The following is a 72089-nucleotide window of genomic DNA, read 5'->3' on the forward strand; positions in this document are numbered from 1 at the left end:
AAAGCGTTGCAGAGCTCTGAGCCAAGCAAGTCCCAGTAGTCTAGGAAAAAGCTGGGAGTCAAACCATCCTCAACTTGACAACTACCACGGGGAAGTGCTGTGAGGGCCGCATGAAGCTCCTCTAACCGAAGAGGCAGCTCAAGCCTCTGGCGCATCTCCTCAGTCACAAGACACGGCATCCGTGCCCCCACCTGCTCTCTGCATGCATCCTGACGCTCTGACTGAGGCTCTGCTGACAGTAGGTCACGATAAAAAGCAGTGGCAACTGCACGCATGTCCTCTAGCTCTGAAACAACTGACCCGTCAGGTCTCCTCAATAGGTCTCCTCAATTGGCTGACCCTGGTATGCGCCTGTCGGGGCCCCACTGTCTCAAAGAAAGCCCCTGTCACTCTATCACCCACTTGAGTCCATTGAGATGCCTGTCGATGAAAAGGGCGCCTCTCCTCTGTGCTGGCGAGCCTGCTGCAATTGCTCCTCCAACCAAGGACTGTCTAGATGCTGCTCCTGCATCCTCTGCAAGGAAGCAACGCCCTGTCGAAGACGCTGCTGCTCCTCTCTTGTTGCAGCCAGGCGGGCCGTAGACTTCTGGAGAAATAGCCGACAAAGCTGAGCAAGTCCAGAGGCCACTCTGTCAGCAGGAGAAGTTGCAAGTCTAAGCCCTCTGTCCAAAGAGCCACCACACGCTCTGTGAGTGCAGAGTCCAACAAGACCCTCTCAGGGATGCGCAACATCGTGCTCCCCTTCTTTGTCTATCTAACATTGTGAGGATCACTAGTGCATGGTCGGAAAAAGAGGTCCCAGCCAGAATGCAAACTGACCCACCCAAGTCACAGAAAAGTCACTAGTGTAGAAGCGATCTATTCGAGATAGGTTCACTTCTCCCACTCTGCGGTCCGAACGAGATAAGGCCAGGCTGTCCGGAGGCCTCGCAAAGCTAGAATTCTGCCACACATCTGAGACTCGCAAAGTCATACATAACCTCTCCCACGCTGCCAACTCAACTCCATGCACAGAAGTATGGCTACCTCCAATCCTGTCAGAGGGGTCCTTCAACATGTTGAAGTCACCCCCAATGCACCATTGCTCTGCCTGCGGCAGAGACTTTACAATCTGAGACCAAAACTCTGCACGTGCACCGCCACATTCTACTCACAATGGCTTGCTGCAAATAATCTGCAATAGTCATACATACCGCACCTTGGTGTTATGTCCTGCTCACAGGAGAGGGGATCTAGCTCAAATGCCGTTGGGATGGGCGTCCAGTGTCCAGGCGGACGTAGTGTGAACATGGCCAGTGTGGCCGGCCATTATTACAAAAGGGAGGCCAAGGCCTCATTTGCAGTTATCGACCCCCACTGGTAGAGTGTTAGTGGTTAGCCTGCAAGGCTAGGAGTGCGCGAGGTCACCTCGAGGAGGTGAGGCCGGGTGGTATGGGACGCTCGGTCTTACAGGTGCACGCCTACGTCCTCGGACTAACCACTGACACTCTGCCAGTGGGGGTCATAACTGCAAATGAGGCCTTGGCCTCTCTTTTATAATAATGGTCGGCCACAGTGGCCATGTTCACATTACGTCCGTCCGGACACTGGACACCCATCCTGACGGCATCTGGGCTAGATCCCCTCTCCTGTGAGTGGGACATAACACCTGGATGCCTCCAGGTCCAAATGCAGCTAACCAAAACGTCTCATAGTGACCACGCAAAATCTGACCACACCGTCGAATGCGTGTCACGTGACACATCCCAACCCTATGTGTCCGTGGACAAGCTACACCACAGCAGGGTTCAGTCAGTTCAGTCAAGTCTAGATTAGCAGTGATTTGGCACTTTTGTGAGTCTATTCGTAGACCGTGCATGCCCAGTCACTTAGCATAGATGCATATCCTCCGGTTGCACACAGCATGATCATCGGAATTCCCATCAGAATCCATTAGCATCAGTTAGGGGAATTTCTCAGTGCATTTAGCCTATTTTCCTATTTATTGGGATTTTCACTTATTATTTTTAAGTGACTTTCCAACAAAAGTAGGTAGGGCAATTTTGCTAAGTTAATATATAAGCAAACCAAAGTTCACACTTTCTGGCAGAAGAGGCAGCAGGAGCACCTTGCTCAACAGGCAACTTCTCAGCAAGACCAACCCCCGCGACTACTCTGGCGTTTTCTCCACAGAAGACCTAGTGTTTTTGCATCAGATCAGCCTTGGCGATTTGTGCACAGCAGATCAGCCCCGGCGTCATCACGACACAGCAGATTAGCCTAGCGTTTTTGCATTTGCAGAACCCCGGCGACAGAAGGACCAATATCAGCCCTTGGCGTTTTTGGATTTCAGCAGCAAATTAAGACCGGCATTATTCACCTAAAGTGTAGCAGATTCAGCCCGTAAAGACCATCAGTTTTCAGCCCTAAGAAACCTCATTTTTCAGCCAAGAAAACGCAGCCAAAACTGTCATTTTCAGCCACCGAAACAGTCCTGAAATTCAGCGATTAGAAGAACTCAGATTTCAGCCATCAAGTCGTCGTCGTCGTCACCGTCGTCGTCATCGGCATAGACCAAGTTGCATAGTCCATTGCATACGCATTGTACACCTTGTGCAATCAAGTTAGACCACTCTCGCCGACGAGAGTGGGGCCTTCGGAGGAGGGTTTTACAAACCTCTCGGTGTCGTATCTCTTCTCTCCTTCTCTCAGTCTCATTCACTTGCACGCACAACTTCCACTCACTTTGTTCGTGACCACAGCACTCTACAAGACGGAAAGCTCTCTCTTTCCCAAAAGAACTAAAAGGAACCTTGAGCAATAAAGATCACTAATCTTGAGAAAAGACAACATTCATTTCGCTACACCTAACATTGGTATTAGAGCTTTGGAAGTGTTCTGCATTACTCAAGGAAAGAACCACAAGAATTTTTTTTTGCTTGTTGTGATCGCACGAACCCAAGTTTACTTGGGCGTGGCGATTCCTAATCGTGTTTTGTTGAAGAGTGAGAGGAATCCCAAGAAAGAAGGGCTTGTCCAGCCTCCCCTTGTGTCTCTTTTCACTCATTGAGAGCGGACCGTGCACTTAGCGGCCGGCCAATCAATGTGAGGTGGGAAAAAGCAACCTTGGTGTGAGCGCAAGGCCGCCAAGGGGTGCGCCCGCAGAAAGGGTAGAACTCGGGTGAAGAGAAGATCCTTCTCCAACGCGATTTGCAAACGAAAGAATACCTCAAGAACCCTAGATTCTCACGAATCAAGGACCTTAAGAACCTCAAGAACCCAAGTTCCTCGTGAACTTAAGAACCCAAGACCCCTAAGAACCCAAGTTCCTCGTGAACTTAAGAACCCAAGTTCCCCAAGAATCCACAAGAACCCACGACTTCAGAATGGTCATCACTCGAAGCGGATGGATGCTTCGCTTGGAGGTGATGAGCATGAGAGAGGCGAAGAAGAATTTTCCACACCAGGAGGTTTTTCCGACCCTCCCCCTTCACCATCTACGTCAAGGATTGCACTAACTCCTATGGAGGCTTTGAACCAGATGTTTATGGAAAGGAAGTTAGAACGCGAAGCAAGAAATGCAGAAAGAATTACAGAATTTGATCGTGAATGCAAAGAAAGAAAAGCAGAAATGGAAGGCAGACACGCAGAAAGAAAAGCAGAAATGGATCGCAGGCACGCAAAAGACAAAGCAATACAAGAACAAAGTGACCGACAAAACAAAGAGTTTTGGCGACTCTATTCTCAAGTTCAGGCACAGATGCAAGAGATTTGGGGAAAGGAGACTCTCTCTGTCTCTTCTTCTCCAAAGCATGACACACAGGATTTGCATGATTGTGTGAAGCATGATGATGATTTGATTGATAATGATTTGCATGATGAATTGAATGATAATGATTTGCATGATGATTTGAAGCACAATGATAAGCATGATGATTTGGATGCCAATGATTTGCATAATGATTTGGATGACAATGACAAGCATGATGATTTGCATGATCAAGATGTGATTTCTCACAAGCATGATGATTTGCATGATCAAGATGTGATTTCTCACCAACATGATGAGTTGCATGAAGAAGATGTGATTGTTTACAAGGATGATGTATTAGTTGATGCTTTTTCTAGCGAAGCTAACCTCGTTGTAGATTCGATCAATCACGAAAAAGCGATCTTGGCTTTCGAGTCGAGGTCCAAAGAACCCCCACAGGACGATTCGATCATTCAGGACGAACCGATCTTGGCTCTCGAGCCTTGGTCCAAAGAACCATCACAGGAAGTATTATGTGTTCGCATGATTGGTACGCACGTATTGTTCGAGTATTTCATTCGTGAAGGTTTCTTGTATTTTAGTCAGCATCGTTATGTGATCCCTTTTCGTAGGCATGACATATTGTATATTGAGCACGTTTCTCTCATGGATGAGCACGAATGTATGCGGATTGTTCATGAAAAGTTGAAAGTTTGTATGTAAGGAAGTCACATTCCATGTCTCTTCCTTGGCATGACACAGTTTCCGAAAGATCACATGATTGTATGAACACCAAGCATGGGCATTTCCATTGTGATTTGCCACAGTTGATTGATTTCGATTAAACAGAAAAGATTCGATCGCATTGTTTGCATATGTGTGGTGAACGGGTTGTCACTCCGTCTCTATTTTCATCTACATTGCATACACAGTCTTTAGAGAAGACAAGATTTTTTTCCTTCACTTTACATGGAATGGGTATGTTCATGGTTTTGTGTTGGAGATTGTTTCAGGAATTTTCAACCATGGAGATTCTTGAAGATGAAAGAAGCAGGACTCTAGACGAAGTTGAAGCAAGAAAGGAGATTCAGAAGACTTTGAGTCGCTTTCGGCGCGGCCCAAAGAAGCAAGCGTTGCAGACCTTTATGAAGTTCAAGTACCGCACAACCCACACATCAGAGTGGGTCGGCGAAGAGTTCCTTCCAGGATTCCGGATGCTATTGGCGATCTCTCTCGACGCCATACAGTTCGGTACCAGTACCTCACTTTGAAAAGGAGGGGATGTCACGTGACACATCCCAACCCTATGTGTCCGTGGACAAGCTACACCACAGCAGGGTTCAGTCAGTTCAGTCAAGTCTAGATTAGTAGTGATCTAGCACTTTTGTGAGTCTATTCGTAGACCGTGCATGCCCAGTCACTTAGCATAGATGCACATCCTTCGGTTGCACACATCATGATCATCGGAATTCCCATCAGAATCCATTAGCATCAGTTAGGGGAATTTTCCACTGCATTTAGCCTATTTTCCTATTTATTGGGATTTTCACTTATTATTTTTAAGTGGCTTTCCAACAAAAGTAGGTAGGGCAATTTTGCTAAGTTAATATATAAGCAAACCAAAGTTCACACTTTCTGGCAGAAGAGGCAGCAGGAGCACCTTGCTCAACAGGCAACTTCTCAGCAAGACCAACCCCCGCGACTACTCAGGCGTTTTCTCCACAGAAGACCTAGCGTTTTTGCATCAGATCAGCCTTGGCGATTTGTGCATAGCAGATCAGCCCCGGTGTCATAACGACACAGCAGATCAGCCTAGTGTTTTTGCATTTGCAGAACCCCGGCAATAGAAGGACCAATTTCAGCCCTTGGCGTTTTTGGATTTCAGCAGCAAATTAAGACCGGCATTATTCACTTAAAAGTGTCAGCAAACGAATGCACCACAATGTGCCTGCAACCCACTGTATTCGGAGGTGTCATGCTGAACTTGGCCAGAGGCCAAAGTGTCTGCACAGATCTGTCACCCCTAAGTCCTTGTGTGGTGTGAGAACTCAGTAGTCTGAGTCTGGAGCCAGTCAAGAACTGTGTGCTGGTTCCACTCAGTGAGATCCCTACCGCACAATGGGAAGGAGAAACCCACCGTTGTGTCCAGAGCCTCGATGCCTCTAGCTGTAAGAAAGAGGACATGGACTTGAAAGCAAGCCTCCGCCAGGTCAGGAGCAGAGTCACCCAGGAACCGAGTGAAACTGTAGTGGAGGAAGTCCCAGCGTCTGCGAAAGCTAGTCAAACCTCTAGGGACTGCTGCAAAAAGAGAAGTCTGTACCAAAAAAGGCGGCCTCAAGTGGGGCTGTCCCTCTCCAGCCACACGACACGTAGTAGCGAAAGCACTACCAAGAGAACGCCTTGCGGCAGACGCGTGTCCAGTCCCCTGCGTCTGAGGAGGGGTGATGGAGGGGTCGGGAGATGAGGCTTTGGGCTCCACCGGGGAGAGAGGAGGGACGGGAGGCGAAGGTGGAGGTAGGGGAGGGGGAGGAGGAGCGGCAGCGTCTGAGGGAGGAGGGGGTGGGGGAGAAGGAACTGAAGTGGACAGGGCCTCCTCAGGCGGGTCCTGCTGAAGGGGGTCAAAACGGTTCCCAGTCGGAACCTAGTGCTGCTAAGCTGCAAAAGGTCGGCCACCAGGGGGAGCGGTGGGGCGGGCGTGTCCCTGTCAGCGGTAGCTAGGCACCTGCTACCAACCGTCAGTTGTCTCATCGCTGGTCTCAGTCGAGGTACCAGACTGTGTGTCCTATGTGTTTGGCTGCTGGGCTTGCTCAGCCTTGGGAGGTTGCGTATACGATGTGGGTCGAGGTCTCGTGCGAGAACATGCCTTTGCCAAATGGCCCATTTGTCTGTAAATGAAACACTGATTCGGGAGGTCCGAAACTCCACGCTATGAAGGAACCAACCCCCACTCACCCGAGGTAGTAGGATGACCTTTGTGAGTGTGGGTGTCCCGAACCAGAACACGTACTGAAGGGATGCCAGCCGCCTCCAAGACAGTCCCAATCTCTGAGCCTATCTTGAACAAAAGTGGCAGGTACTCCCTCCTCAAACCAAGAAAGCTGACGGAGATGGGAAGGTCTGCCTCCTCTACCAACACATTTGTAGCTGGATCAAAACCATGCCTCCACTATCAAAAGTGGGCTCGAACTGCACGGATGGCCAAGGGGCTCATCGCGATGACCTTCGACGCCATCTCGGAAGTCTCGAACTCTATCTGATAGTAGCCGCGTCCGAGGAACTGAACATCCAAGATTTTGCCCACCTCCGTGAGAAGGCGGGCCTGGAGAAGATCATGCAGCTCCCCTCTGCTAGGTTTGGTGCCGAGAATCTTGCAGATTACGGAAGTCGCCTACAGGCGTTCCACCTCTGCGGCTAGGCTCGCTTGCTTTGTCGGTGTGAGAGCAAGTTGAACGGTGGGCTCAACGGGGTCGGGCGAGGAGACTTCATCGGAGTCCCTTTGTGGCAGAGCTTGAGCCTTCATTTGTGTGTACTGCTGTAGTCGAAGGGGGGGGGGGGGAGACGATGTCGTGGCAGGTACCCGAAGACGAAATGAAATCCTTAGCCTGCAGGAACCTTGGAGGGGGATGGGGGAGGGGGGGGACTGAGACGGCCAGAGAGAGGCAAAGAGAGCAAGTACGTGTGTGTGTGCGGGGGGGAGGGGGGTGATTTTTAGGGCTTTTTTAAAGGGGGCTCGGAGAAGGCGGGCTGCAGCACAACCGCAAGGTGGGAGTGTAGGCGAGCAGGAGCTGAGGTGGGCAGGGGGGGACAGGCAAGGCAGCACAGCGCGAGGGGGGGAAGTGAGTAGCGCGCAAGCAGGGGAGGGGAGGGAGTGGGAGCAGAGCGATGGCGAAGGCAGGCGAGGGGTGTGCAACAGCAGCGAGCTTGGACCTACTGAGGAGGACTCATCTTTGGTTGTCTCTGTTTTTAAAAAGGGAAAATGTGGGACCCGGCCTTTAAGTGGGAGGTTGTTGGGGTAAATGCCCAGAGATTACTCCCGATCTCCTCTGGAGCGTTTCTGTCGCGTAGCTATGTTCGAGAGCTTCGCAAATATATTTTCTGTATATTTTTTTTAGCCCACCATTTTGGGCCTGTACAAACATTATACTTCATTTATTGGCCTTTGGGCCACTTGGACTATTTTTAAAGGTTTCACATTGTCCAAGTGGCCAAATGGCACATTTTAATAAAAGAGTCCCAAAAACCCCATCACTTGAGTTTTTTGACTTCTTAAAACTTACGTAGCCTCTCCTCTTGCAACCAAAGTTTCCTCTTTCTCTCTCTTTGCACACCACCTGCGCACAAACATGCCGCTGCCCTATCTCACCCAACCTGGGTTCGTAAACGTCCTCTTCAAGTGCTACCTTGGAAGCAATCAAAGATTCCAAAACAATCTGTGCACTCTTAGCGAAACTACTCTTTTGGAAATGGTTCCCAAAGTTTCAAAGGTCTTTCCGTTTCTTCCATTTAGGCAAATTGAAGTGGAGTCTTTCGGGGTGGATCACCTACTATGGATTTTACCTAACAAAGCCTTCACTGCTCCCATCCTTAGTGAAAGTTGAGTCTACCTCGCTAACCTGCCTGCGATCACTATTGAAGAATGTCGCCTTAAAATCTGAGGACAGCTCCTTGACAAGAGTAAACTCATTAAAGCGCCCTTTAATCTCAACTTCGTAGATCAATCTAATGAGCTTCTAATGCAGGGCTTTACATTTGTACTAAATTAGTCATGGATTTCACCAAGAGTACGATTACTACAGAGAATCTGTATGGAATATTTATAGACATGTAAGGTGCAGCGGAATGAATGTTTGCGCTTTGCTCAAGATGAGTGCTCCGAACTGTGCTCAAGGTTCCTTTTGTTCTTATGGAAGGTAGATTCTTCCTTTCTTAATGAGAGAATGCTATGATCACAAACAAAGTGAATGGACATTGCGTGCAAGTGTATGAGACTGAGAGATAGAGAGAAGAGAGATACGACACCAAAGACGTTGTAAAACCCTCCTCCAAAGGCCCCACTCTCGTTGGCGAGAGTGGTCTACGATTGATTGCACAAAGTGGTACAATGATGATGCATGGAAACTGATGCAACGGGGATGACGACGACGACGGGGATGACGACGACGACTTAAGGGCTGAAATCTGCGGTCTTCTATCTGCTGTCCATAAAAACGCTATGGCTGAAAATCTGGGACTGTGCTGAAAACGCTGGTTTGGCTGCGTTTTAAGAGGCTGAAAATGGTGTTCTTCTGCAAGTATCTAGGGCTTAATTTGCTGCTGTCCGTAATGCTGAAAACACTGAACTATCCGCTGCAAAAGAGGGCTGAAAACGCAAAGCTTGCAGCCTGGCTGGCGTTAGTGAAAACGCTAGGGCTAGATGAATGTTGGCGATGAGGGGAAACTGAAAACGCTAGGGCTAGGGGACTGGGCGATGATCAAAACGCTAGGCTTGAAGGGGAGGTTGGATCGCCAAGGTTGGTGGGTGCTGAGGGGTTCTTGCTGAGAGAGAGGGAGTACCTGCTGCCTGGGGGCCTGCTGTGCTCCTTGCTCATCTGCCATAAGAGTGCTAGCTTTGGTTTGCTTATATATTTTCTTACCCAATTTGCCCTTCCTACTTTTTTTGGAAAGTCAATTAAATTAATAAGTGAAAAATGTCAAAAATAGGAAAAATAGGCTAAAATTACTGGAAAATTCCCTTGACTGATTCTAATGGATTCTGATGGAATTATTGATGATCATGCTGTGTGCAACCAGAGGATATGCATCTACACTAAGTGATTGGGTATACACGGTCTACGAATAGACTCACAAAAGTGTCAGATCACTTCTAATCTAGACTGACTGGACTTGACGGAAACCCTGATCATGCTGTAGCTTGTCCGCGGACACATAGGGCTGGATGTGTCACGTGACATCCCCTCCTTTTCAATGTGAGGTACTGGTACCGAACTGTATGGCGTCGAGGGAGATCGCCAATAGCATCCAGAATCCTAGAAGGGACTCTTCGCCGGCCCACTCTGATGTGTGGGTCGTGCGGTACTTGAACTTCATAAAGGTCTGCAACGCTTGCTTCTTTGGGCTGCGCCGAAAGCGACACAAAGTCTTCTGTGGCTCCTTCGATGCTTCAACTTCGTCTAGAGTCGTGCTTCTTCCATCTTCAAGAATCTCCATGGCTGAAAATTCCTGAAACCATTTCCAACACAAAACCATGAACATACCCATTTCATGTAAAGTGAGTGGAAAAAATCTTGTCTTCCTCAAGGACTGTGCATGCAATGTATTTGAACCAATAAACGGAGTGCCAAACCATTCACCACACACACGCAAACAATGAGATCGAATCTTTCTCGTTTGATCTAAAGCAATCAACTGTTGCAATTCACAACGGAAATGCCCATGCTTGGTGCTCATACTTTCATGTGCTCGTTCTACAAATGTGGCATGCCAAGGAAGAGACATGGAATGTGACTTCCTTGAATGCATACTTTTCATGAAAAATCCGCATATATTCGTGCTCATTCATGAGAGAAACGTGCTCAACATACAATATGTCATGCCTAGGAAAAGGGATCACATAAAGATGCTGACTAAAATATAGGAAACGATCACGAATGAAACATTCGAACAATGCGTGCGTATCAATCATGCAAACACATAATACTTCCCGTGAAGGTTCTTTGGACCTAGGCTCGAGAGCCAAGATCGATCCTTCGTGATTGATCGAAACTGCAACGAGGTTAGCTTGGCTAGAAAAAGCATCAACTAACACATCATCCTTGTGAACAATCACATCCTCTTCATGCAACTCATCATGGTTGTGAGAAATCACATCTTGATCATGCACGTCATCATGCTTGTCTTTATCATCCAAATCATCATGTTGATCATTGTCAATCAAATCATCATGCTTATCATCATCATTCAATTCATCACGCTTCTCATAATCATGCAAATCCTGTGTGTCATGCTTTGGAGAAAAAGAGATTGAGAGAGTCTCCTTCTCATGAATCCGTTCAATCTTGTCCTGCATATTAGCAATGAAAGATGGAGAATGAACAATGTCCTCTCCATGAATGACAATGGGAGAATCACTTTTGGCATTGAGAGTGAAAGTGTTAGCCTCCCAATCAATGAGAGGGTTAGCATCACGAAACCATCGAATGCCTAAAATTATATCACATCCTGAGAGAGGAGAGACAACAAATCTTCTAGTGAAGGCAGCTTGTTGAATTGCAAACAACACATCAAGGCACTCCTCCGTGATGAGAGTGTCCATACCGGGAAGAAAGACAGAGACCTCGATAGGAGATCTCTGACTAACTTCGAGGCGGGCTCTCTCAACAAGAGAGGGACTGATCACATCATGCATACTACCTGGGTCAAACAATATGACAAAACGTTGCCCCGACGTACGACCATAACATTTAATGAGAGAATCATCAATGGGAGGGTCATGAGAAACTTGGGACACACTCGTGTTATCATTAATTGCATTGATAGAGGAAGTGGGTTGTGTGGATTCTTTAGATTCATTCGATTCAAGTTTAGGACATGTTCTTTTTATGTGACCCTTAATGTGACAATGAAAACAACGACCTTCCTTAGAATAAGTGCTTTGCTCTTCAGACGTGATGTATCCTCCTACAATTCCTTATGCTACCTTTTCATCTGGAGTAAGCTTAGGTTTAGCAATTGTGTTAGCCTTACCCTTAGATTCATTGGAAGAATTCTTTTCTGAGAGACTGTTGGAAGATTGATTAGAAGAGTTACCATTCTTACCGTTCTTACCGTTCTGAGGGTTGTGAGAAGTCTGCGAGGTACTTGTGGAAGTCTTGTTCTCTTTAGGCTTTCCCTTGTTGTGCTTCATCTCCTGTGCGAGAGCAATCGCTACCGCCTTGTTGAGATCGATTGGATCGAGCACCTTGACATCGTACTTGATATACTCGTCCAATCCATAAAGGAATGCCTCTTTGCGTTCATCATCCGACTTGCGTAATTGGGTACCTAGTTGCAAAACACGATTGGAAAAAGACATGACTGGTATACCATTTTGCTTGAGAGCACGCCAATTATCCTTCAATCGTACGAGGTACTGAGGTGGCATAAACCGCGCCTTGAGCTTGTCTTGGAAATCAGCCCAATTGAAGGAAAGTGGCGTGAATTCGTCGGCTTCCTCTAGGTGCGTAGCTAGCTGTGCCTCTTGCCATGCGTGGTACCAATTGATGGCATCACCGGCAAGGTACATAGCTGCCGTCAAAACTTTGCTATTTCCTGTCTTCTTAGTTTTTGCAAAATAAGCATTAAATTGATGCAACCAAAAATGAATAATCGTAGCATCCATCTTACCATCATACTTATTGAAAGTCAACTTCTCTGTGACTGGATTGTTGGAATCCGCATCGTGGCTTGCGCCACTTGAGGAACTCCTACGATCTTTGGTTGGTTCGGACTTCGAGGCTAGCACTTGTCGAAGCAATTCTTGAGTGCGTAGCTCTCTTTGAGCCTCTCACTCGGCCTCCCTTTCTGCTTTTCATTCGTTTCGTTCATCACGCTCGCGTTCGAAACCAAGCTGCTTTGCTTCTTGTTGTGCCAACGCAACTCGATTCGCTTCTTGTTGTTGTATTGCATTTCTTTCATTTCGTTCTTCGCGCTCGCATTCCAAAGTAATGCGAGTCACTTCTTGTTGTGCTAGCATCATGTCCATCATTGACTTGAATATCATCTCCATGTAAGTTGGTACAACTTGTGGCGTAGATGGCGAAGGGGGAGGGTCGAAAAAAACTCCTGGTGGGGAAAATTCTTCGTCGCCTCTCTCATGCTCATCACCTATATGCGAAGTATCCATTCCGCTTCGGGTGACGACCGTGCACTAGGATCTTTGGTTCTTAAGTCCACGAGGAACTTGGGTTCTTGGGGGTCTTGAGGTTCTTGAGGTTTTCTTTCGCTTGCAAACCGTGTTTGAGAAGGATCTTCTCTTCACCCGAGTTCTACTCCTTTCCGTGGGCGCACCCCGTGGCGGCCTTGCGCTCACACCAAGGTTGCTTTTTCCTTGGCCGGCCGCTAAGTGCATGGTCCGCTCTCAATGAGTGAAAAGAGACACAAGGGGAGGCTGGACAAGCCCTTCTTTCTTGGGATTCCTGTCACTCTTCAAAAAACACGATTAGGAATCGACACGCCCAAGCGAACTTGGGTTCGTGTGACCGCAACAAGCAAAAAAAATTCTTGTGATTCTTGTGGTTCCTTCCTTGAGTGATATAGAACATTGCCAAAGCTCTGATACCAATGTAAGGTGCAGCGGAATGAATGTTTGCGATTTTCTCAAGATGAGTTCTCCGAACTGTGCTCAAGGTTCCTTTTGTTCTTATGGAAGGTAGAGCCTTCCGTTCTTAATGAGAGAATGCTATGATCACAAACAAAGTGAATGGACACTGTGCGTGCAAGTGTATGAGAGTGAGAGATAGAGAGAAGAGAGACACGACACCAAAGACGACGTAAAACCCTCCTCCAAAGGCCCCACTCTCGTTGGCGAGAGTGGTCTACGATTGATTGCACAAAGTGGTACAATGATGATGCATGGAAACTGATGCAACTTGTGACTATGTCAGTGACGACGGCGGGGATGACAACGACGACTTAAGGGCTGAAATCTGCAGTCTTCTATCTGTTGTCCATAAAAACGCTATGGCTGAAAATCTGGGACTGAGTTGGGGTGGCTGAAAACGCTCGTTTGGCTGTGTTTTAAGAGGCTGAAAATGGTGTTCTTCTGCAAGTATCTAGGGCTGAATTTTCTGCTGTCCGTAATGTTGAAAACGCTGAACTATCTGCTGCAAAAGAGGGTTGAAAACACAAAGCTTGCAGCCTGGCTGGCGTTAGTGAAAACGCTAGGGCTAGAAGAATGTTGGCGATGAGGGGAAACTGAAAACGCCTGGGCTAGGGGACTGTGGGCGATGATCAAAACGCTAGGCTTGAAGGGGAGGTTGGATCGCCAAGGTTGGTGGGTGCTGAGGGGTTCTTGCTGAGAGAGAGGGAGTACCTGCTGCCTGGGGGCTGTTGTGCTCCTTGCTCATCTGCCATAAGAGTGCTAGCTTTGGTTTGCTTATATATTTTCTTACCCAATTTGCCCTACCTACTTTTGTTGGAAAGTCACTTAAATTAATAAGTGAAAAATGTCAAAAATAGGAAAAATAGGCTAAAATCATTGGAAAAATCCCCTAACTGATTCTAATGGATTCTGATGGAATTATTGATGATCATGCTATGTGCAGCGAGAGGATATGCATCTACACTAAGTGACTGGGCATGCACGGTCTACGAATAGACTCACAAAAGTGCCAGATCACTTCTAATCTAGACTGACTGGACTTGACGGAAACCCTGATCATGCTGTAGCTTGTCCACGGACACATAGGGCTGGATGTGTCATGTGACAAGACCATACCTAAAGTGTGCCTGCTTGCTTGACCCTAAGGCAACCTGTTACTCTAGTATCATGTGGTTTGACCATGCCATTTGGTACATTCTTAATCATCTCGAGCTACTCTTTCCAGATAAACTATTGGACTTCCTCACACTCTTCTGTTCAGGGCTTAGTGGCCAAGCCCGTAACCTTGTAATTGCCCAAATTCTTTTAATACCTTTAGAAGCATGATGCTGGACAGTTTGAAAGAGCTAAAATTGGATGAACCTGGTACCTACCTTATTAGTAATTACATATGCAAATTATAAAGGGGTTAAACAGGCAACGAACATGCTTAAACCTTGTATTCAAGAGGATAACACTCCATCACTAAAGTGACCAAACTCGCTCACTACTCCCAACAACTCTTTCATATCTTTTTTAACCCCTGGTTCCTCTTCTAGCACAAATAGAGGAAAGGCTAGGAACTTTACAGTTTACTAGAGGAAGAGGGAGGAATACCCTAACACACACACACACACACACACACACATGGAGAGGTAGGCAGGCCTTATGTGAGTGTTTCTCAAATGTTATTAACCTGGTTGTCACTCCCATGAGTTTACTTCCCTTGTTAGGTGAATTTGGACTTTCTCTATATTGAACATGTGTCTTGCAACTTCGGCCCCTTTTTTTCTCATCTGCATAGGTTGTTAGAGCAATGCTGGAATATCATTGTATTGTCTAATTGTGCAGGAATGTGCTCATCCAGTATGTCACAATTCTAGCTCCAATTGAGTCATCCAACACAGATGGAATTGATCCAGGTAGGACCTACAAACAGAAGTATGGAACAAAAGTCTAAATCTTCTTGTATTTTATTTGTGAGACATGACAAGAATGTATGAAGGGTAGTATGTAACAGTTTGAAGTCACTTTTTTCAGACTCGAGCTGGCATGTTTGCATTGAAGACTGCTACGTAGAAAATGGTGATGATCTTGTTTCAATCAAGAGTGGCTGGGATGAGCACGGTATCAATTATGGGCGGCCCAGCTCAAAGATCATCATCCAACGGCTTGTAGGAGGTACACGGTCGAGCGCAGGAATTGCAATTGGCAGCGAAATGTCTGGAGGAGTATCAGATGTATATGTCTATGATATGGAAGTGCGACATGCTGCCACTGGGATACGTATAAAATCTGCTCAAGGGAGGGGTGGCTATGTCAAGGATGTATATATATCGAACGTTGTTTTAAGGAATGTGAAGACCGCAATTGGTTTCACAGGACTCTATGGGGAGCACCCAGATGATATGTACGACCCTAATGCCATTCCTCATGTGCACAATGTATATATAGAGAATGTGGTGGGGGATAATATCACAATGGCTGGCAATTTTCAAGGGCTATCTGCCTACCCGTATAAGGATATCTACTTGAGAAACATCACTCTAAATGTGACATCGACGCGTAACATCTGGAATTGTTCATTCGTGGAGGGGTACTCCGACTCGGTGTTTCCAGCACCATGTGCTGATCTTTTACAGAAAGAAAGCATCAAGGAGCTTGGGCCTTCTTGTATCGATGTTAAATGCGGTCTTTGAGAAGAAACCATTAATTAAAAAATTCAAGTAGCAGACCTGGGCATTCCACAGATGGGAACACCTTTTGTCAAGCCTGAGCTATGATTGAAGATGATAGCATGACGTTTGCAAGTTCACCATATAGCTTCCAAGCTTCATGCTTTATACTTGTATTTCCTCCTTTGGCTAATGGTTCTTCAAAAATAGAATCATTATTATATGTATGGAGAAAGCATATCACCAAAGAAAAGTGTATAGTAAGAGAATGATCCAATCTCAATGACTTGAATACATTGTGTTTATGTCAAGTCTAGAAACCTTTTTTATACAGTTGGTGGAGAGACTTGACTTTTCGGTAGCTTCAGACTTCAATCTTTCTTGGGTCTACACCAGGGTTGTGTTTTGTTGGGCATTTTGCCTGTTTTGGGATATTTTCCCCTGTTTCTTATGTGTGAAAATGTTAGCAACCCTTCAAAATATACACTAGACTACTAGAAAAAGCATAAAATCTTGGAAATTTGAGGGCAAGGGTGCATGTCAAAAATCAACCCTCGTCCCCACAATCAAGTCAATTACTGACGGGGGGATAGATGCCCCTTGTTCGATGCCCCATAAATACTACAAGAACTCTTTTGTTTTTGAGTTTTTATAGTGCATCCTACTTGTCTAGAAAGTGAGCTTTGCTTGGACAAGGTCTTCCAACTAATTTCTTGGATAATTGGTGCAAAGAAGACTTTTCTAATAGCCTTGGATTTTTTATTGTCCACTACATTCTACTATCTACATTTCTTCAAGTTTAAATAGTGTGGCTACTTCTATTTGTCTGTTGCAAGAAGGCAACAATTGCACCTACTATCAACAATTTCATGAAAAATGTCCTTGTGTTTTGACTCATCTATAGCATCATTTTATCTCTTAAGGTTTCTATACAATTTAGGTATGTATGGCTCTCACTTTTGGTGTTGCGTAGTGACCCGTGAACATCAGAAACCATGTATCATGTGGTAGGTTTTATTTGCATTTGGTGATGTCTAAAAAGAAGGCTCTAGTACAATTGCACAACAAAGATGAGGTTTATGAAGGTGGTATTGCTTCATGAAAAAACATTTGCACTAGTCCACCCATTTTGTAATTGATTATGAAAATAACTTTAGTATGCTTCATTTGGATCGGTATGTGGGTATATTGTAGACATTGATGTCAATATTGTCGCCAGTAGCTACTTACCTGTACCTACAGTGATGTTGAGGCTTTAGCCTAAAAGTGTAAAAAGAAGACGAGCGAGAAATTGTAGTAGATACCATAAGCGTTTGTAGTAAATTGTAGTAGACGTTTGGAAATCTAGCTAATAGAGCGTCCTCAATGTACCGTGCATGATCGGGCAGTTGGTCTCTAAACTTCATAAAACAATTCTTATACGTTGAATGTATAAGAATTTGTAGATGGCGTCGAAATGCCCTGCCCTATGTTATACCGAAATCCACCTCTCCGCTATATGTAACCCTGTAATAGCACCTATGCGTGTCTGGCACGGGTGTGTCATTATCCTCGTCCTCTATGTCAGGGGCGGCATGCTCTGAAAGAGGGGACTCCGTTCCCCCACTACTACCAAAACATGCGAAACCACAAGATCCGCCGCTGCCTCGTCTCTCACGGTGCTCGCTGCCTTGAGACGAGCGTCGACGCGTGCTGCCAGAGGAAGTCCGTCGACAATATTCTGGCGAAGCCCGAGTGGAATGGAGTGGCGTAGGACCCTGTGATGCCATAGGAGTAGGACCCTGCGATGAAATAAGAATAGGACGATAGGAAGGGAGAGTAGGGGGAGATGCCGTCGATGCGAGGCTCTGTAGGTAAGGAGTCCCTTTCTGACTCCCCCATGGTGTAGTGTGCAGAGAAATGCCGTAGGTCGCAAGTCGCTGCGGAGTGTAGCGGCCAAACAAATCCTTCGTTGAATGAAGGTACTTCTCTCGTAAAGAGATAGCCCACTGTAAGTCAGGATCTACGATCGATGGAGAAATCTGAGAAGGGTAGGTGTAAGATGGCCATGCCTGCAAATAACAAAAAAATAACCTATGACACTCATGGTTTATGGTTAACTACATAGAAACATTATTTATTTCTAAGCTTGTTCTCACCGACTCAAGACTCGGGTCCACTGGAGGCGATGTCCACCCCGGGTGGGAGCCCATCTGAGATGTGAACCAACCAAAAGAAGAGCCAACTGGCTGCTCCTCACCAGTTGGTCTGTTGTCTTACATCTACATTACAAAGAGCAATATAAGATTAAGCTTTTCACCCTACTCAGTCATCTATAAATACGTACACAAGTATACTAGCACACAAACACGTAGATACATACACATACTAGTAGACCTAAGTAGAGGCTAGTAGTGCCAAAGGTCAACTGCACCTCTTTAGATATCATCGCAGTTTCAACCGTGATAAAACCAAAGGTACGTTGCGGTAATCCATGCATGAGTGGATCAATGACCGCAACGCCACGATTAAAAAAGGATTATACCCAAGAGGAAGCGTCTAACCTTCGGATGCTATGCTCCCGTACTTAGTGCCTACATACATGTATAAACATATATATATGTACACACATGTATATGTTAAGTTTGTAAATGTAGCCATCGTTTTGTGTTGGCTGCACCTAATTTCAACGTCTAAGTGATCAATTGATCGTAACATTACAATTCTCTCCCAGAGGATATATATATTACCACACAAAGATGTAGATATGTACACATACTAGTAGACCTAAGTAAAGGCTAGTAGTGTCAAAGGTCAACTGCACCTCTTTAGATATCATTACAGTTTCAACCGTGGTAAAACCAAAGGTACATTGCGGTAATCCATGCATGAGTGGATCAATGACCGCAATGCCACGATTAAAAAAGGACTATATCCAAGAGGAAACGTCTAACCTTCGGGTGCTATGCTCCCGTACTCAGTGTCTACATACATGCATAAACAGATATATATGTACACACATATATATGTTAAGGTTGTAAATGTAGTCATCGTTTTGTGTTGGTTGCACCTAAATTCAACGTCTAAGTGATCAATTGATCGTAACATTACAATTCTAATGTAATGAAATAAGTAATTCTATTTCTCTCATTGAGTCTCTCTCTCTCTCTCTCTCTCTCTCTCTCTCTCTCTCTCTCTCTCTCTCTCTCTCTCTCTCTCTCTCGCTCTCCCCTTCTTGGTCATGCTGTTGAACTATGAAGCGGAAGGTCCATCCCAGAGTCATGTCTGCACCTCCATGTAAAGCAAGCACTCTAAGAGATGAGAAGCCAAACATGGACGACATCTTCTGCTGAGGCATGGAGGTCTCGACTAAGGTCATGGTAGCTTTGGACTTGGGCACCACTTTTTCGGGCTTCGCGTACGTCCACAATGTTGGGGTATAGGCGTCTGTGCCTTGCCCGGCTGCCCAGAGTCTGGGCGCCCACTGACTTGTATACCTTATACATAGCATAAGTGTATAGGGGGCTGCTCACTCTTTGAGTCTTCCCACCCATATCTGTGTGTCGTGTGTCGCCTTATCTCTCTCACTCTCCGTCTGTGGTGCTCCCCGATCCCCTTCAATTGGTATCAGAGCTATGGTGACCGCGGAGAGCACGACGGCTTTGAGAGCTTCGAGGCGATAGCTCGCTCGCTCTCGATGGTGGAGTTTGATCGCGGAGTTTCACGGAGAGCGATTTTAGCTTGAGGAGCATTGTCTTTGGAGCTTAGGAGCTTGGTGTGGTTAAGTTTGGTCGAGGAGGCGGTTGCGGCTTCCTTGGTGAGAGGAGCTTTTGAGTTCAGTGGAGCTCGTTAGAGAAGTGCTCGGCGGAGGAGAGATTGACATTCGAGTGCTTGGATGCTGTTGTGGCAGAGCTCTTGCGTTGGAGCTTGCATTGAGAGGACATTGCATCACGCAGAGTGGAGCAGGAGCAGGTTTAAGACTGTGTGCAGCTCGTTTTTGCCATTTTTGGGCTCTAAAACGCAATTTTTTGCGTAGCTCCGTCATACAGAGTCAGATCTACATGATCCAGGAGTCTAGGTCAGGGTTTTGATACGCTCCGGACGCGATGGTGATGTCCATTTGCTGAAATTCTGCTTTGAATTACAACAGGTACAACAGCAGGTTTATTTGTGCACTTTCGGGTCCCAAAAACACTGTTTTTGGTATATCTCACACACACGGAGTATTTTCTGCAGCAACCAGCAAATTCATAGATATACACAGGTTTTTGGATATGCATTTTTCCAGAGAGCCACTCATGAGAGAGTGAGCTATGTTGCCATGGTCTTGGCGGTTTATGTATGTCATATATGGATTTGTTTATTTGTTTATGGCTGAGATTATTTGAGATTTGGCTCAATTTATAGAAGAAACTCTGTTGGATTTTATCCAGGTTCTCGCCATAGCTTCTACGTATCCATAGGTTGCTCTTTGATAGTTTAGTGGTTGAGTTTACTCTCACTTTGACAGGTTTTGTCAGTTTGAACACAGCTTTGTGTTTTTGTATCCACTCTCGCAAGAGTGAGGAGTTGTGTATCTTTCTTTGCTTGAAACAGTGGTTTGCTCTCGGGTGGGAGAGTCTTGTGATCTCGAGCATTGTTTACCATAGTTTTGCAGAGCTTATGCATGTATGTTGAGTGTAGTTTGATGCGCATTGATTGCTCATTGTATTGAGCTTGCAGGACAATGGTTATTTTGTGTTGATAGCCATTGTACGTCGAAACTCTGGCGAAATTTTCCAAGGAGTTTTATGCGTATCATTTATGCGATCTAGGTAGAGATTGCGGGTTGCACTCAGCATTTGCGTGCGGTGTTCTTTGCAGGTGGGAGATTTGTGCGTGTGTATGCATCGATACCGCATAGTGTGGGCTTGGTGATTAGCTCACAGATTGCAGTGTGATACTAGAGCATGCGAGGCTTGTATTGACATTGCGGGAGCTCTATTTTGGAGTGTGTCTCACAGGTTTTACATTGTGTTTCTGGCCATATTGGTATACAGTTTTCAGGTGTTGTTGGTGAGGTGGTTTTGCTTTCTAGTTTGCTACATTGTGCTCATGGCAGAGACAGGTGATCGATTAGATTGTGACCTCTCACAGATGCGCATGTTTGATGGGTCAGACTTTGTGGCATGGAGAGAGTGTATGCTTTATGCATTGACACAACGAGGGTTGCATCGACCATTGAGTGGTGATGTAGGTAGACCTTCAAACATGTCTGACGATCAGTGGCAGGAGCTAGAGGAGATGGCACTATCTACACTCTCTTTGCACCTTGCAGAATCTATATATGCTCTTGTTATGCATGAGACTACTACGAGAGCACTTTGGCGCAGATTACATGATATGCATGATAGATCTGAGTCATCACGGACTTGTGTGAGACATGTACATTCACGAGCACGCCGACAGGTGACATGTTGGTATTGTGGTCATTCTGGACACGTTAGACGACGTTGTTTTCGTCGTCTGCGACATCGTAGGAGACATGGCAGTCTCAGAGATGTATGTAGTGATGCCATGGACTCAGTTGCTTTGACAGTTGAGGCACATGTAGTATCGGAGTATACTAGTGATGGGGATGTCACTTTTACCTCGAGCTATGCACGAGATGCTATACATGTGGATAGTGCACTCCCTTCGCAGTGGTTGCTAGACGCAGATGCTATGTTTCATGTCACGCGGCATTGTGAATGGTTTTGTAGCTATTCTAGCAGGATGCTTGGCAGTGTACGTTTGACCGATGGATCGATGCATGCGATAGCAGGTGCAGGAGATGTGAGACTGTCATTACCGAGTGGTGCATCTTACTTGTTACGACATGTGCGCTATGTACCAGATTTGACAGTGAGTCTGATCTCGATTGGTCAGCTTAGAGATTGTGGATGTCAGATTTCGCTACGAGAGCAAGATTTTGTGATGCATTTGGGTTCGCTAGTGATTGCGAGAGGTGCCAGAAGTGGTACAGGTTACCCATTGCATGTAACTCACGCGAGAGACGGTGCTGTCTCTGTGATCATGCAGCCAGGTAGAGAGCGAGAGAGCAGGCGAGTCTCTTTTGCTCATGGATTGCAGGGTGCTTTGCATGGAGTGCAGAGTAGTGAGCTCATTGTGCACACAGTTGGGGCACGACTTGAGCAGTCACACAGAGAGGTGACAGAGTCAGCCATGCATGCTTTGCTAGTGACTGAGCAAAGCAGAGAGTCAGTTGTGCAAGATACTTCTATGCAGGATAGACAGGTAGAGCGGTCTTGCTCTAGTGAGTCACGCCAGGAGGAGATTGTGCAAGAGTCTATGCATACGGAGTTAGAGCATGAGAGCTCTAGTGAGTCACAGCAGATTGAGTGGTCATGTTTGCAGTGGATGATTGCAGAGGAGACTGAGATGTCAGCGATTATGCAATCATTCCTTTCTATGCTCGACACTGAGCATGGGGATATAGTTGTGTTGGATATGTCTTCCAGCAGACACCTAGAGCAACTGGTTTGCTCTGAGGTTGCACGACAGGTTGATGCGTCTTTTGTGGACAGTCAGGAGATGCATGTGGCTGACACGCCTTGTCAGTCAGAGATGCCTATTGCCAGGGATATATATGTTGATGCATGCTCTGTAGAGCTAGCAGGGCCCGCTAGCATTGCATCGGCATTCGGTGGTCTCATGTATGAGATGTTGATCTTGAGACTGGATATCGCAGCTGCAGTGGGAGCATTTGCAGTTGGGGTTGTCAGTCGTTTGTTGACTGATGATGGCATAGTGCACGAGGGAGATATGTAGGTATTGCGTACATACTTGCAGTACGTGTGCGGTACGTCTGGTGGTGTATGGACTTACACGGGAGCAGAACAGCCGGATGCACATGATCACAGCCAGCCAGTGGGCATCGGTTGAGAGCGGTTTTCTCTCACCTTTTGTAGTCTTTAGACTAGGTTCCATTGCTTAAAGGCACAGTCGCCTTTAAGTGGGAGGTTGTTGGGGTATAGGCGTCTGTGCCTTGCCCGACCGCCCAGAGTCTGGGCGCCCACTGACTTGTATACCTTATACATAGCATAAGTGTATAGGGGGCTGCTCACTCTTTGAGTCTCCCCACCCATATCTGTGTGTCGTGTGTCTCCTTCTCTCTCTCACTCTCCGTCTGTGGTGCTCCCCGATCCCCTTCACACAAGAGCGACTCCAGGGACATCCACCATGTCCTAGATTGGCCTCACAAATTGAGGCAACCGCTTCATCTCGTTATTGCAAAACATAGGTCAACATGTTTTACAAGTGGAACCCCTTGTCTTCTACCTACACCCTCCAAGATTGGCGATGGGCTTCCCTTCGCTCAACAAAGCGTCCTCACCTTGAAGGTGATGGCCGGATTTCGAAACCATGCCCGTGAGAACCACACCCTAAGGAAGGGAGGGATTTTGTTACCGAGAAAAAAAAAAAAAAAGAAAAGGCCCTTGCCACTTACCATACCCCTTTCCCAAAGTTAACTACCAGTGGGGCACTGCCAAGTTGGCCACACCCCTCCAATATCATCACAAGACGATCTCCCTCTCTCACTACCTGGCCCCGCCTATATTCCCTCTCCTACACACGTGCTGCATCATCCGGCCGGTAGGCACCATTGGTATCTCTGCCACACTTCATCCCGGTGGGCCGCCAATGATAGTATCCTCCCTCTCTCTCTCAAATATTCTCTCTCTCTCTCTCTCTCTCTCTCTCTCTCTCTCTCTCTCTCTCTCTCTCTCTGTCCACCCTCCAACCACGGCGGGCCGTACCTCCACCTTCGCTCGTCCTCACCCCTCCCCCCCTCTCTCTCTTGGAAATAACCACGGCGGGCCTTAGGGCAACCATCACCTCACCCTCCCTCAATCTCTCTCACCCTCTCTTCTCTCTCCCCTCTAACCCATCATATCCTCTCTCTCTACCCTATCTCCTCCCAATCCCCTCTCTCTCTCTCTCTCCCTTCCCTCCCTTGGTGGGAACCACCCCCGCCCTATCTACTCTCTCTCTCCTCCTCTCGTTGACTAAGCCCCCCCCCCCCCCCCCCCTCTTCCCTCCTTGTTGCGCCCGCTGTCCACTACCCCGCCCCCCGGGCCTTGCGCTCCTCCCCTCCTGCTACGCACGGTTCTGCAGCACCCCAACCCTATCCGCATCCGCCTCCCCCTCACCATCTCCCCCCCCTCTCCCCACTCTCACTTGCTCTCGCGCCTTGTCTCGTCCGCACCCTGTCCGGCTCCACAGCACCGCCAGCTGCGCACCCGCCACTGCCGCAATCGCGCGCACCTACACACACACACACAACACCGCAAGCTGCACACACACACACACACACACCCACACGCTCACGCGCGCATACCACACACACACACACACACACACACACACACACACACACACACACACACACACCCCACATGCTCACGCATGCATACCACACACACACACACACACCTTTTTTTTCACCATCCTCACCCCCCCATTTTTTTGTGTATGCCATTCCCACTGCACGCCAATACACACACATATACATATATACACACACATCCGTCCTCATGCACCAACACGTACACACACACATGCATATACACACTGCACCACAAAATAAAAACAAAACAAAACAAAGGTCTACGACTACGTCATCAACAAAAGAAGGAAGGAACCTAAATCATGCGCCGCAAACAACAAAAAAGGAAAATGCGCCGAAGGCATGCCCTGGCCGACCCCGAAAAGAAGTACGCTCTACACTGACGCACCAGCAACACACCAGTTGCCGGCAACGTGCAACCACAATGCCATCTTCAATAAATTATATAGGGTATTCTCATCATTTCTTCAGTTTTCACCAAGCCGTTGTAAAAAAGCCCACTTTGTAAATTTCCTCTCTCTAGGTGATGGTCACAAAGGCCCACCTAGAGATTCTCATCTTTTAATAACCTCCCAAAACAAAGCAAGGGTCAACCACACTGGGCCCACCACTTGCTTTGTCTCCCCGATTAAGCTTACCCTAATCACACTGGGATTACCATAATCCAAGCAGCCAACACCTATAAATTGGCACTGAGAGGTCACTATCGGGGGGGGGGGGTAGTTCATGAGAAGTCAGCATTTGGTAGAGTGTAGTGGGAAGAATTGACACTATCACCATCATGGGGAGGGGGGGGTTTGTGTGTTGGGTTTTCCTTGGGAATTGCACCATGCGAAGGGAACCACATCCATCTCTCGACTCCAATGGTCGATGCACACACGCATACACGCTCTTGGTAGCAAGTTTCACAATCATTGAGTCATCTTAGAGAATGCACCAAGTAGGTTGCACCACCTCCTTTCCCTACCTCTCTACCACCACGGCGTGCCATTTGTAAATACTGCAGAAATAATTCTCCCTTACACCCCCGAGGGTTTTCATCATTTGCAAATCTCTCTTTCTGTGTGTGTGTGTGTGTAAGTTTGTGGTGTTCATATCATCGTGGTTTGCGTCCTAACCGCTCAAAGCTAGGTGGTCCCCCCTGTTCGCTTTACCGTGGCAGGCTCGAGGTGCACCATTCGGTCCCCGGCGTTCTAGAGGCCGTCGGGGCTCAGGGGTTCGCTTTGCTCCCATCATTTGGTGCCCCCACGGAGGAGGGCTTTCTAAGACCCTTCAGTTTACAATGCTGAAAGTGCCGCCCACTATCAATCATGGACGAATGGATGAAGGAATTTTCTAACTAGAGGACGGAAGAAGAGGAGATGAAGGAGGCACTAGCCGCCTTCATTGAGGTGCTACTGGTAGGCTGCAGTGTCGTCAGCATTCAAGAGGTAAATTCTCCATCTCGTGTCGCTCGTTCTAACCATAAATTGAGAGCATCAGGTGGGAGGTCGATGAAGTGCCATCACTGTTGTCAACCAAGACACACTGTCAATGAGTGCCAACAAACGAAGGCAGCGAAAGGGCTGAAATCGTCTACATCGACATTCATCGCGAAGAAGTCATTCACATCAAAGAAGGGAAGAAAATGGTGAGGCCTCTTTTCCCTAAAGAAACTACAATCAAGGTTATAACTCCAAAGTGGCCTAAAGGGGCTGCTTGAGCCAAAGTTAAGAAGAAGATAAGCCAATCTAGAAACACATGATTCTGAAGGGAGGGGCATCTGACCAAGCAAGTGCTTCAAGCTCAGAAAGCCGAGTTGTACCCAGCTTGCCAAAGAGGAAGTCATCCGAAGCTAAGCGGCAGAAGGTCGCCTACCAATTTGCACGACGCATGTGAGTGCTACCAATCCACTTTGACAATCCGGAAGAAGAAGTGGTAAGAAGATTCCCATGTCCTAGAGAAGAGTGGTTCGGTTACTGCTCTCACTGTTTTGGAAAGCGAGTGGAGGATCTTCCTCCTCTCCCTATACAACTTATCGTGAAGAAGCTTTCTACCACGGGTGAAACCCAGTGCGCTGGGGACGAGTTGCAACTGAATGGAGTAGAATTCATGCAACACGCCGACTACGGAAATTACCTGCAATTGCTATTAGCAAAGAGGCTGGGATTGGTCAGACGCGTCGCCATCACCCCGTACGTGCTGAGCAACGAAGGAAAGGTGGAGCCCATGAAAGGCGATGACCTCTTGTGGATGTGCCGACTCATCAACAATGGAACGGTAAGAGTATAAGTAAGTATTCCACTCTCTGTGCATGATGGAAAACCGGTCGACGGCATTCCCGTTCAGATTCCTGCAGCATATGCATGTGAATATCTATGTAGATAGGAATGTCTTCTACCAACAGAAGATTGTATACCTATTCGGTGCGGCGGTACTAGGAGAAATCCGCAATTCCCCGAACCCTATCATTCTCCCCATATTGGATTACCATCATTCCTTTAATGTTTCTATCTTTATCCTGTTTTAACCTATCCACCCACCCCTGTAAAAAGCCACTATGAGCCGCTACTGTTGTTAATGTAAAAAAAAAAGAGAAAAAAAGGGTTTGTAATTTCCCGAGTCATCACCATGGCAAGTGTTTCTTTCCCCACGTTCAGTGGAAAGAAAGGAGAGGATCTCACCACCAACTTTTTGGATGATTTCGACATTGCTTGTGTCGTCTCCAACAAAGATGACGACGCTTCACGACTTAGAATTTTTCCTCTACTGATGAAAGTAGAGGCCAAGTCCTGGTATAATGCATTGCCCCACGCTACCAAGAATTCATGGGATGTGTTAAGGGCTGCTTTTGTAAAGAGGTTTGGTGGAGGCACAACCTCGGAGAAGCTATGGCAGCTACTACTGACAGAATTAAAGCAGGGAGGTCTGTTGGAGTATGCCACCTACGAGTCCAAATTTGTGAACTTATGGGAGAGATGGGTTGCCTCACTGGAGGAAGGCGAAGGAGTGCCTAATTCCCTAAAGAAGGACCGTTTCATTGCTGGTCTATGGTCGCCGCTTAGAGAGAAGGTGAAGGGAAGGTTTCCTGCAACATATGAGTTGGCAGTCGAAGTAGCCCGCCTTAAAGACAAGAAGATGCACATGCAAGCAAGAGTAAATGAGTCAGAGGAAACAAGCTCGGCCCGACCAACCCCAGTGACTGTAACAACCAATCATAGAGTCCAACCACAGGAGGCATCAGAAGAGAAGCAAGACCTGCTGAGTCGCATCACCACCCAACTAGAGAGTTTATCTGTGCATCTGGTGTAGCAAGGGCATGCACCTGGCAGGAATCCAGAACAAGGAAGAGGACAATGAAGGCAGAACGAAGAGTACCACTGTTACAACTACGAGGAAGATGGCCATGGAATGTACTACTGTCCACACCCAAGGAGGCAAAATTTCAACAGAGGGGGGAGACAGAATCAAATATCTCCGCCAAGAGCAAGACCACCACCATCGAGGCAACCAGAACTGATCCCACCGGTCCAAATCCTTCGACCACCTGTACAACAGCAACCACCATTCCAACCTCTCATTCCTCCACTACCCCCACCACCTTCTGTGAACCAAGCGGTGAGTGTTATTAGCTTGGAGGCTAAAGGTAAGGTGAAGGTAGAAGAATCAGCTCAAGAGAAGCACAAAGGGAAAGCGAAGGTAGAAGAAGTGGATGCTATGGGAGTGAAGCGTGCCATGAACGAAGAAGCATCTTAAAGAGAGGAGAAGATGAAGGGGAAGGCCGAGTCTAGCAAGCAAGCAGCTAAACCACGACGGAAGATAGACATCGTGGACTTCTCACTAGGTGAGTATGCAAAACCCTATGACTTAGTTCAGGATGTGTTAATGCATGGCCCGAAGATAACTTGGCCCCAATTACTCCACCTAGCACCCAGAATGAGGAGGCAATGGACAAAAATGGTAAGTACCAGGAAATCAAGGCCCAGGATAGCTGGGGCTATCTCTAGGAGAGATCTCGACGACATCCTACCAACCATGGAAGCTCACATCAAGGGGCAACGAATCTCAAACGTCTACATAGATGGTGGCGCGCAAATATGCGTCATGAGTGAAAAGATGATGCACCATCTAGGTCTAGAGGTAAGTAGGCCGGCACCTTGCGGAGCCAAGATGGCAAAAAATGTAAGAGTGAAATGCGTGGGCATTGTAAATGCGGTCAAAGTAAAAGCATTCAATACAGAAGTAGAGGTAGACATCTTTGTCATGCCACACAAAGGAGAGGGCTACCCATCATTCTTGGGAGGCCCTGGCTTATGGCTATGGAAGCTAAACAAGACTGGAGCACCGGGATGATTCAAATGAAGGACGCTAAAGGGAAGTCCATATTCTACGACATGAGGACTGAAAAGCAGCGCAACATGATCTTGGAGGCTTCAGAAGATGAGTCCACCAACGACTACTCGTCTACCTTAGGAGAAGAGATGACCACCACCGACAAAAGTGACAATAGCATCAAAGTGATGGGGGTCATTCTTAAAGACCCAAACAGATTGACACAATCTGAAACAACCTTGACAAACCAAGAGGGATCATTAGGTATGCAGTCCTTGGAGGATGCAGGTAAGTTACAAAAAATGCTCTCAAATGAGTTAACCAATGAAGAAAGGAAGGAGTATGTCTCCATGTTAGGTAACTTCACTACTTTGTTCATTGATGGCTATGATAAGATCACATGAATTACAGTAGTGCAACACCACATAAAACTCAAGGAAGGCAGTAAACCCGTAGTACAAAAGCTCAGAAGACTGGGAGTAATCCAACAAGAGGCATTGCTTAAAGAAGTGAAAAGTTTGCTACAAGCAAGTTTCATCTACCCCGTCGAAGACTCAGAATGGGTCTCCCCAGTACTAAGTCACACCAAAAAAAAATGGTAAGTGGAGAGTCTGTGTGGATTATAAACCTCTCAATGCATCCACGAAGAGGGATCACTTTCCCCTCCCATTCTAGGATAAAATACTCAATGAAGTGGCAGGTCATGAGTGATACACAGTATGCGATGGCTACTCAGGATACTTCCAGATTAGCATTGCAGAGGAAGATCAGAAGAAGACAACTTTCATCACCCCTTGGGGATGTTTTGCCTACAGAGTGATGCCATTTGGCCTCACTAACACCCCGACCACATTTCAACGCTATGTGACTTTTGTTTTCCAACCCTACTTTGGAACATCAATACGGGTTTTCATAGATGATTTTTGCATCTATAGTTCACGAGCCCTTCATTTAAGCAAAGTCTATGATGGATTAACTAGGCTGCAAACCTTGGGTGGCCAGCTCAACGTGGATAAGCGTCACATTGGTGAAAGCAAAGTCACTCTCCTTGGTCATGAAATTTCAGCAAAAAGGATCAAGGCTGACCCTATCAAAATTCAAGCCCTAGTATCTTTGTCGTCACCCACCACTGCTAAGCAGCTGATTTCTTTCCTTCAGAAGGTAAGATACTTAAGCAGGTTCATTCACTTGCTATTTCAAGTGGTCCTTCCCCTACAACAACTCACCCAAAGGGATGTCTTCTCATGGAGTGAAAAGAATGAGCAGCAGTTTACTGAGGTAAAGCAAATCCTAGCTAAGCTTCCCACTATTTCACCTCCTAAGTGGGACGAGCCATTTTATGTGAACCCTAGTGTGGGAAGCGATACACTAGGAGCCGCGCTAATGCAAAAGGACCCCAAAACTTCTTTCATGCGTCCTATTTACTTCTCTAGTCATATCATGACTTCGTCAGAAAAGGGATTTACCGAAGTAGAACACATGGTTCTGGCACTAATGTTTGCTACCACCAAGTTCCGTTCCTATCTCCTGCCTAGACCCTTTGTAATCCTGACAATGGAAGAGGTTTTCCCATATGTAATGTGACACATGGATGTCTCATTTAGGATCTCAAAGTGGTTGATTAGATTACAAGAGTTTGACTACACCATGCAAGTAGAAAAATCCACCAGGGCTAGTTTAGCGGGAATTCTCACTCATCGCCAATATGAGAAGAGGCTTAAGGTCAACACCGAAGCAGAGGAAGAAACACCAATGATAGAGAGTCCTAGGCTAGAAAGAGCTCACTCTCTTTTCTTTGACGGAGCATACAAAAGAACAATGGATCAGTCTGCAACGGGCATAGTCATTTTCAATGAACGGCAAGAAAGAGTATTCTCCATTGGGCAGTTATTACACTCCCACTCCAACAATGGAGCAGAGTATGCAGCCCTAATACTTGGGTTGGAAAAATGTATTTCACAAGGAATTCAACACCTAAATGTGTTTGGCGATGCTTTGCTTTTGATAAGACAGATAAATGGCACCTGGGATTGTAAGAATCAGGTTTTACTTGGTCAACTACGCCAAGTTAAGGACCTTCTAAAAACGTTTGAAGCAGTGAAACTATTTCATGTCCCTAGAGCAGAAAATCAGGAGGCAGATGCTCTAGCCAAAGAACGAATACAAGACGTCCCCGTAGGAGCAATCAAACTGAAGCTACCCCTCTTTCAAGGTAGTGATGCTATGCCTGATATCGTCAGCTTCTTAGATACAAGAGAATGTCTGGAAGGGTATATCAAAGGCCAAAAACAGTGGCTGGTAAGGAAGGCTACTAGGTACCTTCTTGTAAACAACCACTTGTATTGTAAGGGCAAGGATCAAATTCTCAGGTGGGTGCCAACCTCCAGTGAGATCACAGAGGTAATTTCAAGTTGCCATGATGGCGTCTGCGGCGGTCATTTTGCTCTGGATATCACCAGTAGGAAGATTCTACAAACAGGATACTTTTGGCCTAGTTTGAATAGGGATGTACACCATTGGCGTAAAACATGCAAGGCTTGTCAAGTGGCCAGTGATCGCACGTTAACCTATGAGCCACAAAATTCTATCATCTCATATGGTCCTTTGAGAAATGGGAAATAGATGCAATCGGTCCTTTACCAAGGGCCCAATCAGGTAAACTATACATCATAGTGGGTGTAGAATACATGACTCGATGGGCAGAAGCAACGGAAACCACCCGCATTATAGCCCAAGAGGTGGCAAAGTTCATTGTCGAGCATATCTGTTGCCATCTTGGCACTCCTCTTGAGATAATATCAGATAGAGGACCAGGATTCAAAGGTGATTTGGTGGGAGAACTGATGAAGAAGTTAGGCATCACACGCCGACATTCCACACCATACTATCCACAGTGCAATGGTCTGGTGGAGAAGGTAAACAGAATGATCTGCAAAACCATCACAAAGTAGGTGAACAATCACACAGGGGACTGGGATAAACATCTCATGGCAGCTCTTTGGGCCTACAGAACAACGTTTCGAACATCACTAGGTTTCACCCCTTTCCATCTAGTTTATCGTAAGGAGGCAATTCTACCCATTGAGGTACAGATAGCCAGCTTACGAGTTTTGGATAGCCAGATACATCGTCCGATTGTAAATCTCCGAAACCACATCTTGGATCTAGAAAGACTCCAACTAGATAGGGAAGAAGCAATCAATCACTATGCAGTGCAGGCAGAACGACGGCGGCTCACTTTCAATCAAGGGCTTAAAGAAAAGGGACTGGAAAAGGGTATGTTAGTGCTGAGATACAACATTAGATTTGACACCAGGAAGGAAAAGAAATTTCAACCCAGATGGGAAGGGCCATTCATCATCAAGAAACGCTATGACAACAGCATCTATAAGCTGATGGAAGCAGATGGAAGAATTCACAAGACTAGGGTCAATGGATGGAGACTGAAAAGGTATTTTCTTAGGTTTGATCCAAAATTTATGCGAGACATTCTAGAAGAGGGAGAACCCTCTAACTCCACAACTAAAGATGCAGAGGCAGGGCTAGAAGCATGAATGCCTCTAGCCAGATGGGAGGGCTAACCATGCCCGTGAGAACCACACCCTAAGGAAGGGAGGGATTTTGTTACCGAGAAAAAAAAAACAAAGAAAAGGCCCTTGCCACTTACCATACCCCTTTCCCAAAGTTAACTACCAGTGGGGCGCCGCCAAGTTGGCCACACCCCTCCAATATCACCACAAGACGATCTCCCTCTCTCACTGCTCGGCCCCGCCTATATTCCCACTCCTACACACATGCTGTATCATCCGGCCGGTAGGCACCGTTGGTATCTCTGCCACACTTCAGCCCGGCGGGCCGCCAATGATAGTATCCTCCCTCTCTCTCCCAAATATTCTCTCTCTCTCTCTCTCTCTCTCCACCCTCCAACCAGAGCGGGCCGTACCCCCACCTCCGCTCGTCCTCCCCCCCCCCCCCATCTACACCTAGCCCCCCTCTTTCCCCCCCCCCCCCCCCTCTCTCTTGGAAATAACCACGGCGGGCCTTAGGGCAACCATCACCTCACCCTCCCTCAATCTCTCTCACCCTCTCTTCTCTCTCCCCTCTAACCCATCATATCCTCTCCCCTCTAACCATCACCTCACCCTCCCTCAATCTCTCTCACCCTCTCTTCTCTTTCCCCTCTAACCCATCATATCCTCTCTCTCTACCCTATCTCCTCCCAACCCCCTCACTCTCTCTCCTTCCCTCCCTTGGTGGGAACCACCCCCCCTATCTACTCTCTCTCCTCCTCTCATTGACTAAGACCCCCCCCCCCCCCCCCCCCTTTCCCTCCGCTGTCCACTACCCCGGCCCCCGGCCCTTGCGCTCCTCGCCTCCTGTTGCGCACGGTTCTACAACACCCCAACCCTATCCTCATCCCCCCCCCCCCCCCTCACCATCTCCCCCCCTCTCCCCACTCTCACCTGCTCTCGCGCTCTGTCCGGCTCTACAGCACCGCCAGCTGCACACCCGCCACTGCCGCAACCGCGCGCACCTACACACACACACAACACCGCAAGCTGCGCGTGCGCACACACACCCACCCACCCACACGCTCACGCGTACATACCACACACACACACACCTTTTTTTTCACCATCCTCACCCCCCCATTTTTCTACGTCGTCTGCACTACTCGAAACCGAAAAAATATATAGAAATAAATAAATATATATTGCATATAAGACATTCCCACCGCACGCCAATATGCACACATATACATATATACACACACATCCGCCCTCATGCACCAACACGTACACACGCACATACGCACCTCACCACAAATACAAAAACAAAAACAAAGGTCTATGACTACATCATCAACAAAAGAAGGAAGGTTCCTAAATCATGCGCCACCAACAACAAAAAAGGAAAATGTGCCAAAGGCATGCCCCGGCCGACCCCAAAAAGAAGTACACTCTACACCGACGCACCGGCAACACACCAGTTGCCGGCAACGCGCAACCATGATGCTATCTTTAGTAAATTATAGGGTATTCTCATCATTTCTTCACTTTTCACCAAGCCGTTGTAAAAAATCCCACTTTGTAAATTTCCTCTCTTTAGGTGATGGTCACAAAGGCCCACCTAGAGATTCTCATCTTTTAATAACCTCCCAAAACAAAGCAAGGGTCAACAACATCGGGCCACCACTTGCTTTGTCTCCCCGATTAAGCTTATCCTAATCACACTGGGATTACCATAATCCAAGCAGCCAACACCTATAAATTGCACTGAGAGGTCACTATCGGGGGGGGGGGGGGGGGGGGGGGGGGGGGGGGTAGTTCATGAGAAGTCAGCATTTGGTAGAGTGTAGTGGGAAGAATTGACACTATCACCATCATGGGGAAGGGGGGGTTTGTGTGTTAGGTTTTCCTTGGGAATTGCACCATGCAAAGGGAACCACATCCATCTCTTGACTCCAATGGTCGATGCACACACGCATACACGCTCTTGGTAGCAAGTTTCACAATCATTGAGTCATCTTAGAGAACGCACCAAGTAGATTGCACCACCTCCTCTCCCTACCTCTCTACCACCAGGGTTTGCCATTTGTAAATACTGCAGAAATAATTCTCCCTCACACCCCCGAGGGTGTTCATCATTTGCAAATCTCTCTTTCTCTCTCTCTCTCTCTCAGTGTGTAAGTTTGCGGTGTTCATATCATTGTGGTTTGCGTCCTAGCCGCTCAAAACTAGGTGGTGCCCCCTGTTCGCTTTACTGTGGCAGGCTCGAGGCGCGCCATTCGGTCCCTGCCGACGTTTTAGAGGCCGTCAATGCTCGGGATTTGCTTTGCTCCCGTCAAATATAATCTTGGTGCTGGTTGCTCAGGTATCCCTTTTGGAGCCCAAATTTCATCTCCTTAACTTCTTTCTCTCTCTCCCTCTTTCTCTCTCTCTCTCTCTCTCTTTCCTTATCTCTCTCTATTCCTCTCTTTCTCTATCTACTCCCTCTCTTTCTCTCCCTCTATCCGTCACTCTCTCTCTCTCTCTCTCCCCCTCTTTCCCTCTCCCTCTATCTACTTTATCTCTCTCTTTCTCTCCCTCTTCCCTCCCCCCCCCTTCTCTCTCTCTCTCTCTCTCTCTCTCTCTCTCTCTCTCTATTTCTATCTCCCTCTCTCTCTCTCTCTCTCTCTCTCTCTCTCTCTCTCTCCCTCTCTCTTTCTCTCTCTCTCTCCCCCCCCCCCTCCTTTATCTCCCTCTATCCCTATCCCTATCTCTCTCCCTCTTTCCCTATTTCTATCTCTCTCTCTCTCTCTCTCTCTCTCTCTCTCTCTCTCTCTCTCTCTCTCTCTCTCTTCCTTCTAGCCCTCTCTCTCTCTCTCTCTCTCTCTCTCTCTCTCTCTCTCTCTCTCTCTACCTCCCTCTTTCCCTCTCTCTCTCTCTCTCCTCTCTCTCTCTCTATCCCCCTCTATCTACTTTCTCTCTCTCTTTCTTTCCCTCTATCTCTCTTCTCTTCTCCCTCCCTCTCTCTCCCTCTCTCTCTCTCTCTCTCTTTTTCTCCCTATTTCTCTCTCTCTCTCTCTCTCTCTCTCTCTCTCTCTCTCTATCCCTATCTCTCTATCTCTCTCCCTCTTTCCCTATTTCTATCTCTCTCTTTCTCTCCCTCCCCCCCCCCTCTCTCTCTCTCTCTCTCTCTCTCTCTCTCTCTCTTTCTATCTCCCTATCTCTCTCTCTCTCTCTCCCTATCTCTCTCTCTCTCTCTCTCTCTCTCTCTCTCTCTCTCTATCCCAATCCCTCTCTCTCTCTCTCTCTCTCTCTCTCTCTCTCTCTCTCTCTCTCTCTCTCTCTGTGTCTCTCTCCCTCTTTCCCTCTTTCCCTATTTTTCTTTCCCTCTCTCTCTCTCTCTCATTAATTATCTCTCTCTATCCTTCTTTCTGTCTCACTATCTTTATGTATTTCTATCTCCCTATCTAACATTTATCTCTCTCTATCTAACATTTCTCTCCCTCTAACTATTTTTCTCTCTCTATCTAATATTTCTCTCCCTCTCTCACTCTCTTTATCTATTTGTCTCTCTCTATCTACTCTTTCTCTCTCTCTATCTAACATTATTCTCCCTCTCTTTAAATCTCTCTCTCTCTCTCTCTCTCTCTCTATATATATATATATATATATATATATATATATATATATATATCTAACACTAACCAAACAATCATTTCCAAACGTGCGTAGCAAAGCAACCATTTTCAAATGTGCTTAGCAAAGCAACCATTTTCAAACGTGCTTAGCAAAGCAACCATTTCAAAATAAGCCATGCAAAAAAACCATTTCCTAATGAACGAGGTATGTTATGGATTCTCTATTTTCTCTATCTCTTTTTAATTTATGTGTGTGTGTGTGTGTGTGTGTGGTAGAAAACAAAAGGGAAAGAGGAAGGATGGCTTTTGTGTTTACCTTTTCTTTGTAGCGCGGTTGAGCTTCTAAAGACGATGGCGGAATACCCCCTTGCCAAAACTTGGACGAAACCCTCTTCAACGAAACTTGAGAAGCTTGGAGAAGGAGAGAGGGGAAAGGGAGAGGTGGGGGAGCTTGGGAGCGATGGCGGAGAGCAAGAACGCAAGGTATGCTGCAAAAACGCGGCATACTCTGCCTTCTTTCCTTTTTTAAGCGCCAGTTATTACCTTGCCTATTACCGCCTATATTACCGCCAGTCATTTCAAATGGATACATGCAAATCCGAGGTTGCAGGGGGGGGGTGGGGGGTGGGGTACAAACCACCCCCTCAACCCTTAGCTATACATTATTTCATTTTTTAGCCTTTTGAGTTTTTGATGAAGATTTTTAATCTTTTATGGATACTTTATTTTGTAGTACTTTTAAATGTTTATTAATTGAATTTTTTAAAAGTATCTTTTATTTAAAAAATAATTCTAACACTCATTGTCATTGATTCCCTTTGACTTTAACTATATGTAAAATTTCTAATGGAATTAAGTGTTTTTTTAATTAGTTATTTTTTAGGACACATGACTAAATAAATAACCTTTCGCGTGTACAGGACATCGACTGGAATGATCGTGGTCCTCTTGGAGGCCCAAAGCGAGATCGTTGGCTCAAGGAAAAACTACCTTGTCCTTGCACCAAGTGCAAAAGGGCAATTCCTCGCTTGAGGCGCATTGCTTTGGAGCACATGGAGAACGAAGGGCTTTGGCATTCTCGAAAAAGTGCTCAGAGGAACGGCAGAGGCAAGAGCAACAGGGCAATGTGGGTGCACCACATGGTGATCGTCCTGTTGGATCTACGTCAGTAGCTCCTATGGCCTCTCCGTTGCACTTTGAGGTAGAGGATGAACACATGTTCGATATGTGTGATGAGTTACTAGCTCATGAGCGCGACGTGTGCGAGGAGGATTGTCAGCCTTGCACTAAAGGGGCTGCTGAAACGGAGGATAGATTGATGACGTGTGCTCGAACACCTCTTTACGATAGTGCACTGTACTCGATGCTCCGAGCATCGTTGGAAGTACTCAACTTGCAAGAAAAATTCGGTTGGAGTAATGCAATTGTCGATGCATTACTTCTGTAAGTATGGAATGTGGATTTTATATACTCTCTCCCTCTCTCTTTATGGTGTCGACTTCTAGGAATTATACTAATACGCATGTTTGTTGTAGTTTGATGGGCAAAATGTTGCTAGAAGATCACCACATGCCTCTAGATCGTCGACGAGCTAGATCGTATGTCATTGCACTAGAATGGAGTATGAGCGCATCCATGCGTACGTCAACGATTACATGCTATACCGCAATGAGCATGCACATGCTACCTCATGCACCTACCCCGCAAGGTATTAAGACATTTTCCATGAATTCGTCGCATCGAACACATGTAAAAAGCAGGTCTACCGTGGAGCTTCTCGCGTGGCAAGAAAACCATCGCTCAAATGATGGAATGATGCGTGTTCCTGCCGATTCACTTGCATGGAGGCACACGAAACTCAATGGCCAGAGTTTGGGTTGGAGCCTCGACACTTGAGGCTTGGGTTAGCAAGTGATGGTGTCAACCCCTTCGGCGCTAAGTCTACTTCACAGATTGGGCAACCATTTGGGAGGAACACCACAACAAAAATCCGGCTCCATGTCCTCCACCAAAAGGTATGTCAAGGTATTCCATATTGGAAGGACTTTAAAATACAACACCTCTTAGATCCCATGCACATATTCAAAAATGTAGCCCAAACACTATGGGACCACATTATTGGCAAGAAAGACTCTTTGGGTGCGAGGGAGGCTTTGAGGCTTTTAAAACGTCTCCCCATCTCTGCCACTCCACGGAGTGCCCCAATTGGAAAGATTATGATTTTTAAAGCACCATGGATGCTAGCAAAAGAAGAATTAGACAAGGTGAAGGGTACCATCTCCTCTATTCGCACACCAACAGGATACATGAGGTCGCTAAAGGGAGCTTTCACAAAAGCGAAGAAGGGTGGAAGCGTTCAATTGTATGGGTTGAAGTCCCACGATTCGCACAAGATGCTTCTTGTAATCTTCATACTCCCTATTCTATCTATAGTTTGTGTGTATGACTATTACTCACTTTCCCTTTCCCTGATTTACATTGTAGTTCATTATGCCGCGGTGAGTATGTGTATATGTCAGGACAAGAAAGTCAGGGAAGCTATTTTCAAACTAGGAGAGCTAGTAAGGTACACCACAAGACTCCACTCAACTACACCTTTTTTATGTACACAATAATTTCAACAAGCACTTAGTCTATCCTTGTGTGTTTTATTGTAGATTTGTGAGCTCCAAGGAAATCAAAATAGATGCTATCCTTGCTGCTCAAACACTTGAAGTAGAAAATGTGTGTGCCATTGAAGATGCATTTCCTCGATCGGTCCTTGTTAGTCAAATTCACCTCTTGGTTCATGTGGTGGAGGAGATAGCTATATGTGGAGTAGTGCAGGCACGATGGATGTTCTTCTTAGAGAGGGTTTTAAAGACTCTCAAAGATTTTGTGTGGCTACGGTCTCAACCAGAGGCATGTATGGCCGAAGGGTGGATTGTTCAAGAGGCATTTGTTTACATATCAGAGTATTTGGCACAAGTTGATCCTTCAATGACGAGGAAGATGCAAGGATGACTTCACACTTGACAAGTGTGAAAGGGGAAACTACTTAACATGGATATGAATCTATCCCGAGTGGTCGATAATTTTTGCATTCTCAATGCAAAGATTATGACCGAGTGGGTGGAATTGTAGATAGTGGCAAAGGCCATGTGTTTGCAAGAGAGGAAAGCATGGAAACAAGCACATGGAGGAAGGAGGGCACCCCTAGTGCATAGACACCTTGCATGTTTCCCAGATCTCATTAGTGTAGAGTGGATTCATGAGAGAATGACAGAGGCAAAAGCGTGCAGAGAAGACATCACCATCAAAGAATGGGAGTATGCACGAGGCTGCGTACCAAAGGTAGAGTACTCATATACCTAAACCATATTATCTCGCTATTTCTTGAAATTATCTTTAATATGTATTTGATAAATTAATATAATTTTCTATTTTGTAGTGCCTTTCCTTTAACTCTATGTGGTCAAAGGGTCGTCACTTTCGTATGCGCCACATTGACGAGCATAGAACCACCGTGGATTGTGCCATCATGGGCAACTTTGACACAGATAGTGATGAAGCAAGGTATTGAGGAACTATTGAAAGGATACTAAAAGTTAATTTAGAACCTTTCATAGCTTCATCTTTGAGTGCAAGTGGTTTGCAAATTTCTCTAGACGACATGAGAATGGCCTCTACATGGTGGACTCAAATGTGCATCACACAGGGAGGTATGAAAATTTAGTTTTATCACGCAATTGTGAGCAGGTGAGTGACATGTACCTTTTTTATTATTATTTACTTGTAGTGTTAGTTATACCAATCTTACTCATTTTGAGGTTCTATTTTATAGGTCTATATCCCAACAATCCACCAACGAAAACTTTGGTTCGTAATTCTCGTAACACCTCGTGGGAGAACCATTTTTTCCACTAATTAAGTGGACACTATCTTCGACCCTCTTCCACCTCCAACTTTGGATGAGGTGGAAACAGAGGAGAGGGAGGTCGATGAATCATGTCCGGTGGCAGCAAGTCTTAGCGAGGATGATTGTCATGATGATGAAGATGATGAGATGGAGGATGACAAACTCGAAGATGATGAAGCTGTCAATGCATCCACAAACGACAACTCTGTTTCTCTCTTTATGATTTAGGAGCCATGGGCTAGAATTGGATGATGCTTCATGTAGAGATCTTTTGGAAGATGATTCATAAACATTTTGCAGTTATGAAGTTTTTTGGTCGTGTAATCCATTCACCACTCTCTCCCTCCTCTTCCTCTTTTTAGATTTGAGAATATGCTCAATTATGTTAATCAATTGACAATGATGATAATAGTTGTAACCAAGTGTAATCTTATATCCTCCGCCTCCTTCTCCCCCCTCTTTCTCTTTCTTTCTCTCTCTCTCTCTCTCTCTCTCTCTCTCTTCTTTTTTATATTTGAAAATTATATACAGTCTTCTTTAATTTTTATTGAGAGGATGGAAACACCAAAATTTGATTGGGGGGGGGGGGGGGGGGGGGGGGGGGTGGGGGGGGGGGGGGGGGGGGGGGGGGGGGGGGGGGGGGGGGTTAAGCCAGAGTTTGAAAGTTCAGGTGCTAAATTTGAACAGTGGTATAACGACGGTAATGAGCACGGTAATAACAACGGATAAAGTCGCCATAATACTTAAACCCCCCCCCGGCCTCCTCTCTCTTGTTTCTCTCATTGAATGTACACATTCTCTCTACAAAACGCGGTAAAAGAACGCGATAAACACTTGAAGATTTTCATAGTATTGGCAAAGGTATGTATTAAGATGCTAAATGGAAAGCGAACATGCAATACAAAGAGTGTGTAGTGGATCGCTATAGAGTTGTACAAAAGAGGTTAGGCTTAACTTGAGAGTGAAGCTTTGTACAAGGGATAGACTAAGCTTGAGAGGAGAGTTCTTCTATGATCATGAGATGCAAGCTCGAATCAAAGATGAATTACAATGAGTCATGACCTTCTTTATATAGAAGGGGCATGGTGGGTTAAGGAGCAAGCTAACGCCTTGGTGGGCAAGGTAGTGAATGTCACTTCATAATAGTGGGTATCACTTTAGACTAGTTGGGTGTTGATGTTCAAGGTGGTTTATGGCTTTACAAAAGTGGACAAGTCAAAAGGTGGTGGTAGTTTGAAAATCTTATCGCACACGCTTTCTTCTAATCACTGAGTGCTAGCACAACGGTGTGGCCTCTGCCATAATTGATTATGTCACTTTTAAGATCCTTCTTGAATTTCTAAGTGCTTATCTAAGAAATGATGGTATCCCACCCGACCTTTGGAATGAGTCGGCTTGGTCCGTTAGGACATCGGTAATCGAGTTCTCCATTGGCATAGGTTCGATGGTTTCTCCTTTATATTTTTATATTTTTCTTTTTTGAAAAATATGCTTCTGTTAGACAAGTAGGGATCTTCTTATCTTTGGTTTATAGATTCATCTTGGATGGCCACATTGGTTAGGTTGAACTCTTGTACATATACATTTGTCCATTTATGTGAATAAATGGTATACAATATCTGATGTAGGAGAAAAATGAAACAATTCATTTCCTTCTATATTATCCATTGTCAAATGAGATAAACTATAGTCTATCCAGAATATCATTGCCAATGATCAAATCATGACTCGATTGGAGAAGTGGTAGGCAAAGATAGGATTTTGGTTGCTCCAAGTAGTAGCCACACTTTAGCCTGATACTTTATTAGATGTTCTATTTTGTTAGCACACTTGATGATGATAGGTTCATCTAGTTTTCTCCAAAATTGTTTAGAAATGAACCTTTTATTTAGTATTGTCAAACTGGCTTTTGTATCCAGTATGTTATTGAGGAAATTCTAAAATTCTGCATTCATGATTATAGAAATGGAGACTCATTTTAATGGTCAAAGATCGTTGTCTTCATTTATTGGTTCCTGAATTTCTTCTTGGTGTGACAAGATGAACTCCTCTAGTTGATTTTCAATTCTTGTTAGGCTTTGTTGATTTTATACAATAAATGTCTTGTTGTGACATACTCCGTTTTTGATAGTTTGGTGAGGACCAAGGTTGTATCATTTTGATCTCTTGACTGAGTGTCTACTGGGTAGAATAGGCCATAGATGCCTTCACCTTGGGGCTATCATTGAGATTGAAAATGAGGCCCTTGTATCCCGCCAAAAACAAAGTCCATTTAACTTTTGTGCCCTCTGTATTCTTGAATGTACTGATACAGGCAGAGCGCATATAGCAGATCTTTAGCATTATCTTGCAGGCGATGTCTGGTTTCATTGAGATTGAAAATGAGGTCCTTGTATCCCTCTAAGAACAATGTCCATTTAACTTTTGTGGCCTCTGTAGTCCTAAATGTATTAATACAGAGAGAGAGAGAGCATATATCAGATCTTTAGCATCGTCTTGCAGGCGATGTCTGGTTTCCCTCGAACTAGGCTGATTATTTTTTTTATGGCCTTTTTATATATGCAAGTGGAGGTGCCTCTCCGGGTTCAAGGAAGACTGGGTAGTTGAGCCAGGTGGGGGGAGAAATAAGAAGCTGTTCAAAGTCATCCCACCTTCTTCTCCTGATGATTGGAAAATATGTTGGGTCAATGTGACTTGGACCAGACAAGCTTACCACGTGATTGCTTGCTTGTTCTCACACATTTGTTTCCCCCATTTTGGCCTTGCTTCTGTGCTCTATTCAGGGGTCCCTTCAAAAACATCTACGTCCTTGTATCTACCCTCAACATTCGGTAAAATTGATGGCAATAGTTTCTTTTTCTTCTCTGTTGTCAGCCATTTCAGTAATTGGTAGGGGAGTTTTTGTTGAAGAGCCTCCTCTTGTAACAGCTCTGGACTAATGTATTTCAATAGATCTGAATTGAATAAATGGTGTTTGTAGAGGAGGTTCCTAGCCACAGCTTCCCTAGTTACTTTTTGGTGTTCCTCTGGTAGATGGGAGTACTCTTGGGACATTCTGTGTGGTTCAGCTGAAGTACCCACATCTACCGAGGCCTTCGGCTATTTCAGCTCCTATTCGATCTCTTATTCTATATTGTCAAAATTTGGTCTTGTGCTCCAAGGGCCCTTACTCTCTAAGAGGGAGGTTCTGAATTTTCTCGGTCCTTGAGAGCTGATTTCTCAACTCCTCTACCTCCTTCATGAGCATCTTGATGGTCTCATCTTTATTTTGCCCTTCATTTGTGATGGCTTTGATTTTATTGTGAAGCACCTCTTCTAAAGTTATCCTTGTTGTCTGTGAAACTTCAAGGATCTTCTACAAGTCAACCATATGATTCTTGCAGGCATCATTCTGCTTAGAGATGCTTGCAAGAATAAGCGTGGGGTCCTCAGTGAATGCCTCCAGCTATCGATTTTGATAAGCTATCTGGTCTTTTAGTACCTCAATAGACACCCTTTGTTTCTTTTGAGCCAGTGTGGATGACTCTTTGATGCTTTGATGATCCTATTGATACTTCTTTTCTTTTTTTTCTAAGGCCAACTTGTTACTTTGGACTATGCTTTCTTGCACCTTTGTGGCCATTACTTCCTTCTCATAGAGCCGTCTGTACTTTTTAAGATCTCCACTAATGTGCTCTATTTGAGAATCTCTCCGTTGTAGATCCCCCGCTAGGCTGGTGTTGGTCTCGTGAACAATTCTTTGTTCTCAGTCTCTCTCTTGTCGATCCCTTGCTTGATACTTACCACTGCCAGACTTAATGCTGCATTGTTCTGTTTCTCTTGTTTGTACTTGAGTGTTATTTGCATAATATCTTTGTTCATCTCCTCAGGTAACCTTGATATCATAGCTGGCCTCTCCAAATTTGACATTGGTTTCTGAATGGTTGGTCCTTGGGCCGCTTCTGTTGTAGCCTTTTTTGCAGTATCTTGAGTTGATTCCTTGGTTTCTTTGATATCTTCTCTTTTTGTGAGTGTGATAGCTGGTTTAGAAGGTATTGCAGCTCTTTGTTCTGATTCTTCCTTGTGTGGAGTATCTTTATAAGAGTGTCTGGGCAAGCGTTTAAATCTTGCCATGTAATGTATCCTCCATATTTCTTGTATTTTTGACACTGCTGACTGATAAAATTTGTTGATCTGGTGATTCTGATGAGGAGGTACACCAATCATGCCAATGTTTTCTTGCACTTTTAGCGAGCCTTCAGGCTGGTCTACTTCTCTCGGTACATATTCTATATTATCTTTTTGTTCTTGATCAGACGTCATGGGGTTTTCTTGTGTTTTTGGCAAGCCCTCTGACTGATCATCTGCACTTGTTGACTGTCCCTGTGTTTTTGGCTCCTGGTTGGGCTATTTTATGAATGAAAATATCAATTCTGTCGTAGCATGGGCTCCTCCATACTGTATCCGGCGGCAATCAGATCTTTGATTAACTCCTTAGACATCTCCTTAGCTGTGAGTTGTGAGGTTGAAATCTCATTCCTTTTAATTTCTTCCATGTGCTGGATTGTCTGCTTGAGATGAATTTCGGCTTTAGAGGCCTGGTATTCCATGTGGATCAAGGAGATATGTACTGGATTTGGTATTTCAATTTCTTCAATACGTGATTCTTTTTGTTGTCCTTTTGCTTGCCTTGCCTGGTCCTCTTGTTGATAGATCCTCTCTATCATTTCGATCACGTTGTCTTCCTGGGACTTGTCAAGAGATTCCTCCCTCGGAGTAGTGGTTGTTTGTTGATGATGATCAAGTCTCATTTTGGTCCTTAATTTGTTGGAGGAGGCACTCTCTTCATGTTGTTCTTAGATCTTAGCCAGTTTAGATTCCTCTCTCTCTGCTTCCTCTTCACTTGGTCTCTCTGATGTTTGACCAGTCTGTTCTTTGATTTTTTCCCTCATCATCTCTGACAAGCTTTGAGCTTGTTCTTCTTTCCTAAGTCATTGCATCTTCCTTCTTTCTTGGGCGGTCTCCCTTTGCTTGTGCTTCTGTTTTTCCTTGTTCCAATGTTTCCTGTCCTACTCTTCTTGAATCCTCGTGTCCCTTTGTTCTATTATTTGGGCATAGACAGATCTGGCTTCCTATCTTGAATGGTTGGGTCCACCTGTTGGAGTTCCACTTCTTCTTCATCCATCTCTGATCCAATAGATTTAGAGCTAGTGGCCACTTCATCTCTAACATATTCAGGTTGTGTCGTTGTTTTTGCCTTGGTGGGCATTGTTGGTGTAGAAGATCCGGTCTCTTTTCTTCTCTTGGGTTGCCTAATAATTTTCGCCCACTTATTTGATTCGGGAGCATCCTTAATGGGTCTCTTCTTTGACAAGGCAAGCTACTATCTTAGTGAAGAACTCTATGCCTTGCAAGTGTGGGATGCCTGACTGTTTTGCCGACTGTTTCTTCTCGGCCACTGCTAGTAGTCGATCCAAAACCAAGCTATTATCTTAGTCAAGAACTATGTGCCTCCCATGTGCCTCTCAAGAAAAATTCAAGTGGGCTGACTGTGTTGATAGCTTGCTTGGGCTGCTTTTCCTTACCGGCTACTGGTTTTGATGTTTTCTTTGTGAAATTTCCATTGGTATCCAAAATCCGATTTCTTTGTGCTTGACATAACTCTTTGGGTAGCCAGATCTGCTTTGTTGACTCGGTTGGTTGTTGAGTCGCTAAGTGGTGCTTTGTCTGTTGGTTTGGCCTCTTGGAGAGTTTTGACACAATGCGCTTAGGTATTCAAATAATCTTCTGTGTTTTTTGAGCTTGAACTAACTTCTTTGGTACCCACACTTTTGTGATAGAATCATGAGTGGGCCGTATGGTTGTATGAGACGGTACCTGAGTCTGTAGCAGCTTGTATGCTTTCTTTAAGTTATGCTATGCTTGTGATGCATGAAGCTTTCCATCTTCATTGCATCACGTAGGTCACAAGAAACACAAAGATTGTATTGTACCAAGTCTCTCTTGATGGGAGAAATTATAATAAAAATGCCTATTGGAGGGGGGATTGGCTCCATATGAATCCGGTCCTCAACTATTGTCATGTTCTCTAAACTCTCTCTCTTGCAAGAGTATTGTTCATGCCAAGTTAACTAAGTACCATGTTTATGTTGCTACCATCAAATACGTTCACCCGCTATGCTCAGAAAGAACCTCTCAAAAGTGCTTCACCTAATTTCCTAATTCCACTACTCTCAAAGTTCATAGGAAATTTACATTACATTGGTATTAGAGCATTTGGTTTCTCTTTTCTTCCTTAAGAAGAGAGGTCCCTAAGTAGCCTATTAATGGTTGATTTTGTTAATTATACTAGGGTAAGTGGGACTGGGATCCATTATCGGTTTTGTTGAGCCCAATATGTGGGATATGGTGTGCACACCTCGGGAGCTTTGGAATTAATAATGGAGTCTTTTTAGACTTGCCTACGGCTTTACCATTATTGAGCCATAAGAAGTCCGAAAGGAGCTATCCCTCGACAAATTCTCTATGTTAGACTCACTCCATTACTCTCTATAATTAACCAATTTGAGCCGTGGGTGTAGATACTTAACTGCTGCCAATATTCAAAGGCTAAGAGGAGTAGCAACTAAGGTTTTGAATTGCCAAAGCATACACTAAGTAAACACATAAGTTTAATTAGCATGGCTGAAAATAATCAAGAGAGGAGAATGAACATTGATAACTTTGATTTTGCACATGAAGGTGCTGATCCGAGCCTATCACAAATTTTTGTTTACTATATTTTGTTGGTTTTCCTTGCTTCTAGAGGTTTACAATAAAAGAAAGAGTGAGAACAACCTCTTGGAAAAATTCAAAAAATGATTTGATGGGAATTTTTTTGTTTACTAGTTCACCGGAGGTGAAAGGGAGAACCTAGTGGTAAAGGGAAGGGAAAATATGTAAATGTGAAAAGAAAAGATATGATGTGGTTGTGGAGCCATGCACCCATGATTCAAGGGTCATGAGTGGCTCATATCATCATGGCTTTGGAGCCATATGATGATTCAAACAGATGGGACCCATGTGGAAGACTTGGTAAAGAAAGGAACCAGACACATGATTTTGCTGGATTCTAAAAAAATACTTCCACTCCGATCCAAGAAAAGTTGTCTTCATCAAAGTTGTAGCTGATGAACTGGAGATTTTGACCATATTTTTTGTATAATTTTTGCATCTACGATCTAGGAGATATGGCCAAAATGGCGGACGCCAGTTTTTTCAACTGTGGTGGAGACCACTCCCTCTACCTTTACACACACACCCTTCCTTTTCCACATTGAGTCCTTCTCTAAAAATAAGCCATTAGTCTTCTCACCCTCCCCTCCTTCCTCCTCTCTCTCAAGCTCAAAAAACCATCACAAATTCCTCTTCTAATCACCTCTCAAATCATGCTTAATCTTGTTGTAATTCATAAGTTCTTATTCAACCCCTTTCTATTATTACTAGATATGTATTGATTTTATGTAGATTCTTTACATTTTAAAATAAGGAAGCTCTTGGAATCAAGCTATGGAGGAAGGAGTGAAGACAACACAAGTGATGATGGAGCCAATTAGTTGCAAATTGGTCAACAAATCACTTGGAAGGAGCTTCTTCATTGGTTGAATGTCCCTAATCAAGCTTCATTTGTACAAATTGCACTTGGATCTTAACCTCACTCCTAATCACTCTCTTTCCTATATAAAGAGCCCCCCCCCCCCCTTTGTAATTTTAAGTCTCCCTCAGCCCCATTGAGTCTTTGTATCACTCATCATGAACCCATAAAGCTCATTCATTCACTCTATTCTTGCACATTCTAGAGTGTAAATTGTTTTATGCTAGTAACCTCCTCTCCTCTTAATTATGTTAATTAAGAGAGATATTTTATGTGTTTGTGAGAGTGCTTGATGTGATTTTGGCTAATTCTTGAGTTGTTGTTTAGTAATCTACATGCTGTTTGTGTTGGGAATGCTTGAAGTTATCCATTCCTTGTACACACACTAAGGTTAATGCTTCATTCATAGTGATAGCTCTCTCTCTCTCTCTCTCTCTCTCTCTCTCTCTCTCTCTCTCTCTCTCTCTCTCTCTCTCTCTCTCTTTGTGTAGCGGTCCTAGTCCACGCTTCCAAGACTAGGTGGTGCCCTCATCTCATTTCCCTTGTGACGCAATGGAGTTTGTTTTGGTGTAGAGGCCGCCATTCCAAATTTCCTTCGTCAGTGCCAATGATGATGCTCCCATGTTTGTTAATTATCTTGTCACTAGGTTGCAACAAGCTATGGGCAACCCCACTTTGCAAGCCGAAGTTACTCAACAACTTTGTGCTTATGGGATTACCTTTCCTCTCCAAGAGGAGAGGGATCTTACGAGGCCTCTTGAAGAGACCCCCAAAAGAAGACTCTCTCCCATACAAGAGGAGGAATCCAAAGATCAAGAAAGCAATGAATCCCTAAATTTCTCCAAAGATGTGGCTCCACGAAGAAGGAGGACTAAACGATCACCGACTCCTCCCAAGAGGAAACGGTTAACCCATAGTCCTTCTCCTCGTCACTCCAAAAGGAAAGAGAGGAAACCAAGGAAGAAAACGGCAGGAAAGAGGTCACCCTCTTCTCCTTCTTTTTCACCTTCCTCCTCTACCGATGAAAGCTACGGCTATTCTCCTAGAGAATATAAGAGGGGAGGACATCGCAAATCTTACCCTGCATGGCGAAGGTCACAAAAGCTCAAGAAGTTCAAAGAGGGGAGGAAAGAGTATCTCTTTTCTCACCTATGATGGAACATTTGGTGCTACCGACAAAGTATTGGCCTTTATCCAACAATTTGATGCGGCCTTTGGAGATGAGGGCTTCACGAAGTCCTCCAAGCTATGCCATGTAGCTATGCACTTCCAAAAATTGGCTCGTCAATGGTGGGATAGCCTTCGAGGCAATGGCAAAGCTCGAAAGACATGGAAAACTCTACGAGTTTCCATCATGAAGCAATTCCTTGCAAGTGATGCAAAGGACAAAGTGCTCACCGAATGGCGGAGTTTAAGGCTTCTCTCTCATGAGTCTATCCACAAATATGTGGACAAGTTTTGGGATTTACATCTCAAGGCTACTGTCTTTCAAAAGATAGACTTTGCTGAGCAAAAACAACAATTTTGTGCGGGATTACCTGAAGAGATGGCCGAGTATGTCAACTGTCAATGGCTTGACTCTATCAACGAAGTAATCCACCATACCATGGTTGCTTCACGTATCAATTTCCAACAAGGGGTTAGACGGAATGTCAAACCCATGAAAATAAAAACAAAAGTGATACAAAGGGAAAAATTAATGCCCAATTTTTTTTCCATGGCCATTCCAACAACAACAACAACAATTGGTCCAAGGAGAAAGGAGTTTACAAAGGTAAAAATAAACTCTCTCCTAAAAAGGTTGAAACTTTTCGCAAGGATCACAAATGTTTAAGTGTGGGGAGCAAGGACATGGCTATCGTTCTTGCCCCAAAAGAAATGCTCGCAATGAGACTCCTAGAGCTTCCACTATCGAAGCTCCAAAAGAGGATACTCATTGCAAAGGATCACCTATCTGTCAGCTTAACCAATATTCTAGCTTTTGGTCCCCTGGCACTTCCCCATATTAAATGATCATTTTAACAAGAGAAAATAATTTAGGAGAATTAGATATTAGTTATTATGACATTACCTCTCTGTTGAAATCATAGTCGTCCTCGACTATGGGGTAGAGAAGATAAAGCATATTCATTAGTCCTTTTTCTTGTGGATAGAGGATCCCTATGTTACTGTACGACATCGTTCTAGAATGGATGACTAGTCCATTTGGTGCTTGAGAGGCTAAGCTGCTGCAAGCATGTCTACACATTAGTCCGATCATTCTTCCATAGTAGAGTGGCAAGCTCTACTTGTTGTTCCGGGAGACGTCGTCTCCGCAAAATTGATTTAAGCAGGCATACTACTTCATTTTTGTGCACAATACAGAAAAAGAGAGTCTTATAAGACAAAAACTTTTCTCATTTTTAACATTTGTACATTTGCTTACTCTAGGTAAGAATTGTAAGCATTGACAAGGTTTAGGTCATCCTTTAATTGTATGCCTTGCATCCATCTAGCATCTTCAGCAAGATAATTCTTAAACTTAATAAGATATCGTTGGATAGTCTTACCACCTCTTAATACCTTGTCTTCATGTCGTAGAATGGATTCGGGCTACAACACCTCTTCTTGGTCCTCGATCTCCAGTGAGTCTTCAGTAGTTGGTTCTTGAGGTGGATGTTCTTTGTAAGGATTTAGTAAGCTCGCATGGAAAACATTGTGTATGAGCCAATGGTTGGGCAAATTGAGCTGATAGGCCATCTCATTGATTGGCCTAAGAATTTGGAAGGGACCATAGTACCTTTTTGCTAACTTAGCATAGTACTTTTGGTGTCCAATAGGATTCTTGCCTGTTGTGTGCCTTAATCAAGCCTTGGAAAATTCAAGTAAGACCCAATAATTTTCTTTAAGGGCTTGGGCTCTTCTGTGCTTATCAGCAGCAACCATTTTGCCTTTGCTGTGAGATAGAGATAGCATCCTTAATTTTTTGGAAATATTTTCATAGGTCTCGGCTATACTCGTCTGCAGCGAAGATCTTCCCGTTTACCTTAAGTAGCAGGGGACTTTTTGATCTTCCCTCAATTACCTCGAAAGGTTCTTTTTCCGTGGAAGTATGTACAATGTGATTGTATGCATACTCCATTAAGGGTAAGTACTTCTCCTATTGGGACCTTTGATCTACTTCCGTTACATAGGCTTTTAGTAGATCAAGAATTGTTAGGTCAGCTATTTCACTTTGGCCATCCGTTTGCGGGTGATAGGCCAAAGAGAAGTTTAGCCTTGTCCCTAAATTCTCAAAGAGATCCTTCCAGAAATTACTGATCATTCTAGGATCTCTATCCGACACTATAAACATTGGCAAGCCATGGTACTTGAAGATTTGTGAAATGAAGAGGTTGCCATTTGATGGGCCTTGATAGTCTTTTTGACGCGTATAAAATGAACTTGTTTACTCAACTATCTACTATCATCCATATTCCCGTATTGACATGGATAGACTTAGGCAATCCAAAGATAAAATCCATGGATATGCTCTCCATGGTGAATTAGGTATTTGGCAAAAGTTGAAGCCATCCAGGTTGCTTCCCTCTATCAAACTTCATCTTTTGGCATACCACACATTTAGAAACATAATCTTGTATGTTTGCTTTCATGGTAGGCCAATAGAAATATGTTTCAATCCCTTTTAGGGTAGACTAAATCCCTCTATGCCATGCATAAGGAGGAGCATGAGATTCATACATTACTTTCTCATGTAGTGAGTTGGTAATGCATAGAGTTAGTAATGCATAGTATATTACCATAGAGAAGATAACCATATTGTAAAGTAAATGGTTCCTCTTTCTTCCCTAGTGAAAGGGCTGAAATCACATCTCTAAAATCGGGATCAATAGCATACTCATCTATCATAGAAGATAGATCATTGTGAGTTGCTATCGAAACCACATTCACTCTTGTCTGTCTTGAGAGTGCATCGGCTATTTGATTATGCTTGTAAGCAATGTGAGCAATATGAAAATGAAATTGCAAAAGGAAATTTTCCCACCTCATTTGTTTGTGGAGATCTTGGTCTGCGTTATGTAGTACTTAAGACTTTGGCGATCCGTTCCCAGAATGAAAGGAGTCCCCAATAAATAGTGCTTCCATGAGTCTAACGCGTGTAGAACTGCGCGCGAGGAGTTCCCTTTCATAGATTCCTAGAGCTTGCTCAATAGGTCCAGCCTTTGAATTTCAACAGCTCCAAGACAATCACCACAAGCATCACATTGGACCTCAAATGGCTTTGAGAGATCCGGTAGTGTAAGCACAGGTTGAGAGATAAGATTTTTGAAAGCATTTTTCTCCTTGGCAGACCATGTATACCTAATGTTTTTATTTGTTAGGTCATGTAATGGTCCTGCTTAGTGATAACTTTTCTAATGAAGCGTCTATAGTATGAACACATACCTTTAAATCTTCTTAGTTCATGAAGATTCCTTTGTTTAGGCCATCCTTTTATTACCTCTAACTTTGATGGATCCATTTGGATGCCATCTTGAGAGATAATGTGACCTAAATACTGAATCTCTTGCAAGAAAAATTCACTTTTCTTTCGATTAACATAAGTTTATTCTCTCTTAGAACTTGGAATATTACCTGGAGGTGTTGCTTGTGTTCATCTAGTGAATTAGAGTAGATGATAATATCATCAATGAACACTCAAGTAAAGGTTCAGTGAGGCCTGGATAGCTTCTCCATCAACTGATTGAATGTGGCTGGTGCATTGGTCAAGCCAAAAGGCATGACAATATATTCGTAAAGATTAAACGTACTACGAAATGTGGTCTTCACGATGTCTTGATCAACTATCCTTATTTGATGATAGCCACCTTTTAAGTCAATCCTATTGAAGTAGGTGGACCCTTTGTAGCTTATCAAATAGGTCTTCTACCTATGGAACGGGAAACCTATTTTTAATAGTGATCCTATTTTAGTGCTCTATAGTCGACACAAATATGATATGTGACGTCTTTCTTTTGCACTAATAGCACCAGTGAGCAAAATGGAGATGAGCTACGCCTAACCATGCCCTTCCCAACTAACTTATGTACTTGCCACATAATCTCCTCTTGTGGAGCTTAAGAAACTATATAAGGAAGTTTATTAGGTGGTGAACTTCGTGGAAGAAGCTCAATTGCATGGTCATCATTGCCTCTTTAGGAGGTAGCTCACAAGGAATGTGGTCAATAAAGACATCTTGAAACCCCTTGAGAAAATTGGATAACTCTAATTCCTTGTGATTGTTTATATTCTCTTTTGCTAAAGCATCAGGTTCATATTGAGAATCTTTAACAAAAATCATCTACACAGAAATAGAGCTCTTTATTGACTTGTTGAACGCTTGCATATGTAAAATGGGTATGGTGTTACCCATTTGCTTAGCATCTATGTACATATACTTTTCCCTGAACCTAAAGTAGATTCTTCCTTTAGGGAATTTAACATTGGCAGCCATGCAATCAAACCATGGTGCCCCTAGGATTACATCCTTATGCTTGAGAGGAGAGATAAAGAAGTCCTTTTTTGTCCACATAGCTTTGGATATGGAGCCTCAATTTTTTGAATAAGGGAGTTACTGAAGCTTCTTGCCCCTTGAAAGCACCATCTGCGGGTAGGACATCTCCTATCTTGTAGGCTTGTATGCTTAGCTTGGTTGCCAATTCTATGGATATGAAATTGTGAGTAGAACTAGAGTCAAAGACAATAAAAGCATCATGTTATCTTACCTTTCCCCAAGCATGGCAAAGAGGAGATCCTTTGTGGTGAGTTTCCTCCTCTTGGATTTCGACCAAGGTAGCTCTAGGAGGCTCCTAGCGGGTGTTCTTTTGGGAACAAGCACGGTATGCGTGCCCTTGCTCGTCGCACTTGAAACAAAGGTTATCCTTGCGATAACGCTCAAGCTCTTCAGGAGAGAGGTTATTTTTACCTTTGTAAACTCCCCTCTCCTTAGCTTTGTTGGAATTGCCCTTAGGAACTTTTGAACATTGTCCTTCCCCTTAGGCTCATTGGAGCCCTTGTTTTTTGTGGTCTTAGAATTTCTTTTAGCCCCTGTTTGGAAATTGATTCAAGAAGCCACCATAGTATGGTGTAAAACCACCGATAGGGTGCGTGGCCTTTGGGAGTTGACATACTCCGCCATTTCTTCAGCTAAGCCCGCACAAAATTGTTGCTTTTGCTCTCCAAAATCCAACTTTTTGATGACAATGTCTTTGAGTTGAAACTTAGCTACATATTTGTGAATGGATTCGTAAGGAGAGAGCTTCAAGATTTTCCATTTGGTGAGTACTTTGTCTTTGGCATCGGTGGCCAAGAACTGCTTCATAATGGAAGCTCTTAAAGATTTCCATGTTTGTGGAGCTTCATCGTTGGCCCGTAGGCTAGATTGCCATTGCCTGGCAGACTTTTGAAAGTGCATAGCTACATGGTGTAGCTTAGAGGACTCCGTGAAACCCTCATCTCCAAATGCTGCATCAAATTGTTGGATAAAGGCCAAGACTCTGTTCGTAGCACCAAAGGTGCCATCATAGGTAAGGAAAGAGATTCTCTTTCCTCCCTCTTTGAACTTGTTGAGCTTGGATGACCTTTTCCATGCGGCATAGGATAAATTTCTATGCCCTCCTCTTTTTGATGGTCCAAAGATTGCACCATCACTTTCTTCAGAAGATAAAGACTTTGAGGAAGATGGAGAAGAGGGTGACCTCTTTCTTGCCTTTTTCTTGCCTCGATCTTGTTTGTCTTCACCATTACTTTCATAAGAGGAAGAGGATGAAGAACATGGAGAAGAAGTTGTCCCAGGCGATGGAGAGAATTTAGCCCGCCGCCTTCATGGAGCCATCTCCACCGAGGTGGTAGGAGACTCACTTCTTTCTTGTTCCTTCGGTAGAGGCTCTTGAGTTCTCCTTTGAGAAGGAGATGCATCATCAAGAAGAAAATTTTTGAGCCCTTCATATGGATCCTCTTCTTTTTCCCGAATGAGAGCAGGCCTCTTTTGGGAGTCTCACAAGGAGGCTTTCTAGGTACTCTCTCGCCATGGTGGGGACCTTGGAGAATCCCATGAGCACAAAGCTGCCATTGCACTTCACTTTAGAGGGATGGATTGCCCATGGCTTGTTGAAGCCTAGAAACAAGGTAGTTAACTAGCATAGGTGAATTATTGGTAGTCTAATCATTAGCAAAATCAAAGTTATCAACATTAATTTCACTCTCTTTACTATTGTCAGCCATTTTAGAAACTTTTAGGTGTAAATTTTTTAGGTGTACTTTGGCACTTCAAGCCCTAGTTGCTACTCCTCTTTACCCCTTTAGAAAAAGCACTCAAGCTACTATACCCGTGGCTTGAATACCATTAATTGCAAGGAATAGAAGAGAGGGTCGCTCAGCACCATCGTTCAGCACCAAAACAACACCGGCTCCTATCAAGCTTCTAATAGATGAATAGTGGTTAAACCGTAGGCAAACCGTAGGCAAGCCGTGTAGGACTCCACTATTAAGACCATAGGTCTCGATGGTGATGCCCCATTATCCGCACAAAGGCAGGCACACTGCAAGGTTCAAAAATCCCTATTCTACTTACTCAAATGCAATTAATAGTTCCAATTATTTATAGCTACCTTGAGGACCTCCCTTCTTGAGCAAGAAAAGAGAAACCTTGTGCTCTGATACCAGCGTAGCATTTTAATGGCCTAGTAACTTGTGTGTAGAGGAAAATAGCATAAACATAGTGAGCATTTCGTTAGAATAGATTCCTAATGAGAATAACAAAAGTGCTTGGGTGGAGAGAGCAACAAAAAGTATAACACCTAGTTAGATAGCATGAACAATACTTCAAAAGAGAGAGAAATTGACAACAATTGAGGACCTGATTTACATGGAGCCGGTCCCCCCTCCAAAAGGCTTTATATTATGGTTTCTCCCATCAAGAGAGACATTTTACAATACAATTCTTTGTGTTCCTTTTCTATCTCTCTATCTACTCCCTCTCTTTCCCTATCTTTCTCTCCCTCTCTCTCTTTCTCTCCCTCTAGCTATCCCTCTTTCCCTCTCTCTCTCTTTCTATCTAGCTCTCTCTCTCTCTCTCTCTCTCTCTCTCTCTCTCTGTCCCTCCTTCTATCGCTCTCTCTCTCTCTCTCTATCTACTTTCTCTCCCTCTTTCCCTCTTTCTCTCTCTTTATCTCCCTCTATCTACTCTTTCTCTCTCTCTCTCTCTCTCTCTCTCTCTCTCTCTGTCTCTCTCTCTTCCTCTCTTCTTTCCCTCTATCTCTCTTTCTCTCTGCCTCTGCCTCTCTCTTTCTCTCCCCATTTCTATCTCCCTATCTCCCTATCTCTCTCTCTCTCTCTCTCTCTCTCTCTCTCCCTCCTTTCTCTCCCTCTATCCCTATCCCTATCTCTCTATCTCTCTCCCTCTTTCCCTATTTCTATTTCTCTCTCTTTCTCTCCCTATTTCTATCTCCCTATCTCTCGCCCCCCCTCTCTCTCTCTCTTCTCTCTCTCTCTCTCTCTCTCTCTCTCTCTATCCCTATCCCTATCTCTCTCTCCTTCTCTCCCTCTTTCCCTCTCTCCCTCTCCCTCTCTCTCTCTCTATCTCTCTCTTTACCTCCCTCTTTCCCTCTCTCTCTGTCTGTCTCTCCTCTCTCTCTCTCTCTCTCTCTCTCTCTCTCTCTTCTTTCCCTCTTTCCCTCTATCTCTCTTTCTCTCCCTCTCCCTCTCCTCCCCCCCCCCTCTCTCTCTCTCTCCTCTCTCTCTCTCTCTCTCTCCCTCTCTCTCTCTCTCTCTCTCTCCCTCTCTCTCTCTCTCTTTCTCTCCTCTCTCTCTCTCTCCTCTCTCTCTCTCTCTCTCTCTATTCCTATCCCTCTCTCTCTCTCTCTCTCTCCTCTCTCTCTCTCTCTCCTCTCTCTCTCTCTCTCTCTCTCTCTCCACCCTATCTCTCCCTCTATCCCTATCCCTATCTCTCTATCTCTCTCCCTCTTTCCCTATTTCTAGCTCTCTCTTTCTCTCCCTCTATCTCTTTGTAGGCAATTATATGAGCAAGAAAATGCTGAAAAAATGCCATTTTATGGTTCACTCCCATGTATGCCCTCTTTTTTTACTATTGAGGATGTATGCGGTGGGATTGAAAAGTTGGCCACTCACAAAGCGGGAGATCTTCAAGGTATCAAGCCAGAGATGATCAAATGGACGGGAGATTTTATCCATGAGTGGATGTGTGATATAATCAACCTTGCACTTCAACATGGTATGCCTTATGATTGGAGTACTAATTGGGTTAAGCCTTTGCATAAAGGAGGGGATGTAAAGAATGTAAGCAACTACCGGACTATAATGATTGGGTCTCTTATGGCAAAGTTTTTTGGGTGCATAATGGAGATGAAATTGAGTGATTGGGATGAAGAGAATGGCAAGCGTGCAAAGGGACAAGTAGGTTTTCGTCGATGCCATAGCACCATTGATCATCTTGTCACTCTTCGTGTTCTCATGGAGGAAAGTCGGTTGAAAGGCAAGCGATTGTATTGTTGTTTTGTGGACTTTAAGAAAGCCTTTGATATGATTCCACGTAACAATTTGTGGAGAAGGATGGAATAACTCCAAGTGCCAAGTGAGTTTATGCTTGCGGTTTCTCGGATCTATGGGAAGGTGATTTGTCAATTGCGCATGGGAAGAGAAATTTTAGAAATTTTTGTAAGCACTATTGGGGTTAAACAAGGATGTCCATTGTCACCAACTCTCTTTGGTCTATGCATCGATCAATTGGAGCAAATGGTACTTGAGTTTATGCAAGAAGAAGGCATTGAAGAGGTCACTATTTGCAATGCGGTAATCATGCTTTTGTTGTATGCGGATGATGTAGTGCTTCTAGCACACACTTTAGAAGATGCAAAAAAGCTTATGGTTGTCCTTGATAACTTTTGCTTGCATAGTGGGCTGATTGTAAATAAATCCAAAACAAAGGTTATGCTTGTGAAAACCAACCATAAGGAGAAGCCATGCATTGTGTACAACAATGAGTCACTTGAAGTTGTTGAGAGCTTTAAGTACCTTGGCCTTGAGGTTCCATCCAATCACAAGTGGCATGAATGTGCTATGCGTTGTTTGAAAGCGGGAAAGAGAGCATATTATGCATTTGAGAACATGTGCAATGCGGGAAACATCAAGTGTTGGGTTCTCAAGAAGTATCTTTTGATGCATTGGTGACACCGGTTCTTCTTTATGGAGTTGAAGTGTGGGGCGGGAGCATCTCAAAGTCTACTTGGAAAGAGTTTGAGAATGTCCAAAAGCGTTTTCTTACAAACTTTCTCCAAGTTAAGACACAAACACCATATATGCTCCTACTTCTTGAGTCGGAATCCTTCCAATTGAGGTTATGGGCATGGAAAAGGGTTGTGGAGTACATGATAAAGATGCGTCAAAACCCCTCACATCGACTTCCTACAATTGCATGGGAAGCAAGCAAAAAAGTTCAAAAGACGCATAAAAGCAAGATCTTGAGCACGGGATGGATGCAAGACATAAAGAAGTGGTTTGGGAGATGGGATGCATTACACTTGCTACATGATGCTTCAATTGACTCTCAAGTGAATGAAGCTTTTCTACAACGCCAATGTATTACGGCTTGGGAGAAATCCGTTGGGTCACGCTTCATACATTACACCACCCATATTTTCCCCAACTACAAAACCATGTTCTTCGCTGAGAGAGGAAACCGTACTCACACTTACATGCTTGAGCCTATTCCCTTGTCCGCGATACGCACTATCGCAGCGATTCGGCTTAGCTCCCATTTCCTTCAATGCAAGATAGGGCGTTGGGGCAATGGAGAAGAGTCAAATGGACTGTGCAAATTATGCTCATTGCAAGTTTGAGAGTCTGAGTACCACACACTACTAGAGTGCTCAACTTTTGTTCACATCTGAACTTGCTTCTCTCACATTTTCAGCCATAACTTAGACCTACACACTTTCCTCTCCCACCCAAAGTGTGGGCTTTCCATTGCGACTCTCATCACTACAATTTTGGAGCATTGAGAGTCACTCATCAGCCATACACATACTACATCACACGTAACTTTGGTCCCATAGGTCATATTTGACCTCCGAGGTTGATAATAAAATCTGTCTATCTATCTCTTTCTCTCTCTATCTCTATCTCTCTATCCCTATCCCTCTCTCTCTCTCTCTCTCTCTCTCTATCCCTATCCCTATCTCTCTCTCTCTCTCCCTCTTTCCCTATTTCTATCTCTCCCTATTTCTATCTCCCTATCTCTCTCCCTCTCTCTGTCTCTCTCTCTCTCTATCCCTATCCCACACTCTCTCTCTCTCTCTCTCTCTTTCCCTGTCTCTCTCTCATTAATTATCTCTCTCTATTTATCTACCTCTATCCCTCTTTCTCTCTCACTCTCTTTATCTATTTCTCTCTCTCTATCTAACATTTATCTCTCTCTGTCTAACATTTCTCTCCCTCTAACTATTTCTTTCTCTCTATCTAACATTTATCTCTCTCTATCTAATATTTCTGTCCCTCTCTCTCTCTCTCTCTCTCTCTCTCTTTATCTATTTGTCTCTCTCTATCTACTCTTTCTCTCCCTCTATCTACTTTCTCTCTCTCTATCTAACATTTCTCTCCCTCTCTTTAAATCTCTCTCTCTCTCTCTCTCTCTCTCTCTCTCTCTCTCTCTCTCTCTCTCCTCTCTCTAGCACTATCCAAACAATCATTTTCAAACGTGCATAGCAAAGCAACCATTTTCAAACGTGCGTAGCAAAAAAACCATTTTCAAATGTGCTTAGCAAAGCAACCATTTCAAAACAAGCCGTGCGAAACAACCATTTCCTAATGAACGAGGTATGTTATGGATTCTCTATTTTCTCTATCTCTTTTTAATTTATGTGTGTGTGTGTGTGTGTGTGTGTGTAGTAGAAAACAAAAGGGAAAGAGAGAGGATGTGCTTTTGTGTTTACCTCTTCTTTGTAACGCGGTTGAGCTTTAACTAGGTTGAGCTTCCAAAGACGATGGCGGAATACCCCCTTGCCAAAACTTGGACGAAACCCTCTTCGACAAAACCCTCTTCAATGAAACTTGAGAAGCTTGGAGAAAGAGAGAGGGGAAAGGGGGGAGAGGGGGGGGGGGGGTGGGGGGGGGGGGGGGGGGGGAGGGGGGGGGGGGGGGGGGGGGGGGGGGGGGGGGGGGGGGGGGGGGGGGGGGGGGGGGGGGGGGGGGGGGGGGTGGGGGGGGTGGGGGGTGGGGGGGGGGGGGGGTGGGGAGAGGTTAGGGAGATGGGGGGGTGGGGGAGGAGGGGGGGAGGGAGCTTGGGAGCGATGGGGCAAAGAGCAAACGCAGGGCAGGGTCTGCATGCAAAACTCGGCATAGTCTGCCTTCTTTCCTTTTTTAAGTGCTAGTTATTACCGCGCCTATTGCCGCCTATATTACCACGGCCAGTCATTTCAAACGGATACATGCGAATCTGAGGTTGCAGAGGAGGGGGAGTGGGGTACAAACCACCCCCTCAACCCTTAGCTATACATTATTTCATTTTTGAGCCTTTTGAGTTTTTGATGAAGATTTTTAATTTTTTATGGATACTTTATTTTGTAGTACTTTTAAATGTTTATTAATTGAATTTTTTAAAAAATCTCTTTTAGTTAAAAATAATTCTAACACGCATTGTCATTTATTCCCTTTGACTTAACTATATGTAAAATTTTTAATGGAGTTAATAAGTGTTTTTCTAATTATTATAATTTTAGGACACATGACTAAAAAACAACCTTTCGCGTGTGCAGGACATCGACTGGAATGATCGTGGTCCTCCTGGAGGCCCAGAGCGAGATTGTTGGCTCAAGGAAAAAACTACCTTGTCCTTGCACCAAGTGCAAAAGAGCAATTCCTTGCTTGAGGCGCATTGCTTTGGAAGCACATGGAGAACGAAGGGCTTTGGCATCCTCGAAAAAGCGCTCGGAGGAACGGCAGAGGAAAGAGCAACTCGGCGATTTGGGTGCACCACATGGTGTTCCTCCCTTGGCTCTACGTCGGTAGCTCCTATAGCGCATTGTTGCACTTTGAGGTAGAGGATGAGCACATGTTCGATATGTGTGATGGGTTACTAGCTCATGTGCACGACGTGTGCGAGGAAGATTGTCAGCCTTGCACTAAAACGGCGGTTGAAATGGAGGATAGATTAATGACGTGTGCCGACCGACAACCTCTTTTCGACAGTGCACGGTACTCGATGCTCCGAGCATCGCTGGAAGTACTCAACTTGCAAGAAAAAATTCGGTTGGAGTAATGCAATTGTTGATGCATTACTTCTATAAGTATGGAAATGTGGATTTTATATACTCTCTCCTTCTCTCTTTATGGTGTCGTCTTATAGGAATTATACTAATACGCATGTTTGTTGTAGTTTGATGGGCAAAATGTTGCTAGAAGATCACCACATGCCTCCAGATCATCGCGACGAGCTAGATCGTATGTCACTGCACTGGAATGGAGTATGAGTGCATCCATGCGTGTGTGTCAACGATTACATGCTATACCGCAATGAGCATGCACATGCTACCTCATGTCCCGTGTGCGGGGAGACACGATACAAGATAGGAGTGAGCGGGGAACACATACCCCGCAAGGTATTAAGACATTTTCCATGAATTCCTCGCATCCAACGCAGTTTAAAAGCAAGTCTACGTGCAGCTTCTCGCGTTGCACGCAAACATTTGCTCAAATGATGGAATGATGCGTGTTCCTGCCAATCCACTTGCATGGAGGCACACGAAACTCAATGTCCAGAGTTTGGGTTGGAGCCTCGACACTCGAGGCTTGGGTTACCAAGTGATGGTGTCAACCCCTTCGGCACTAAGTCTACTTCATGGAGCACTTGGCATGTGGTGATCGTCAATTACAATATTCCACCATGGGAGACAACCAAGAAGGGAAATATACTTCTTTCTTTGCTTGTGCGAGGGAAGTACAAAGTGTCAAATATTGACATTTACCTCGAGCCCCTCATCGAGGAGTTGGAGGAGTTATGGAGAGGCATTCGTGTTGTCAATGTCTCACTTGCAAAGGGGGGGAGAGAGGCTCAAGTGAGAGGAATCCTTATATGGACTATGCACGACTATCGTGGGCTTGGAGAGATTTTTGGTAACCCCCTGTCCTCTATTTATCTTTCCCTCATTCCCTCTCTCCCTTTATCTCACTTTAGTTCACTCATCTCTCTAACCATATGATATGTATGCAGGGTTGCCCACATCGGGGCACAATGCATGTCCTACTTGCGGGACATCATTGGTGACGGAGAGGCCTGATTCCTTGCGCAAGGTAATCTATCCAAACAACCATCATTTCTTACCCCAAGGGCATAACAAGCACAAGGCTCCACAAGTGGGAAGGATCCTCTAAAGCTCACAATGGTAGATTGGGCAACCATTTGGGAGGAACACCACAACAAAAATCCCGCTCCGTGTCCTCCACCAAAAGGTATGTCAAGGTATTCCATATTTTTGTTGCTTCCATATTGGAAGGACTTAAAAATACAACACCTCTTGGATCCCATGCACATATTCAAGAATGTAGCCCAAACACTATGGGACACTATGTAGCCCAAACCTCTTGGTTCATGTGGTGGAGGAGATAGCTATATGTGGAGTAGTGCAGGCACGATGGATGTTCTTCTTAGAGAGGGTTTTAAAGACTCTCAAAGATTTTGTGTGGCTACGGTCTCAACCAGAGGCATGTATGGCCGAAGGGTGGATTGTTCAAGAGGCATTTGTTTACATATCAGAGTATTTGGCACAAGTTGATCCTTCAATGACGAGGAAGATGCAAGGATGACTTCACACTTGACAAGTGTGAAAGGGGAAACTACTTAACATGGATATGAATCTATCCCGAGTGGTCGATAATTTTTGCATTCTCAATGCAAAGATTATGACCGAGTGGGTGGAATTGTAGATAGTGGCAAAGGCCATGTGTTTGCAAGAGAGGAAAGCATGGAAACAAGCACATGGAGGAAGGAGGGCACCCCCAGTGCATAGACACCTTGCATGTTTCCCAGATCTCATTAGTGTAGAGTGGATTCATGAGAGAATGACAGAGGCAAAAGCGTGCAGAGAAGACATCACCATCAAAGAATGGGAGTATGCACGAGGCTGCGTACCAAAGGTAGAGTACTCATATACCTTAACCATATTATCTCGCTATTTCTTGAAATTATCTTTAATATGTATTTGATAAATTAATATAATTTTCTATTTTGTAGTGCCTTTACTTTAACTCTATGTGGTCAAAGGGTCGTCACTTTGGTATGCGCCACATTGACGAGCATAGAACCACCATGGATTGTGCCATCATGGGCAACTTTGACACAGATAGTGATGAAGCAAGGTATTGAGGAACTATTGAAAGGATACTAAAAGTTAATTTAGAACCTTTCATAGCTTCATCTTTGAGTGCAAGTGGTTTGCAAATGTGTCTAGACGACATGAGAATGGCCTCTACATGGTGGACTCAAATGTGCATCACACACGGAGGTATGAAAATTTAGTTTTACCGCGCAATTGTGAGCAGATGAGTGACATGTACCTTTTTTATTATTATTTACTTGTAGTGTTATATACCAATCTTACTCATTTTGAGGTTCTATTTTATAGGTCTATATCCCAACAATCCACCAACGAAAACTTTGGTTCGTAATTCTCGTAACACCTCGGGGGAGAACCATTTTTTCCACTAATTAAGTGGACACTATCTTCGACCCTCTTCCACCTCCAACTTTGGATGAGGTGGAAACAGAGGAGAGGGAGGTCGATGAATCATGTCCGGTGGCAGCAAGTCTTAGCGAGGATGATTGTCATGATGATGAAGATGATGAGATGGAGGATGACAAACTCAAAGATGATGAAGCTGGCAATGCATCCACAAACGACAACTCCGTTTCTCTCTTTATGATTTAGGAGCCATGGGCTAGAATTGGATGATGCTTCATGTAGAGATCTTTTGGAAGATGATTCATAAACATTTTGCAATTATGAAGTTTTTTGGTCGTGTAATCCATTCACCACTCTCTTCCTCCTCTTCCTCTTTTTAGATTTGAGAATATGCTCAATTATGTTAACAATGATTATTTTAGTTGTAACCAAGTGTAATCTTGTATCCCCCCCCCCCCCCCCCCCCCCCCCCCCCCCCCCCCCCCCCCCCCCCCCCCCCCCCCCCCCCCCCCCCTCTCTCTCTCTCTCTCTCTCTCTCTCTCTCTCTCTCTCTCTCTCTCTCTCTCTCTCTTTCTCTTCTTTTTAATATTTGAAAATCATATACAGTCTTCTTTAATTTTTATTGATAGGATGGAAACACTAAAATTTGAATTGGGGGGGGGAGGGGTTAAGCGAGTGTTTGAAAGTTGAGGTGCTAAATTTGGACAGCGGATATAACGACGGTAATGAGCACGGTAATAACAACGGTAATAACAACCGTCGCCATAATACTTTAAACACAACCATCCCCTCCCCCCCCCCCCCCCCCCCCCCCTCCTCTCTCTCTTGTTTCTCTCATCGAATCTACACATTCTCTCTACAAAACACGATAAAACAACGCGGTAAAGATGCTAAATGGAAAGCGAACATGCAATACAAAGAGTGTGTAGTGGATAGCTATAGAGTTGTACAAAAGAGGTTAGGCTTAACTTGAGAGTGAAGCTTTGTACAAGGGATAGACTAAGCTTGAGAGGAGAGTTCTTCTATGATCATGAGATGCAAGCTCGAATCAAAGATGATTTACAATGAGCCATGAACTTCTTTATATAGAAGGGGCACGGTGGGTTAAGAAGCAAGCTAACGCCTTGGTGGGCAAGGTAGTGAATGTCACTTCATAATAGTGGGTATCACTTTAGACTAGATGGGTGTTGATGTTCAAGGTGGTTTATGGATTTACAAAAGTGGACAAGTCAAAAGGTGGTGGTAGTTTGAAAATCTTATCACACACGCTTTCTTCTAATCACTGAGTGCTAGCACAACAGTGTGGCCTATGCCATAATTGATTATGTCACTTTTAAGATCCTTCTTGCTTTTCTAAGTGCTTATCTAAGCAATGATGGTATCCCACCCGACCTTTGGAATGAGTCGGCTTGGTCCGTCAGGACATCGGTAATCGAGTTCTCTGTTGGCATAGGTTCGATGGTTTCTCCTTTATATTTTTATATTTTTCTTTTTTGAAAAATATGCTTCTGTTAGCCAAGTAGGGATCTTTTTATCTTTGGTTTATAGATTCATCTTGGATGGCCACATTGGTTAGGTTGAACTCTTGTACATATACATTTGTCCATTTATGTGAATAAATGGTATACAATATCTGATGTAGGAGAAAATGAAATAATTCATTTCCTTCTATATTATCCATTGTCAAATGAGATAGACTAGAGTCTATCCACAATATCACTGCCAATGATCAAATCACGACTCGATTGGAGAAGTGGTAGGAAAAAATAGGTATTCTGGTTGCTCTAAGTAGTAGCCACACTTTAGCCTGATACTTTATCAGATGTTCTATTTTGTTAGCACACTTGATGATGATAGGTTCATCTAGTTTTCTCCAAAATTGTTTAGAAATGAACATTTTATTTAGTATTGTCAAACTGGTTTCTGTATCCAGTATGTCATTGAAGAAATTCTAAAATTCTGCATTCATGATTATAGAAATGGAGACTCATTTTAATGGTCAAAGATCGTTGTCTTCATTTATTGGTTCGTGAATTTCTTCTTGATGTGACAAGATGAACTCCTCTAGTTGATTTTCAATTCTGGTTAGGCTTTGTTGATTTTATACAATTAATGTCTTGTTGTGACATACTCCGTTTTTGATAGTTTGGTGAGGACCAAGCTTGTATCATTTTGATCTCTTGACTGAGTGTCTGCTACTGGGTAGAATAGGCCATAGATGCCTTCACCTTGGGGCTATCATTGATATTGAAAATGAGGCCCTTGTATCCCTCCAAGAACAAAGTCCATTTAACTTTTGTGCCCTCTGTATTCTTGAATGTACTGATACAGGCAGAGAGCATATAGTAGATCTTTAGCATCATCTTGCAGGCGATGTCTGGTTTCATTGAGATTGAAAATGAGGTCCTTGTATCCCTCTAACAACAAAGTCCATTTAACTTTTGTGGCCTCTGTATTCCTAAATGTATTGATACAGACAGAGAGCATATATCAGATCTTTAGCATCATCTTGCAGGTGCGATGTCTGGTTTCCCTCGAACTAGGCTGATTATTTGTTTGATGGCCTTTTTTATATATGCGAGTGGAGGTGCCTCTCCGGGTTCAAGGAAGACCAGGTAGTTGAGCCAGGTGGGGGGAGAAATAAGCAGCTGCTCAAAGTCATCCCACCTTCTTCTCCTGATGATTTGGAAAATATGTTGGGTCGATGTGAGTTGGACCAGAGAAGCTTACCACGTGATTGCTTGCTTGTTCTCACACATTTTTTTTTTCTATTTTGGCCTTGATTGTGTGCTCTGTTCAGGGGTCCCTTCAAAAACATCTACGTCCTTGTATCTACCCTCAACATTCGGTAAAATTCCCGGCGATAGTTCCTTTTTCTTCTTTGTTGTCAACCATTTCAGTAATTGGTAGGGGAGTTCTGGTTGAAGAACCTCCTCTTGTAAGATCTCTGGACTGATGTATTTCAATAGATCTGATTTGAATAAATGGTGTTCGTAGAGGAGGTTCCTAGCCACAGCTTCCCTAGTTACTTTTCCGTGTTCCTCTGGTAGATGGGAGTACTCTTGGGACATTTTGTGTGGTTCAGCTGAAGTACCCACATCTACCGAGGCCTTCGGCTATTTCAGCTCCTATTCGATCTCTTATTCTATATTGTCAAAATCTGGCCTTGTGCTCCAAGGGTCCTTACTCTCTAAGAGGGAGGTTCTGAATTTTCTCGGTCCTTGAGAGCTGATTTCTCAACTCCTCTACCTCCTTCATGAGCATCTTGATGGTCTCATCTTTATTTTGCCCTTCATTTGTGATGGCTTTGATTTTATTGTGAAGCACCTCTTCTAAAGTTATCCTTGTTGTCTGTGAAACTTCGAGCACCTTCTGCAAGTCAACGATATGCTTCTTGTAGGCATCATTCTGCTTAGAGATGCTTGCAAGAATCCCAAGGAGGTCACCTAATAAAAATGTAACCTATCACGTGAGTTCAACAGAAGGGTATTTAAATTTCTTGAAACTTACAGAAATATATATACAGAAGGGCATTATTTTTTCAAATTTGAAAAAAACTTATAGATTTTAAAAGAAATGGGTACATTTTGTTCTTAAAAAAATTCATAGATAAGGGGTTTTACAAACATGTCTTGAACGCACGTGATATGGTAGTTTTACACATAGTGAACCCCCCGAGGCAAGAATAAGCATGGGGTCCTCAGTGAATGCCTCCAGCTATCGATTTTGATAAGCTATCCGGTCTTTTAGTACCTCAATAGACACCCTTTGTTTCTTTTGAGCCAGTGTGGATGACTCTTTGATGCTTTGATGATTGTGTTTGATACTTCTTTTCTTTTTTTTCTAAGGTCAACTTGTTACTTTGGACTATTCTTTCTTGCACCTGTGTGGCCATTACTTCCTTCTCATAGAGCTGTCTGTACTTTTTAAGATCTCTACTAATGTGCTCGATTTGAGAATCTCTCCGTTGTAGATCCTCCGCTAGGTTGGTGTTGGTCGTGAACAATTCTTTGTTCTCAGCCTCTCTCTTGTCCATCCCTTGCTTGATACTTACCACTGCCAGACTTAGTTATGCATTGTTCTGTTTCTCTTGTTTGTACTTGAGTGTTATTTGTATAATATCTTTGTTCATCTCCTTAGTTAACCTTGATATCATAGCTGGCCTCTCCAAATTTGACATTGGTTTCTGAATGGTTGGTCCTTGGGCCACTTCTGTTGTAGCCTTTTCTGTAGTATCTTGAGTTGATTCCTTGGTTTCTTTGATATCCTCTCTTTTTGTGAGTGTGATAGCTGGTTTAGAAGGTATTGCAGCTCTTTGTTCTGATTCTTCCTTGTGTGGAGTATCTTTATAAGAGTGTCTGGGCAAGGGTTTTAATCCTTCCTTCTAATGTATCCTCCATATTTCTTGCATTTTTGACACTACTGATAAAATTTGTTGATCTGGTGATTCTGATGAGAGAGGTACACCAATCATGCCAAGGTTTTCTTGCACTTTTAGAGAGCCTTCAGGCTGGTCTACTTCTCTTGGTACATGTTCTATTTTATATTTTTGTTATTGATCAAACGTGAGGGGGTTTTCTTGTGTTTTTGGCAAGCTCTGTGATTGATCATCTGGACTTGTTGATTGTCCTTGTGTTTGAGGCTCCTGGTTGGGCTGTTTTATGAATGACAATATCACTTCTGTCGTAGCATGGCCTCCTCTAGAATGTATCCGGTGGCAATCAGATCTTTGATTAACTCCTTAGCCGTCTCCTCAGGTGTGAGTTGTGAGGTTGAAATCTCGTCCCTTTTAATTTCCTCCATGTGCTGGATTGTCTGCTCGAGATGAATTTCGGCTTCAGAGGCCCGGTATTCCATGTGGATCAAGGAGATATGTACTGGATTTGGTATTTTAATTTCTTCAATACGTGATTCTTGTTGCTGTCCTTTTTCTTGCCTTGCCTGGTCCTCTTGATAGATCCTCTCTATCATCTCGATCACGTTGTCTTCTTGGGACTTGTCAAGAGATTCCTCCCTCGAGTAGTGGTTGTTTGTTGATGATGATCAAGTCTCCTTTTGGTCCTTAATTTGTTGGAGGAGGCACTCTCTTCATGTTGTTCTTAGATCTTATCCAGTTTAGATTCCTCTCTCTCTTCTTCCTCTTCACTTGGTCTCTTTGATGTTTGACCAGTCTGTTCTTTGATTTTTTCCCTCATCATCTCTGACAAGCTTTGGGCTTGTTCTTCTTTCCTAAGTCATTGCATCTTCCTTCTTTCTTGGGCGGTCTCCCTTTGCTTGTGCTTCTGTTTTTCCTTGGTCCAATGTTTCCTGTCCTATTGTTCCTTAATCCTCGTGTCCCTTTGTTCTATTATTTGGGCATAGACAGATATTGGCTTCCTATCTTGAATGGTTGGGTCCACCTGTTGGAGTTCCACTTCTTCTTCATCCATCTCTGATCCAACAGATTTAGAGCTAGTGGCCACTTCATCTCTCACATATTCAGGTTGTGTCGTCGTTTTTGCCTTGGTGGGCCTTGTTGGTGTTGAAGATCCAGTCTCTTTTCTTCTCTTGGGTTGCCTAATCATTTTCGCCCACTTATTTGATTCGGGAGCATCCTTAATGGGTCTCTTGTTTGACAAGGCAAGCTGCTATCTTAGTCAAGAACTCTATGCCTTGCAGGTGTGGGATGCCTGACTGTTTTGCCGACTGTTTCTTCTCGGCCACTGCTATTAGTCGATCAAACCCCAAGTTGTTATCTTAGTCAAGAACTATGTGCCTCCCAAGTGTTCGATGCCTGACTGTTTTGCCCACTGTTTCTTCTCGGCCGCTGCTACTAGTAGATCGAAGCCCCACTTAGCTAGATCAATTGGCATATTTGTGTGCTGGGGTACTAGCTTGTGTAGTGTAGACGCTAGATTTCTTTCAGGCCTTGTATACTTGGTTTGTCAGTCAAAGTGCATGGTGTTGATGTAGGACTCTCATGACTTGTACGGTCCTCTTTTCTTTGATGTTGCTAAAGGTCGGGAGTTTCACTGTGCTGATATATTCATCTACATATCCTTGAGGTTTAATCGGCTCCCCTCTTGGTAACTTGGTGATCCTAGCAATGTCTCTGGGGTTATTTCTAATGCCATCTTTTCTTCCTTGGTATTTGTCAGCATAGCTATCACTTTATCTTCATCTACCTTTTGTAGTGTTGTAATTAACTCATGGGATGTAGTTTGCTTGGTCTATGGGCTCTGCAAGGAAGTCCTCGGCTTCTATTCTTGTGATAGCCTTGTTTGCCTTTTATGGTGCGTACCTAATGGTGTTGACGTATTTAGGAATCTGAGGTTCCTCCCATCTTAGTCCTTGTTCATCCTTTTGGACACACTTGAACACTTTGAGTCCATGTTGCTATTGGATGGATTCGTCAACAAAACATGCACTCAAACCAAAGATGTTCTCCATATCCACTTGGTAACTGTCTTTCTCTTCTAGTTTGTATATGCTCCGATGCCTCATCTTCTTGGGAGTGCTTCAACCTTTATAGTTTTGTCGGATCTTCAATTTTTGTGTTTGGAATTTGTATGCCCCCGATACATCAGGTTTACCTTTTGGGCCACTAACGTATTTAGGTCAAAATTTGACATCTTCAATTTGCTTCCAATCTTTTTGTGGGAGTTCTTCATGGTATGGTGTTTTGTCGTTTGGCTTCAGATTTTGCATTGCTTCTCTGGATTGCTTATTAGATTTTAAGAAAGAAAATCCCAAAATGGTACTTAAAAAATCGTGATAAATCCAAAATTCAACAAAACAAAGCCATAAATTACTCCAAAATTACCCACAACTTAGGTTACTGATTCTTGATCAAGAAAATAAGCTTTCTGATATATACAAAATATTTAGGCCATAATTGATGTATTTTTTGTGCTTTTTCTCAATTTTTGACCATAGTTGACCATATAACTAAACAAAATTAAAAAAACATTACATGTAGGGACTATATACAAGAGTATGAGGTTAATTTTTGGCCTTGAGATGACGTGATCCCCCTTTAAGTACTCATGGTCATTACTTATCATTTGTTGAAAAATCAAATCGCAATAAAACATAATAAGGTGTATAAATTTGTAAATATGTTGTGCCATGGTTTTGTATGCTTCCCTCCTCCTGTGTCAGAGTCCTCCACTACAAGGTGGGTGGAGCAATATTTCTTGGCCCATATATCTTCTGTTGTAGGAGTGCAACACGAGCTTTCATAGGCATTTTGAAAAATTCAACTGGGCTGGCTGTGTTCATAGCTTGCTTGGACCGCTTATCCTTACCAGCACTGGTTTTGATGTTTTCTTTGCGAAATTTCCATCGGTATCCATATCCAAGACCGATTTCTTTGTGCTTGACATAACTCTTTGGGTAGCCAGATTTGCTTTGTTGACTTGGTTGGTTGTTGAGTCGCTAAGTGGTTCTTTGTCTGTTGGTTTGGCCTCTTGGAGAGTTTTGACACAATGCGCTTAGGTATTCAAATAATCTTCTGTGTTTTTTGAGCTTGAACTAACTTCTTTGGTACCCACACTTTTGTGATAGAATCATGAGTGGCCCGTATGGTTGTATGAGACGGTACCTGAGTCTGTAGCAGCTTGTGGACCTGTGGTCATTCTTGTGCACCTGCTACGTTGTCAAGAGTTTTTTTGAGCAAGGGATTGCGCATATATACATACACATGCATGGTGCATCAAATAAAGAATTGCCCATTTTTCAGAGCCACGTGGTTACGTGGGGCCCACATGTGTACAGGTAGGACAACATGTACATAGTGCAGCGATTTTCACTATTATCAATACAAGTGTGTTTTTTCTACAATAAGGAGGAGTTGGTAGCACGTAAAACTTCTCGAGGAAGCTATCCGCGGGCCGACGACGTGAGGTCAGCAGGTGCGTCAGATGGCATCTAGTGGCGTCAGGAGGGCGAACGAGGTCAATATTTGCACGCGGATGAGGACGGACACAACGTGGGTGTTTTCTGGTGAGAGTTATGCAGAAAGGTCATCATTAGGACCACTTTTTGGGGCCACTTCACGTGGTGGCGAGATGAATTATTGGAAAAAAGCTGAGTGCCAGGTGTGCGAATGATGCAAAAAGGTGACAACTATGCACTGCGAGGTCAGTTTTTGGCCTGTTCGGGGTCCGTTTGAGGTCATCTAAAAGGCCAAGGGTGCCCAAGTAAAAAATCTAAGTGTGGGAACTGAAAAACTGAGAGAAGACTAGAAAAAACGTGGAGAAGAGAGGAGGAACAGCCGCAGCTGTTTTGTTGCTCATTTTGGAGCCTGTTTTGGCCGTAAACTGCTCATCCGAGGTCGGATTTGAGCACTTTGACATTGTAGACTGGGGTTTTGGGCCGTTCCGGACGCGATGGCGCTGTCCATTTTGCCAAATTCCTCACTCTTTTCCTGCTGTTTTTCTGTGTAAGTTTCTCCTATGAGCGGAGTTTCTGCTCTAGTTTGTGATTGTATCTGGTTTATTTTTCCCATATTGTGTGAGCTATTTGCCCCATTGGTGTTGGCCCAAGCTCAATTGTATCTAAACATCAGAAATTCTTCTCTTTTGAGCTGAGTTTTTTGGGTGTGTGTGTGTGTGTGTGTGTGTGTGTGTGGAGTGGGCAAGTGGATAGTCTCTCTCCTCTCACTCCAGAGGTGTGTTCCCTGTCTCGGCCAGGTGTGTTGTGTAAGCCGAGTGGTGCCCCATAGTGTGTGTGTGTATCTTCCCAAGAGTGTGTGTCGGGTCGTTATAGAGGCGCTGTGTGTGTTTTCATCCCGCTCACATTCTTTTGGCGCCCCCACGGAGGATCTTCTTCGAGTGCCTTCTGCTTCGAGCTTCAAGCTTCGAGATTCGGGATTACAGGTTGCAGGGTGCAGATTACAGGTTACAGGTTACAGATACAGGTACAGGTGATTCACACAGGTACAGGTAGCTGGAGTACAGTGATATACTAGCAGTGATGTCACTTGCAGTTGTTGTGAGTATGCATCACTTGGCGCCTGTTTGAGCGCATTGTCTGCTGGATTGTACGTTACTTGTGGAAACTGCCATTGTACGCATTTGTGGAGCCATACTTGGTTGTATTTGGCAGTCCCAGCCATTTCTGAGACTTGGTCTGGAAGATAGTCATTTCTGAGACTTGACTATACGCGATTTGCATTAGCCTTCGTGTGAGGGTCGATAGCGTGAGGTTTTTATTGAGCTGGGGGATTCTCAAATGTAGAGATCCTTTCGGTGATACAGGTAGCTGGAGCACCCTTTTCGTGACCTCGCCATAGGCTATGTACTAGTGAGTCCTACTTGATGCTCGGGTTCTATTGTTGACA

The 72089-nt window shown here is 44.4% G+C and overlaps 1 pseudogene; it reads left to right on the forward strand.

The window, feature by feature from the left end:
- Positions 1–6190: 6190 nt before the first annotated feature.
- On the forward strand, positions 6191–15981 carry LOC147433148 (putative polygalacturonase pseudogene; annotated as a pseudogene).
- Positions 15982–72089: the final 56108 nt, after the last annotated feature.

The sequence above is a fragment of the Adiantum capillus-veneris genome, chromosome 20 (genome assembly GCF_014529385.1).
Source record: "Adiantum capillus-veneris isolate H3 chromosome 20, ASM1452938v2, whole genome shotgun sequence".
Classification (NCBI taxonomy): Eukaryota; Viridiplantae; Streptophyta; class Polypodiopsida; order Polypodiales; family Pteridaceae; genus Adiantum; species Adiantum capillus-veneris.